This window comes from Rana temporaria, chromosome 8, assembly GCF_905171775.1.
Source record: "Rana temporaria chromosome 8, aRanTem1.1, whole genome shotgun sequence".
Classification (NCBI taxonomy): Eukaryota; Metazoa; Chordata; class Amphibia; order Anura; family Ranidae; genus Rana; species Rana temporaria.
The window spans coordinates 160,465,044-160,537,132 of record NC_053496.1 but is presented as its reverse complement, the minus strand read 5'-3'; the positions used below and the strand labels follow the sequence as shown (position 1 = coordinate 160,537,132).

General features: G+C 43.3%; 1 protein-coding gene across 2 annotated transcripts; it reads right to left on the bottom strand.

Moving 5' to 3' along the window:
- Positions 1-21,230: 21,230 nt before the first annotated feature.
- LOC120909290 (membrane-spanning 4-domains subfamily A member 4A-like) lies at positions 21,231-53,554 on the bottom strand. 2 transcript variants are annotated; one of them, XM_040321034.1, is made up of 7 exons: positions 53,488-53,554; positions 48,532-48,819; positions 43,626-43,736; positions 41,101-41,157; positions 32,076-32,222; positions 28,586-28,711; positions 21,232-21,865 (listed from the first exon to the last, which is right to left on the bottom strand). In XM_040321034.1, exons 2-7 carry the CDS (start codon positions 48,805-48,807, stop codon positions 21,716-21,718), a joined length of 867 nt encoding a protein of 288 aa, XP_040176968.1. In that variant the 5' UTR covers positions 48,808-48,819; positions 53,488-53,554; the 3' UTR covers positions 21,232-21,715. The 2 variants fall into 2 exon arrangements, with proteins under 2 accessions (XP_040176969.1, XP_040176968.1); XM_040321035.1 differs by lacking the exon at positions 32,076-32,222 and having other exon boundaries at positions 21,231-21,865.
- Positions 53,555-72,089: the final 18,535 nt, after the last annotated feature.

The window sequence follows — 72,089 nt, the reverse complement described above, 5'->3', positions numbered from 1 at the left end:
ACTCCCAATATGCAGACAAATATCAGGAACTGAAAGGATTCCTTGATAAACTCAAAAGTATTATTTCCAAAAACCTACATGGTATATAAATAATTGTTATATCCTATTCAAACTCATATTGGTTTGCTTAACTGCAGCCAATCTGTTGATTCCCTACACTAATTATTGTCGTTTCTATTTACTATAGCCTATGGGCTGGATTCACAAAGAGTTACGCCGGCGTAACTCGGAATCTAAGCCCGTCGTAAGTTTAAGTGTATGCTCAAACTGAGATACACTTAAACCTAGCTAAGATACGTCGTATCTTAGGGTGCAATTTTTCCGCTGGCTGCTAGGTGGCGCTTCCGTTGATTTCGGCGTAGAATATGTAAATGACTAGATACGCTGATTCACGAACGTACGCTTGCCCATCGCAGTAAAGATACGCAGTTTCCGTAAGAGATACGCTGTGTAAAGATAAAGCTGCCCCCTAGGTGGCGTAGCCAATGTTAAGTATGGCCGTCGTTCCCGCATCGAAATTTGAAAATTTTATGTCGTTTGCGTAAGTCGTCTGTGAATGGGACTGGACCTAATTTACGTTCACGTCAAAACCAATACGTCCTTGCGGCGTACTTTGGAGCAATGCACACTGGGATATGTACACGGACGGCGCATGCGCCGTTCGTAAAAAAAACGTCAATCACTTTGGGTCACCAATCATTTACATAAAACGCGCCTCCTCATCCTCATTTGAATTAGGCGTGCTTACGCTGGCCCCATTTACGCTACGCCGCCGTAAGTTAGGAGGCAAGTGCTTTGTGAATACAGCACTTGCCTCTCTGACTTAAGGCGGAGTAGCGTAATACGATACGCTACGCCGCCGTAACAATGCGCGAATCTACGTGAATCCAGCTCTATGTCTTTATTCTGAGACGGAACGGAATTTCAGTGGCCAGATTTGGGTAGATGGTGGCAAATTTTGGATATCTTTTTCTTAAACCCTTATTGAAATTACAAATATATATTCTTTTGTAACGCATTTGGATTGAACGTGGCCCGGATGGGTAAGTTGGTTGCCCATTATCAATTACTTGATGTATTCACATCTGTTTTTGTACAGTATATGCTTCTTATACTGTTATCATAAACCTTGCTTGTATCCCCTTTTTCCTTGTTTTTTGTAAATGTTGATTCCAGTACATTATCTTTTGAAAATTATATTTATTTTCCAATGAATATGTTAATTCAGTATTGTTCGAATGCTTGATTTCTTACATATTATTATCTCTTGATGTAAATCTTTCTAGTATATCCTGTATAAGCTCCGGATGAAGCTCTATTTAGAGCGAAACATGTTGGGCATCTGTCATACAGGTTTTTGCTGTGGCTCTTCATTGAAGCCACTCATGTCCTTATAGGATTGAATTCTGGATGTTTGTACTTCCATTTTATTAATTGTGTATGTCAATTAAATAAATCGCTTTTTTACTTCATCTATTTTGATCTATTTGATATTTATTTTGACACCTCTAAAGTCCCAGGGTTTGTTACCCTTCCCCTCTCTCCTTTTTTGATCGTCTTATGGGATGTGGTGTCTTGATTTGACCTCCTATGCCTCAAAACTGCTCCTTTAGTAGTAATCAGTACAACTCCAAAAATCATGGTGCATATGTTAACCACTTCCCGACAGCCGTACGAATATGTGCGGCCGCAGGGTGGTTCTAAATCTCTAACAGGACGCATATATGCGTCCTCCGCTCTTCCAGGCCACTAGAGGGCGCGCGAGCGCCGCCGGCGGCGCGCACGTGCCCGCCACATTCCTGAGATACCGATGCGCGTGCCTGGCGGCCGCGATGTCCGCCAGGCACTCGCGATCGGCGGCTACAGGGACAAGACGTGGAGCTCTGTGTGTAAACACAGAGCTCCACGTCCTGTCAGGGAGAGAGGAGACCGATCTGTGTCTCTTGTACAGAGGGACACAGCATCGGTCACCTCCCCCAGTCACCCCCCTCCCCCCACAGTTAGAACACACCCAGGGAATACATTTAACCCCTTCCATGCCTTCCTAGTGTTAACCCCTTCACTGCCAGTCACATTTATACAGTAATCGGTGCAATTTTATAGCACTGATCGCAGTATAAATGTGAATGGCGCCAAAAATGTGTCAAAAGTGTCCGATGTGTCCGCCATAACGTCGCAGTCCCAATAAAAATCGCAGATCGCCGCCATTACTAGTAAAAAAAAAATATAATAAAAATGAATAATAATTCTGTCCCCTATTTTGTAAGCGCTATAACTTTTGCGCAAACCAGTCGCTTATTGCGATTTTTTTTTTTTTACCAAAAATATGTAGAAGAATTCGTATCGGCCTAAACTGAGAAAAAAAAATATTTTTTTTTTAAAAAAAATGGGATATTTATTATAGTAACAAGTAAAAAATATTGACTTTTTTCAAAATTGTCGCTCTTTTTTTGTTTATGGCGCAAAAAATAAAAACCGCAGAGGTGATCAAATACCACCAAAAGAAAGCTCTATTTGTGGGGAAAAAAGGACGCCAATTTTGTTTGGGAGCCACATAGCACGACCGCGCAATTGTCAGTTAAAGCGACGCAGTACCAGAAGCTGAAATTTCACCTGGTCAGGAAGGGGTATACGTGCCCAGTAAGGAAGTGGTTAATCACAAAAATGTTTGTCAGTATGGGATACACAGATAAGCCTTTTTATAACCGTAACCAGTCCCCTGAAAGAGCAAATAAACTCTGCAGCATAGTGATAGTCATAACTATAGAGGAGTGTAAAAAACAAAGGCACATAAAAAGTATAATAATCTCAGGTATGTTGAAACTCAGGCAAAGCAAAAATCACAGGCAAGAAAGAAAAAGAGAGTGAAGGATGATGGTATCTATAACCTAAGAAAAATCATTTTAACTAATATGCCAAGACTAGGGATGAGCCGTACACCCCCCCCCCATCCCCCGTTTGGTTCGCAGGTTCTGCGAACGGACCAAAAGTTTGTGTGAACTTTAGAACCCCATTAAAGTCTATGGGACTCGAACATTTGAAATCTAAATTGCTAGTTTTAAAGGATAATATGCATGTTTGGGGACCCGGGTCCTGCCCCTGGGGACATGTATCAATGCAAAAAAAAGTTTTTTCGGGAACAGTGATTTTAAATGACTTTTTATTCTTCAGAAATGACACTTAGTGCAGGGACAGTTTTAAGCACGGAAAACAAGCGCTGCTTTACAGGCATACTTTACACACCCCCTATGTACGAAATTTAAAGGAATATTTCACTTTTATTGTTTCACTTTAAGCATTATTAAAATCACTGCTCCCGAAAAAACTGCCGTTTTTTTTTTACTTTTTTGGCATTGATACATGTCCCCTGGGGCAGGGCCCAGGTCCCCAAACACTTTTTATGACAATAACTTGCATATAAGCCATTAAAATTAGCACTTTAGCTTTCTCCCATAGACTTTTCCAGGGTGTTCTGTGGCTTTTCAAATTTGCCACGAACACCCCAAATAGTTCGCTGTTTGGTGAACAGGCAATGTTCGAGTCGATCATGAGTTCGACTCGAACTCAAAGCTCATCTCTAGCCAAGACAGCCATTTTACATAAAGGTCCAAAGTTTTCTCCACCACAGAGATTAAACAAATTCCAGACATTATTGGAGATACATAAATATGTGAGAAAATGTCATGTTAAGAGGTAGGTGATGGCTACTCCAATCAAATCCAATAGGATTCTCTCCACAGAGATTCAACACTCCTGAACGCCTCATTCAATCTTCCAGGGGGGTTGGCCCCTTCTATTAACCACTTAAGGACCAGTGCACAACTATATACGTCAACACAATGGCTCCTGTGGACAGATGGACGTACCTGTACATCCCCTTTAAAATGTGGCATTGTGGGCGTGTGTGCGCGCCCACCGCAAGCTCCATGAGTTCAACCGCGGGTCCCACAGATTCTATGTGTATACCCACGATCATCTCAGAACGGGCAAATGCTGATGTAAACAAGCATTTCCACATTCTTCCTAGTTTATTATTTGGTAGTTTTTTTAATGTCTTAAATTTTGGATATGTAATTAGCGCTGTAGTACTATTATTTTTCATAACATGTGTGGTGTCACCCCCCACAAGCCGCCAGAACAAAATCATGCATAGCAGTTCAGAGAGCCCCTGGGCTGTGGGAACCTCCGCAGACATGGGGGTATGCGAAAGAAAGTTGATATACCTTGCAATCTAATAGAAAAAATAGATGTTACTATAGAGCATGAACTGCCAAAACATAGTTGATTGTAAAATTGGTCTTAAAAGAGGAATAATAATTCTTTTAATGGATTCATGACCCATCGTAACAGTGGGTATAAGGTAGGTGCTCTCACAAGCTCACTAGGCATTGAAAGAACTGATGTCCATCATATTCTATAAAGAGAGGTGATAAAGAGAAAATCTTTTAGAATACTTTTACACTGAGGCGCTTTACAGGTGTTTTAGCGCTAAAAATAGCGCCTGCAAAGCACCTCTCCAGTGTAAAAGCCCAAGTGATTTCTCACTGGAACGGTGCACTTGCGGAACGTTAAAAAAAGTCCTGCAAGCAGCATCTTTGGGGTGCTTTAGGAGCGCTGTATACTATGTACTCTCAAGATATACATCAGTACTATCTAGATTTATACTAGGTTTTTGGCAGGGTATGGCAGGTCAGCTTTACCGCCCTCCCTTCTCTTGTTTATTTCCCTTTCAGCTTCCATTCCAAGCTGTACATCTGTTTACCTGAGGGACAAGTGACATGCTTCTTTCCTGTGGGCCACAATCAAAATCTGTAGGTTGAGCTGGACCTCCACATATGCCATCCAGTGGTGTAGAGTGGGGGGTGCGAGGGGTGCCGTGGCCCCGGGCGCAACATTTGGAGGGGTGCCAGTCAGTGTGTGTGTGTCCGGCTCCTTCCTCCTCATTTTGATTTCCAGTGCGCTTCGGCATTTGCAAATGCGTGCAGACTAAACCTCTGTTTTTAACGCAGGTTGATTTGGGTTTGTCTGCGGGCTGGTCGATATGTAAGCTTGTTTTTTTTTCCTTGGATTTATCCTTGGCCCTGTTTATCCTTGGATTTATCCTTGGCCCTGTTTATAACCCCCTTTACACTCCCCTTGACCAGCCAGCATCGCGAGGATGAACCTTGCTCTTGTTATGATGAGCACAGGGGACACAGAGAACGTTTTGGGCAGAAGCAGAGCATGCTCACGGCCCCCCTGTGACTCCTGTACATGTAGAAGGACTTCCCTTACCCACGCAAATGGCTATTATTTATATCAGGAGCTGCTCATTCTAAGGTAAAAAAAAATTAAATGTGTAAAAAATAATTAATCAAACAGTGTTCTCTATCGCCTTCTAACAAGCAGCTCCTGCGCATGTGCCACACTCTTAGAACACAGGCTATGTGAGGGGGATGTGAAGCTGGGTCTGCTCATGCATGAGATAAGAAAATGAGGAGGGGGCGTGGCCGACAGCCAAAGCTAATGGCTGTGTAGAGAGCTCCGAGAGAACCACCAGCATCCAGCCTAATCCAGCAACGTGGGTGAGCATCAGATGCACCCTTCAGGCTCCCTGCACTCAGGGAAATATATTGGCCGCAATGGGGAAGAGAAAGAAGGAGAAGGGGCCACAGAAACTCACCAAATTATATCAATCGGTGAGCACAACTAGGCCACAAGATGGCTCAGAGGCCTCCAGATCACGGCGCACCCTGCATCAAGGTAGCAGCCACGCGGGCACTGCTCCTACTCTACCCGGCTCATCACCTCAAGGCAGCATTGGAGGATCCACTCCAGGGGCATCCCCCATCAACAGCCCACAGAAATCGGTCCTGAAAATGTCCTCACACATATGCAGGTGAGCCAGCGAAACGAGATGTGTCACAGGACAGAACTAGAGAATTTGTAGAGCAGATTAATAATTTCCCCACCACAGGGCAACCACTGAGTGACACTGTGATGAGGAACATGTTAATCACCCTCAGGGGATCACTGCACCGGAACATGATGAACTGTATCTCACAACTGAAATCTGAAGTTTCAACCATGAGAGACAAAACAAATAAAACAAAAATATAAAATTGAAAAATTAATAACATGTCGGAGCACACATGTGACTTATCTTTTAGAATGTAGTTGTGGACTACAGTATGTGGGGTGAACAAAAAGAGAGCTAGCGGTAAGAATAGGGGAACACGTTAACAATATAAAACAATATAAAAAAAGGGTATAAATACCATAGCATTTCCAGGCACTTCAGGGATGTACACCAGAAAGACCCTAAGCGCCTTAGATTTTTTGCCATAGATAAAATAGAGAAAAGATGGAGAAACTCAAATATGAGGAGGGAAATTTCCCGTAATGAAACATTTTGGATATTTAAATTAAATACAATGAAACCGTATGGGATGAACATAGAGTTGGACATCAATTGTTTTATAGATGATTATTAATTTTCGTTTTTTTAGTTTTAAAATATATTTTTTTACATATATTTTTTTATTTTTATTTGTATTTTTATTTATATGTATTTGATTATTATTTTTATTTTTAATTTTACTTCATTTTTATTTGATTATTTTTTTATATATTTCTTTATTTATTTTCATTTTTATTTTTATTTTTATTTTATTTTATTTATTTATTTATTTATGTTTATTTATTTTCATCTACTTTGGTGCTCAGCTCTGTGAAACAGTTGAAGTCCAAATAAATAAGCTCTATATGTATGAGCAATTTATTCAGTATAATGGGGGGCACATGTTTGTACCCAAATATATTATATTTATTACTATATTATATATACACTTTTTAGACAATTACAATTTTTTTTTTTAGAACATTTGACAATGTAAATATACTGTAAAAGTGACCCAACTATGTATGCAATAAGAGCAATTCAGAAAACGGGCATTAAGAAGGGCAAAATATGCCAGGAGTCAAAATGGATATTAGAAAATAAATATATACATAAGTGACAGCGGATCGTTCCTAATTTTAACTTTAATTGTAATGAGGAGGGGCGGAGCCGGGTTACAAAGTTCAGTACTTAGATTATGCAGAATATACAGGTCCTTAGTTTAAATAACTAAACGGGGACATTTCAAATGGTGACAGGACAGCTTCCGAGTAGGCGGGTTAACCACACTCGGTGGGGTGCAGGAAATGGCTTCTACACCTAGCAAATGATAACCTAGGGAGCACCAAGATGGCAGAAACAACACATCTGGCCGGACGGAACAACAACATCCGGCCGGACGTTAATAACAGACTGAATGGAAGTACTAAGATGGCGGAGACGCTGTATCCGGTCTGGTGGAATGTCAACATCCGGTCGGACGCGGACAGCGATCTCCGCAATGGTGAACAAAGGGCTTAGACACGTTATAATGGAGAAGGGCCATTCAGATATAAAATATATAAGAAGGGGGAGATAAAAAAGGGGAACAAAGGGGAATAAAGTTTGAAATAATTGGGCATAGGTTCCATATAGCAACACTTCCGGTCCGCACACTTCCGGGAGGAAGTGGGGGTGGGAATTTAAAATTACAAACGAACTCAGAGGACTATAAATATAGAGATATGATAGAAGTACAGCAGCTTACTGAGGATGCAACATTGATTGCGAAACGCGTATAGGCTGCTGATACCCATAGAACTGCGCGCTGATCGTGAGGTAGGCGCCGGGGGAACCTGAGAGGAACAACTTTTACCTTCCATCTTGGCTTGGCTTTGCATACATGGTTGGAGAAGCTTGGTGCCGGCATACGGGCACATTTAAATGTGAGTGCAATATCTGTTTGTTTTTAAGTAGCCACTTATTTTTACATACTACACCATGAGGGGCACTCCTCTTTTTTATGAGCTACTGTAGGAGAGATAGAGACCCCATTGGCACATTCAAGGTATCTGGCGGTGAACAGACGTGTAAAAGGAGTGGTTATCCTAAGAATGAACCAAAGGCATTTTGATTGATTGAGATCTGGTGAGTGGCCATTTCTAGGGGTGATGGGAATATCACAGAAAGTTGTGTCATTATTGCTGTATTACAAACCCACGGGAGAAGCACTTAAATGAATATTTAATCAGCACTTTAATGAACAGAGGATATATCTTGTAATCCTCCACCTAATTGTCATATATATATATGGTGTTTCACCATATATACTGTTTTATATGATTGGTTTATTTATTTTATTATTATTCATTTTTTTTTTTGTCTTTGTATAACACTTGTTTGCCTTGGATGGGCAACCATCTTTAACGTATTGGATAAAAGCACTATATTATAACTGTATAGATAGATTCACGCAAATTGTATAGAGGTTCATGTCTCTTTTGGGTGCACTTATATTCCCCATGAGAAGAATATTAGCACATTTGCTTATTTGAACAGAGGTGTTATGTATTGATGATCAATAATCTAATCAGTACCTGGAAACAGGTGGTGATATATAAAGGAAAAAAGAAGGGGAGCGCAATTCACTCACCACACATGAGAGACAGGGTCAGTCATATTGAGGATAAAATGGGGGAGTTTACTGTAGCCCCTAAATGAATTAGTGGATGCACATAATTACGCAGACCTAGAGGACAGGTCGCAAAGGAACAACATCAAATTAAGGGGATAGAAGAATCTGTGACCACAGCTGAGCTCAGGCAATACATCCTACAATTCATAGCTGCTATATTGGATGCCCCAGTTGAAGTCCTTCTAGGACGAAACGTGTAGGGCTTGGTTTTTTACCATTTCTCATATTGCCCCTTTTATATTTTGTGATCACTTTTAATGTATATGCTGGTTTTATTCAAATAAAACCTATATTTTTTGACCTGCACCATTATGGCTGCGTTTTCCTTCTCTTCCCCACATGCCGTTTGGAGTTTTACATTCCACTCCATCCTACCCCTCAAGGGGTTCACCACCACCTTCCCATATCTACTCTTGAGAGCGGACGTCTTGGCATAATCAGGACATCTATCCGGGACAGCGTGCATCTATGGCCCTCCACTGAAGATTCTTTCTATCTCTATCCAGTCTGAGGAAGCCGAGCAGAGTATGCCCAGTGATTGTTCATGCCTTATTGATCTGCTGTCGCTGACAGGCAGATCCACGCTTTCTGGTAAGCGCAATTTTATCTTCATTTAGAAAGTGATATTTTGTCTCTGAGGATCCACGTGGTCATTCTACCATCTATTTCATCTCGCCAGTTTTGGATGGACTTTCTAGTTGTATATTATTTTTGGTGTGTCTGTTATAACACCAGCTCATTCACTTTTTCATCATTATTTGTTTGTTTTTGGCACTTTATCACTGTTTCAGTACAGTGACTATTGATTTAGTATTTTCCAAGAGAAATCATTGTCTCTATGGTATCACAGCGCTACATTTTTCCTCACATCACTGCTCAATGTTTGTCATATTGTAGTGTGGCTGCTTTAGTTTTAATTTTTTTGGTCTTAGCGCAATATTTCCCCCCCTTTTTTTGCACTATATTACCTGATACCCCTGACAGGGAAGAGATAGTGGATAGAGCCCACTGCCTTCCAAAACCAAAGTTTCTGCCTGAAAAGGTTCCCAGGGATGTTATCGCCCGCATCCAATTCTTTCACGTCATGCATTTTGTTGGAAAAATCAATCACCCCCCCAAGTCCCTATTCTGGCATTTCTGTATTTGCAGATCTGTCTCAACACACCATGATGGCACATAGGAAACTGTCTGCATTCACCAAACTGCTCCAAAACCACAAAATTCCATATTCATGGGGCTTCCCCACAAAAATCCTCATTACAAGAGAAACCGCACTCTTGTCATAACGGCAATCGAGGGTGAATTACCGTATTTTTCGGACTATAAGAACCACTTTTCCCCCCAGAACATGGGGGAAAATGTCCCTGAGTCTTATGGTGCGAATAGATGACAGCACCGCCCCTGCCGCCGCTGGTACTGCCCCCCGACACCGCTGGCACTGCCCCCTGCCACCACTCGCATCGCCTCCTGCTGCCACCACCGGAAGAGAGGCAGGAAAGTGGGGGACAAATTTCCAAACCCACCAAGGGTACCGGGCGATCTTCCAGCTGGTTCCCGAGACAGAAAACAGAGCATTCGCTCAGTCGGGCTGCTCTGTTTTCTGTTAGGCGGAAGTGATAACATCAGGTAAGGCTGCATTTGTAGCACCAGTCACTCTGCATTTCCTACGGCAATGGCCACTCTGCATTTCCTACGGCAATGGTCACTCTGCATTTCCTATGGCAATGGTCACTCTGCATTCCCTACGGCAATGGTCAATGGCAATGGCATTTCCTACGGCAATGGCCACTCTGCATTTCCTACGGCAATGGCCACTCTGCATTTCCTACGGCAATGGCCACTCTGCATTTCCTACGGCAATGGCCACTCTGCATTTCCTACGGCAATGGCCATTTTGCAGTTCCTACGGCAATGGCCACTCTGAAGTTCCTACGGCAATGGCCACTCTACATTTCCTATGGCAATGGCCACTCTGCATTTCCTATGGCAATGGTTAGGCTGCATTTCATGGGCACTGGAAAATATTTTAGTACACCATTTGCTTCAGAATATTTTTTTTTCTTTTTCCCCCTCTAAAACCTATTTGGCTCTTATGGTCAGGTGTGTCTTATGGTGTGAAAAATAGGTTAGCTCTTGCAAAGAAATGAGATTTGCTACTGGAAGACACCGACAACCTTCCCTCTAAATCCCCACCACACAGGTTATCTCCAGATTGGCAATCTGTATAAACTTAATGATGACTCTACCTTCCAGACACCTATATGTAAACTGCCTCGGTCTCACTTACATCAGGATGTCTGTTCTGGGTCAATGGGAGCTTAAACCCCCCTCAAACCTTTGCAAAAGTTTTTACACATTGTGAATATATTCACCTTTTATGTTTTCGTCTTTGTTCCTAATTTTGTTTGTTTTCTGTGTTCAAACTGCACCTGAGGATCACTAAGTAGATATCATCCTAATCCTAAACTGGCCATATATCACTGAGGAATTCACCATCATTTATCTAAACTTGCTGTCCATTTTTGATCCAACAGCACCACCTACAAGTAAAAATATATTATTACAATTGTTACAAAAATGACTTTCAGCATTCATTAACATCTCATTAATCTTATTAATTTCATAGGTTGGACTGGATGGCTCTTTTTTCAACTTCACCTACTATGTAATGCAGCACCCATTGTCCATCGTCTCTCTAAATTTTCATGGATTAAATAGCCCATTTAAAAGGAGTTCTATGTGGAGAGAAATAGATAAACTAAAAGGCAGGGCCGGATTAACATAGGGGCTATTGGAGCTGCAGCTCCAGGCCCCTTTCTCAAGATATGCCCATTTGCCAAAAAAAAAAAAGATTGACTTTGAGGGTTGTCACAGAGACCCCACGTTTGAGGGGTAGGTAGCTGATGAAGACCTACACCATCACTGGATAAATGATATGGGGCTGCTATCATTTATGGTTTCCGGAGATACAGCCTGTCAAAAGCTACATACAGAGCGGCCAGTTTAAATACAAGCTGACACACTCTGCAGCAGACTGAGGCCCCATACACACGAGAGAATTTATCCGCGGATACGGTCCAGCGGACCGTTTCCACGGATAAATCCTCTCAAAGATTTCCGCAGATTTCGATGCGATGGAGTGTACACACCATCGCATTGAAATCCGCGCGGAAATCCTCTGGCGATGACATGTCGTGCCGTCGCTGTGATTATGACGCGGCGACGGCACGACGCTGTCATATAAGGAATTCCACGCATGCGTCAAATCATTACGACGCGTGCGGGGAATCCCTTTGGACGGATGGATCCGGTGAGTCTGTACAGACGAGCGGATCCATCCGTTGGCATGGATTCCAGCAGATGGATTTGTTGTGCATGTCAGCAAATATCCGATCTGCTGGAATCCATCCCAGAGGAGATTTCTCCGTGGAAACAGATCCACTGGCGTGTACACACCATAGGATCTATCCGCAGAAACCCATTTGCTGGCATTTATCTGCGGATGGATTCTATCGTGTGTATGGGGCCTATGAGGATGAGCTCACAGTGCTTATAATAATTATTTGTATATTACTTATGGTAATCAACCCCTTGCAACCCAGGCCAATTCTGACACTTCTCTCCTACATGTAAAAATCATCAATTTATTTTTTGCTAGAAAATTGCTCAGAACCCCCAAACATTATATATATTGTTTTAGCAGACACCCTGTGGAATAAAATGGTGGTCTTTGCACCTTTTTTTGTTACACAGTATTTGCGCATATTTTTCAAATATGTTTTTTTTTTTTTAAGAAACTGTTTCATTAATAAAAAAAAAAACACTAAAGTTAGCACGATTTTTTTTTTGTATACTAAGTGATACTTTTTTTTTTTTACAGGTTACATGTTTAGAGTTACAGAAGCGGTCTAGTGCTAGATTTATTGTTATCGCTCTAACGATCATGGGCATGGCGTATGTAACCTGTGTGCATCTGGCTCTGATACTAACCAGTGCCTACCCAGCCTCTGACTAGTATCTCTCCCCAGCCTGTCCCACACACCCTCTCACCTGCTGACCTGTGGATGGGGAATCACTCCTGCAGTGTTATTGTGTTCTGCCAGTGACTATAATGATCAGTGTTGCTAACTATAGCTGGCAGCACTGATTGTTTTGGGAAAAACCTGACAGGCTGGTTGTACTCAAATAGGTTAATAGGTTGACTTGCGTAAAACCAGCTAGCCCTGCACACTTCTCTCTTATACATAGTGCCCACAGTCATACTCCTCTCCTGTACATAGTGCTCACTGTCATACCCTCTGCACTCCTCTCCCATACATAGTGCCCACTGTCATATCCTCCACACTCCTCTCCTGAACATACTGCCCACTGTCATATCCTCCCCATTCTTCTTCTGTACATACTGCTCACTGTCTTACCCTCCACACTCATCTCATGTACATACTGCTCAGTATCATACCGTCCACAATCCTCTACTGTGCATACTGCCCACTATCATACCATCCACACTCCTCTCCTGTACATACCGCCTACTGTGATACCCTCTACACTCCTCTGCTTTAGGGATCTCAGCTACTCTAAATATAGCACTTGTAAAAAAAAAAGTGTCTCTGAAAACATTTTTGAAATGTTGGCAACTATGCACTTAGGCACTGTCCAATGGGCACGGGTCAGTAGGGGGCCCCGTGAGAGGCTCCTGGGATATTTAAGCGGTAGTAAACTTCGCTAACATTACTACTTTTTAGACGCTCTGAGGTAGGTTATGCCACAATGTACAAGTATGCACAGCATATTAGGGTACACTTAAATTGTTAGACTGAGCCCTCTAGTGCTGCGCTGTGATCAATCCGGCAGGTCCCGGGCGCTTCCATCTTCACCCGGTCTTCCTTCTGGGTTCTGTGCCTTCGGTCACTTGCCTTGGTCGGGCTGCGTTGATGTCATTCCCATGCATGCTCATCCTCTCCCTCTCATCCCCTTTCTCTCTCTCTCGCTCTCATCCTCCCTCTCTCTTTAATTTAATTTGTTATAACAAAAAAATTTTGCATTTTTATTTATTATTTATAAAAAGGCCCCACCAAAATCCTCAGCACCAGAGAGACACTTTTCATGACCAACAAACAACCTAAATGCGCCCACAGAGCTTTATCACATATTTTCACGCAACTCAGGCCGGTCCGAGAGCTGGAATTCGTGAACCCGGAAGGAAGAGGGGTGATGATGAACGTTTGCTGCTAGTAGGGACAGCAGTGACATCGCAGGCTTTGGTTTAAAGTAAGTGACACATAATGGGCTACTATGCGATGCATAGTAGCCCATTATGCTTTACCTTTGCACGGAAATAAAGTGGAAGTAAAACCCATCAGGGTTTACTTCCTCTTTAACACACATAACAACTGCATACAGATACATGTATACACCATAGGTTCAAGAGAGAACCCCCAAAGACACATAGGGGGACTCTTATAGTCAGGGGGCATATCTACTGCAAGGCAAACAAGGCATTTGCCTTGGGCAGCATTTTTTTGGGGGGGACGATGCCTGTACCGGGATGATGCCTGCAGTAGCAGGCATCACGCTGGCATTGTTTTTTTTAGAACCGACAGTAGGCTTTCTTGTAATAGCAATCGGAGCAGCTTACAAGCACTAACACCCTCCCAAGACAGGCCTGGATTCTTTCCTTAATGTAAATAAACTAACATTTATAGGTAACGTTGATCCAAGGAACATCCGATTGCCTCTCGGGGGATCAGGAAGGATTTTTTTCCCCCTGCTGAAGAAAATTGGACCATGCTTTGCTGGGGATCTTCACCTTCTTCTGGATCAACTGTGGGTATAGGATTGTGTATATGGGATTGTATGTTTTTTTTTTTTTTTTTTTTTACTGGTTAAACTGGATAGACTTGTGTCTTTTTTTAACCTGACTAACTATGTAACGTCCCACCAGGAGACCCGAGCAACTAGCCAGCGATCGGCTGTTCCTAACAGTAAACCAAAAACATGACAACAATCATAGCCATTTTTAAAAATCAAAAACACCAATATTGGTGTTTTGAATGCTTTTAGGAGCAGAGGAGGGAAATGAGGGCTTACACACCCCAGATCCCTCCATAAAGAGTACCTATTGCTGTCACAAAGATGTTTAATTAAAGCAACAGTGTAAAAAAAAAGATTAATCAATAAAAAAAAAAATTAAAGTGACCCAGTTCTCGTACGAAAAGGCGAAAGAGCGTGTGCCCCCATTCTCCCATGCTCATGATGGTCTTGCATGCAAACAGCGATCATCCCACACATGTGAGGTTCACGGTGAATGCCAGATCATGGGCAATAATTCTAGCACCAGACCTCCTCTGTATATCTAAAATGATAACCTGTAAAGGCAAGACAAACACACCTCAAAGATGACCACTGCCTTGCTAAAGAAGCTGAGGGTAAAGCTGATGGCAATGCATGTCTGCAGACCTAAACCCTATTGAGCATCTGTGGGGCATCCTCAAACGGAGCGCAAGGTCTCTAATATCCACCAGCTTTGTGATGTCGTCATGGAGGAGTGGAAGAGGACTGCAGTGGCAACCTGTGAAGCTCTGGTGAACTCCATGCCCAAGAGGGTTAAGGCAGTGCTGGAAAATAATTGGTGGCCACACAAAATATTGACACGTTGGACCCAATTTGGACATTTTTACTTAAGGGTGTACTCACTTTTGTTGCCAGTGGTTTAGACATTATGGCTGTGTGTTGAGTTATTTTGAGAGGACAGCAAATTTACACGGTTATACAAGCTGTACACTCACTACTTTACATTGTAGAAAAGTTGAATTTCTTCAGTGTTGTCACATGAAAAGATATTATAAAATATTTACAAAAATGTGAGGGGTGTACCAACTTTTGTGAGATACTGTATGTGTATGCATATGCTTTTTTTTCTCTCACAATCTTCGATAAATATGATTGCTTGCATATTGAAGTTAATTGGGGCACGTGCATGTATATGCATGCCCATGTGCATATACACAATGATATATATTAGTGTGCATGGTGTTATACTGGAATTTTTATTTTTTTTTCAAACCTTCCCATTATTCAATCGTTGATATATAGGGAATGTTTTTCACATGATTATTCTATTTTAATTTATTTTTCATTTCATCGTTAATTGTGTATGATATCATATCGGAATGTATCTAATATTTGTTTTTTTCACCATTTAATTATGTATGTTGATATGTAGGGTATTCTTTTTGACATGGTTCTTTTTTTTTTTTTTATTTCCTTTCCCAGTTATAAATAACTCATATTTATATTAGTGTTTTAATGAATTACATGTATTTATATTTTATTACATATTTACATTCAGCATGTTTATACATTTTTAACACTGTGCACTATTCTGCTGGATATTGTAGTCTTCCTTTTTGTCCCACTATTCATCTGCAGTGATGCTGATTAGTTTTCTCTTCTTTTCTTGCATCATTTTGGTTGCACACTTTAAAAGTCCACATTCTGTTGTTGTGGGACAGCTTGACAAAGGGAGCAGAGCCACTGAAACTCGATGCAGGCCATCCTTTTTTCTAACATGGCTGGTCTCCTGTCAGGGGCACAAGTTTTCAGCCATAGAAGCAATCGGTTATCCATCTCTGGTGGGTCTTCTCCCGTGCACAGCAACTGCCAATAAGACAAATGGGATCACTATCCCATGTTTTATTTCCTATCAATCGCTGTGTCAAGCTTGGCTTGCATACACACAGTCACACAAATTTTCTCTAAACTTTTGACTGTTAAGAACGCGGTGACGAACAACACTACGACGAGCCGAGAAAATGAAGTTCAATGCTTCCAAGCATGCGTCGAATTGTTTCCGAGCATGAGTTGGAATCTTGCACGTCGGAAATTGCGATAATTGGATTTTCCGATAGTAATTTTTTCAGTCGTAAAATTTGACTATGGAAGGGTTGGGAACACTGCAAAGTGAGGAATGTCTGGGAAGAAGTTGTCTTGGATGAGTGTAGAGGCAAGCTCATTATACAGGTTGATCATACTTGCAGTTATATTTAAAAGATTACAGAAGTACAATAGTTAGTTCAAAGGGCATACGTAAAGTCAACGCGTTTTGGGAGAACTGTTCCCCCCTTTTTCAGGGCTGTGACAGTGGATGAGGTCGGAAACAGACATGGAACTAGAAATCTACTGCAAGTATTATTCTTTCAGTAGTGTCAGATAATAAAGAACAGTCATGTCCAGTGGGTGGTTCCTGACCTCATCCACGATCGCAGCCCTGAAGGGGAGGCAGTTCCCCCCATAAGGCATTTGATTTATTTATCATCTGTGAAGTATTTCAATAAACTACAGTGACTCCCTGCAGAGTGAGGAATGTCTGTGTGGGGGGGGGGGGTGGACACTGTAGAGTGAGGAATGTCTGTGGAAGGGGGGATGTGGACACTGCACAGTAGGAATGCCCATGGAGGGGATGTGAACACTGCACAGTAGGAATGTCTGTGGAGGAGATGTGGACACTGTAGAGTGAGGAATGTCTGTGGAGGGGATGTGGACACTGTAGAGTGATGAATGTCTGTGGAGGGGGTGTGAACACTGTAGTGAGAAATGTCTGTAGAGGGGAGGTGGACACTGTAGAGTGAGGAATGTCTGTGGGAGGGGGGATGTGGACACTGCACAGTAGGAATGCCCATGGAGGGGATGTGGACACTGCATAGTAGGAATGTCTGTGGAGGAGGTGTGGACACTGTAGAGTGAGGAATGTCTGTGGAAGGGATGTGGACACTGTAGAGTGAGGAATGTCTGTGGAGGGGATGTGGACACTGTAGAGTGAGGAATGTCTGTGGAGGGGATGTGGACACTGCACAGTAGGAATGTCTGTGGAGGGGATGTGGACACTGTAGAGTGAGGAATGTCTGTGGAGGGGATGTGGACACTGTAGAGTGAGGAATGTCTGTGGAGGGGATGTGGACACTGCACAGTAGGAATGTCTGTGGAGGGGATGTGGACACTGTAGAGTGAGGAATGTCTGTGGAGGGGATGTGGACACTGTAGAGTGAGGAATGTCTGTGGAGGGGGTGTGGACACTGTAGAGTAAGGAATGTCTGTGGAGGGGATGTTGACACTGCACAGTAGGAATGTCTGTGGAGGGGATGTGGACACTGTAGAGTGAGGAATGTCTGTGGAGGGGATGTGGACACTGCACAGTAGGAATGTCTGTGGAGGGGATGTGGACACTGTAGAGCGAGGAATGTCTGTGGAGGGGGTGTGGACACTGTAGAGTGAGGAATGTCTGTGGAGGGGATGTGGACACTGCACAGTAGGAATGTCTGTGGAGGGGATGTGGACACTGTAGAGTGAGGAATGTCTGCAGAGGGGGTGTGGACACTGTAGAGTAATGAATGTCTGTGGAGGAGGTATGGACACTGTAGAGTAATGAATGACTGTGGAGGAGGTATGGACACAGTAGAGTGAGCAATGTCTGTGGAGGGGATGTGGACACTGTAGAGTGAGGAATGTCTGTGAAGGGGATGTGGACACTGCACAGTAGGAATGTCTGTGGAGGGGATGTGGACACTGTAGAGTGAGGAATGTCTGTGGAGGGGATGTTGACACTGCACAGTAGGAATGTCTGTGGAGGAGGTATGGACACTGTAGAGTGAGGAATGTCTGTGGAGGGGATGTGGACACTGCACAGTAGGAATGTCTGTGGAGGTGGTGTTAACACTGTAGAGTGAGGAATGATCTATGGAGGGGATGTGGACACTGTAGAGTGAGGAATGTCTGTGGAGGGGATGTGGACACTGTAGAGTGAGGAATGTCTGTGGAGGGGGTGTGGACACTAGAGTGAGGAATGTCTGTGGAGGGGGTGTGGACACTGTAGAGTGAGGAATGTCTGTGGAAGGGATGTGGACACTGCAGAGTGAGGAATGTCTGTGGAGGAGGTGTGGACACTGTAGAGTCAGGAATGTCTGTGGAGGGGATGTGGACACTGTAGAGTGAGTAATGTCTGCGGAGGGGGTGTGGACACTGTAGAACAAGGAATGTCTGTGGAGGGGGTGTGGACACTGTAGAGTGAGGAATGTCTGTGGAGGGGGTGTGGACACTGTAGAGTGAGGAATGTCTGTGGAAGGGATGTGGACACTGCAGAGTGAGGAATGTCTGTGGAGGAGGTGTGGACACTGTAGAGTAAGGAATGTCTGTGGAGGGGATGTTGACACTGCACAGTAATAATGTCTGTGGAGGTGGTGTGGACACTGTAGAGTGAAGAATGTGTCCGGAGGGGGTGTGGACACTGTAGAGTGAGGAACGTGTGCGGACACTGTAGAGTGAGGAACGTGTGTGGAGGGGGTGTGCACACTGCACAGTAGGAACGTGTGTGGAGGGGGTGTGGACACTGTAGAGTGAGGAATGTGTGTGGAGGGGATGTGGACACTGTAGAGTGAGAAATGTCTGTGGAGGGGATGTGGACACTGTAGAGTGAGGAACGTGTGTGGAGGGGGTGTGGACACTGCACAGTAGGAATGTCTGTGGAGGGGATGTGGACACTGTAGAGTGAGGAACGTGTGTGGAGGGGGTGTGGACACTGCACAGTAGGAATGTCTGTGGAGGGGATGTGGACACTGTAGAGTGAGGAATGTCTGTGGAGGGGGTGTGGACACTGTAGAGTGAAGCATGTGTGTGGAGGGGGTGTGGACACTGTAGAGTGAGGAACGTGTGTGGAGGGGGTGTGGACACTGTAGAGTGAGGAACGTGTGTGGAGGGGGTGTGGACACTGCACAGTAGGAATGTCTGTGGAGGGGATGTGGACACTGTAGAGCGAGGAATGTCTGTGGAGGGGAAGTGGACGCTACAGAGCAGTAAATCCCCCCCCCCCCCTGAGCCTATGACACCATAAAGAGAGATTCAAAACAAGACAAAATAAATTAAAATAAAAAGTAATTGGTTTTATTACATTGAAAAATAAATACAGCATAAGCAAAAACAATTCTTCTCTGACTATAAGAGATGTCTCCAAATTGTCTACAACTGTCATTAGAAAAATACTATTACAGTAAAAACTTGAATTGCGGGTAACTTAGTCTGTGAGTGTTTTACAAGACAAGCACATTTTCTTTATAAATTTTAACTTGATAAATGAGTGAGGTTTTGCAATACAAGTAGCGTCACATCACTGAGTATAAAAGAGGCGTCTCTAAGTTTAGCAATATGGTTACATTTAATGAAGGTACAACATTTAGCAACTCACATGGTTGATTAAAACAGGCACATCTAAGTATGCAGGCATCATGGGTAAAGATGTCCACATAGACCGTCCTCTGCACCGCCATCAACGTCATCCCTTTCACTCTGTGCTTCAAGCTTCGATTTTAGATCGCCCTACTGCAGGATAGTCTTCCTGGTCACAGTTACAGGCTGATAGAGGTGAGATCTGGCAGTGTGGAGCACGGTCTATGTGGACAGCTTTACCCGATGCCTGCATACTTAGATGTGCCTGTTTTAATCATCAACCATGTGAGTCACTAAATATTGTCCCTTCATTAACCACTTCCTACCCGGCCACTGTATATATACGGCCGGCTGGCTGCTCTCTCCTTCTGAGTGGACGTCCAGGAACGTCCCTCAGAAGGAGGGGGATCGTGTGCCCGCGCATCGGCGAAATCCTAATGCGCTTGTGTTACCCGACACGGCACATCTCAGATCAGCAGGAGGGCTCTGTAATTGGCCCTGCTGATCACATGACGGATGTGTCCAATCACAGCCATCATGTGATGTAAATACAGAGTCGTGTTGCTAGGCGATCGGCTCTCCTCTCCTCACACAGAAGTTCTCGGTGAGGAGAGGCGAGCGGATCGCTGCAGCCAGCTGGTGATCAGTGGGTATGGCCTGTTTTTACAGCTTTTTACACACTGATCACCAGCCTAGTGAAAACACACAATGTACCCACACAATAAAACCACCTGTCCCCCACATATGTCCCAGTAAAATCATATGTCCCAATGATCATCTGCACACATATGTCAGTGATTACCTGCTCACATCTGTACATGATCTTCTGCGTAAATATGTCTTTGATCAAATGAACCAATTATTAGACACTTAATGGGATTTTTTTTTTTACCAAAGACTTGTAGCAGAATACCTTTTGGCTTAAATTTATGACAAAATTTGATTTTATTGGATTTCTTTTAAAACAGAACTTCATCTTTAAAAACGGCGTTGCCCACACACCATCGTTTTTGAAAAATGATGAACAAAGCGTGGTGACGTACAACACGTATGACGGCACTCTGAAGGGGAAGTTCTATTCGCCTTTGGGCTGCTTTTAGCTGATTCCGTGTTGGTAAAAGACGATTCGCGCTTTTTTGTCTGTTACAGCGTGATGAATGTGCTTACTCCATTATAAATGGTAGTTTTACCAGAACGAGCGCTCCCGTCTCATAACTCGCTTCTGGGCATGCGTGGGTTTAAAAAAAATCGTTTTAGCCCACACACAATAATTTTTTACAACCCGAAAAACGACATTTTAAAAAACGACATTAAAAAATGCAGCATGTTCAAATTTTTTTTTTACGTTTTTCAGAAGCCGAAAAATTATGTGAAGCCCACACACAATCATTTTAAATGACGTTTTTAAAAATGTCATTTTTTTTCATGCTGAAAAACGACCGTGTGTACGCGGCATAATAAGGAAGTGGGTGGAATTCCCCAGAATTGATGTGGTTAAATGTAACCAAATTGCTACACTTAGAGGTGCCTCTCTTTTATACTCTGTAGCTCCTTATTCCCTTGTCGATGTTGCCATTTGTAGAGGGCCATTTTATGATTACACAGCCAAAATCACATTGATATAATATTTTTATATGGACTATAGACTGAAGGACTTATGAATAAACGGTTGTAGCACAAACCATCTGAGTTTCCATTATTTCTTATGGGGAATTTGCATTGATATACCTGTACATGAGTGCTTTGGATTACAAGCACATTTCTGGAACAAATGATGCTCACAGTCCAAAGTTTTACTGTATCTCTTTGAATTCTATTATCATAATTTGAATTATCCTGGATTCCCAAGTATTTTCTTAGTGTGATCTGTAGGTCCATTGCAACTTTTCTATACAATCTTTATAAATGGGCAATACAGTATCTAAATACAAGAAAGTCACGTCTCTTTAAGATGAAGGATTCTTGTATACTGTTGGTCCACCACCCATCCCGCTTTGTGTCATGTAAGGGGTAGGTTGTTGAAGCGGGTAGGTAGGATAGGATCCAGAAACTGCAGATGGTTGAAAAACTGGAGCACTGTTCTGTATCACAAATACCTGAGAACAAATAATATATATGTATAATAAAAATAATATATTGGATGCATATATATAACAATTACAGAGAGTTGTATTGCAGAGTAAGTGCAACATAGAAATATATCAGTGGTTTTAGCAAATTCTCTCCTATTTTTGTCCATATCTGCAATGAATTTATTTATAATACATCACTAACTAATCACAGTACTTTTAACAAATTGAGAATTTTTTTTTACAAAAATGTTTTAAAAGATATTGATCATAATAACCAGTCTTATTTTTTTTAAGTGAATGAAAGATTAAATGTAATCGGTCAATAACGTAACCAAATCACTTTTGTTTCCATTTTTTTTTTGTGCCAGCTTTACCCAGAAAATATACGGTACTTATACAGCACTTTGACAAGACTGACTTTTAAATCTCAGCATAGCTTGTTTAAATATATTCCTTCCAAAAAAGTAATAAGAGATAGGCATTACAATATTTTTTTTTTGTTTCACTATAAATTTAAAAAGCCTTTTAGGAACTAAAGAAAATTATTACTAAGAGGTAGAGTTTTTTTTTTTGGTAGAAGAGACTTTGCTTGGTTTTCTGCCAAAATATTACAGCACAAGCACAATGTTCACTCTTGATCTTAGAAATGTCAAGAATGGAGGCTGGTGCCAAGATAATGTACCTCCAGAGCACATGCTTAAGTTTTACATCATCAGAAGCCATCCAATGGTTAAAGTAAAGAAGAAATTTGATGCAGGCAAAGTTGCAGAGAAGATGGCAGCAATAGTAGATGAAACAGTGATGTTAAATGTAACATTGGCAACATAATTCCACCACAATGTGCAGGTGTCTTATGTGTATGGAAAAAAAAAACTTTCCCCAGACTTCCACAGTGTTGGAACTGATAAAAATATAATTTGCAACGTTCATATAAGTTAAAATGCACCTCCTGCGAAAGCAGATCAACAGCTTTCAATTAAAGTGGTCAACAGAAGGACCAAACACTGACACGGATTAATGGATGAATGTCTGAGGGTCATAAGCCTACTGGGGGTATCCATGAAGATATATCTGTTGGGTGGGACCAAAACAAAAGAAGAGAAGCGCCTCTAAGTGCAGCAGGATTAAATGCTTTAATGTCCCCAATAAAAGGCTACTCACTAAATAGTTAAAACAGGCACATCAAGTAGTGTAGGTCCAGAACACCAGGTGCGGGAGATTCTGGTGCCACCAGAAGACAGATAAAAAGTGCTCCAGGAGCGAGGAGGAAGCCAGCTGAGGCCTTTGCCGGTCAAGTGGAGTGCAGCATGGATATATATATATATATATATATATATATATACATACATACACACACACGTGTATATATATATATATATATATATAGCATCATCTTGAGTGTTATTATGCTTGAGAAGAGAGCGTGCATGCCCCACTGTGGCGCCGAGCATGCTTCGAAATGCGTTGCATTCTGGTCCTGAACACAGTCCGTGTCACCTTGCTCCTGACCGCCACCGACACTGCATTCCATGCTGCCCTCCACCTGACCGGCAAAGACATCACCTGGCTTCCTCCTCGCTCCTGGGGCACCTTTTATGAACATAGTGTATATACAGTGGGGATCGAAAGTTTGGGCACCCCAGGTAAAACTTTGCATTAATGTGCATAACCAAGCCAAGGAAAGATGGAAAACTCTCCAAAAGGCATCAAATTACAGATTCGACATTCTTATAATATGTCAAAAAAAGTTAGATTTTATTTCCATCATTTACACTTTCAAAATGACAGAAAACAAAAAAATGTCGTCTGCAAAAGTTTGTGCACCCTGCAGAGTTAATATCTTGTACTGCCCCCTTTGGCAAGTATCACAGCTTGTGAATGCTTTTTGTAGCCAGCCAGCCAAGAGTTTGAGGTATCTTTGCCCATTCTTCCTTACAAAAGTCTTCCAGTTCTTTGAGATTTCTGGGCTGTCTGTCACTCACTGCTCTTTTATGGTCTATCCATAGATTTTCAATTATGTTGAGGTCAGGAGATTGTGAAGGCCATGGCAAAATCTTAAGTTTACGCCTCTTAATGTAATCCCCCATGGATTTTGAGGTGTGTTTAGGATCATTATCCATTTGTAGAAGCCATCCACTCTTTAACTTCAGCTTTTTCACAGATGGCATCAAGTTACCATCCAAAATTTGCTGAAATTTTATTGAATCCACTTTTCCTTCTACTCGTGAAATGTTCTCTGTGCCACTGGCTGCAATACAACCCCAAAGCATGATTGATCCACCCCCATGCTTAACAGTTGGACAGAGGTTCTTTTTATTAAATTCTGTGCCCTTTATTCTCCAAACGTACCTTTGCTCATTCCGGCCAAAAAGTTATATTTTAACCTCATCTGTCCACAGAACTTGTTTCCAAAATGCATGAGGCTTGTCTATATGTTCATTTGCAAAGTTCAAACGCAGATTTTTGTGGTGAGGACGTAGAAGAGGTTTTCTTCTGATGACTCTTCCATGAAGACCATATTTGTACAAGTATCTCTTTATAGTGGAATAGTGTACCACAACTCCAGTGTCTGCCAGATCTTTCTGGAGGGATCGTGCAGTCAAATGTGGGTTTTGAATTGCTATTCTCACAATCCTGCGAGCTGTTCTGTCTGATATTTTTCTTGGTCTTCCAGATCTTGCTTTAACTTCCACTGTTCCTGATGACTGCCATTTCTTAATCACATTACGAACAGAGGATATTGACATCTAAAAACGATTTGCTATCTTCTTATAGCCTTCTCCAGCTTTGTGAGCGTCAACTATTTTCAGTTTCAGTTTTCTAGACAACTGCTTAGAAGAACCCATGGTGCTGATTGTTGGGGCAAGGTCAGATGAGTCTGGGCATTTAAAAACCTTTGAGATTGACTTTACCTGGTCTTCCCAGACGATGATTGAGAACAATCCATGACACTGGCCGGTCTCAGCTTGCAAAGGGGGCAGTGCATGCTATAAATTCTGCAGGGTGCCCAAACTTTTGCAGACGCCATTTTTTTGTTTTCTGTAATTTTGAAAGTGTAAATGATGGAAATAAAATCTAACTTTTTTTGACAAATTATAAGAATAACTAATCGGTAATTTGATGCCTTTTGGAGATTTTCCATCTTTCCTTGGCTTCGTTATGCACATTAATACAAATTTTTACCTGGGGTGCCCAAACTTTCGATCCCCACTGTATACATACACACACTACCTGGCCGAAAGTTCCCTGCAGGCTAGAAAAATAATAATTCTATGACAGCTAAAAATACACTGAATAAATACTAAAACATGTATATACATATGTAAAAAATGGTATTACTAATATCAATATATATATCAATCGGCCATCTCCTTGGAGAAATTAAATGGCAAAATAATCGGGGGGTAACAATACTCAGAAAAGCACAAAATATACACAAATTAGTGCAGCGCTAAAGAACAACCTGACTAAATTTAGAATAGAACCCTTATACTAAACTGATATTTACAATATTTTAATGTAAGGAATATGTAATTTTTACCATAAATATCCTTCTTTTTTCTAAATCTTGTATTTAGTTAGTCAAAAGACACAAACCATGGCATCAAAAAAAAAAACACGGAAGAAGAATAATGGCGTATAGAACAGCAAAAAACAACAATGTAATATATGAGATAACAATTCAGAATAAAAGACATTGGGCCAGATCCACAGCCAGCCGCCGTAACTTATCTTTTCCCATTTAAGTTACACTGCCGGAAAATTTCTACCTAAGTGCCCGATCCACAAAGCACTTACCTAGAAATTTTCAGGGGTGTAACTTAAATACCGCCGGCGCAAGGCGTTCCTATTTAAATGGGAGCGAGTCCCATTTAAATTAGGCGCGCTCCCGCGCCGAACGTACTGCACATGCTCGTGACGTCATTTTCCCGACGTGCATATCGCGAAATTACGTTACGCCGAGCTTCGTGAATCGCGCCGGGTCAAAAAAGTTGCGTCGAAAAAAAAAAAAAAGATACGACGGGAAAAAAATAAATAAATAACAGCGTCGCGGGTAAGAAGGGTCTACTTTTACAAGGTGTAAACAGTTTACACTTTGTAAAAGCAGCCCTAATTTTACACATGCAACTTAATACTTACGGAGAAAAAACGAAGCGTAAAAGCTTCGTGGATCTCCGTAAGTGCTAATTTGCATACCCGAAGCGGCATTTCGACTCAAAATGCCCCCAGCGGCGGATGCGGTACTGCATCCTAAGATCCGGCAGTGTAAGTCCCTTACACATGTCGGATCTTCTGCCTATCTTTTGGAAACTGATTCTGTGGATCAGTTCCAAAGATAGAAACAGGGATACGACGGCGTATCAGTAGATACGCCGGCGTATCCCTTTTGAGGATCTGGCCCATTATGCACATCTTATACCTCTATCGCTTCACCTATCCCTGGCTAGATGACTAAAAACGGGAAATCAAAACTCCACAAGAGTGAGATAGAATACTGCCGGAGAATAAATTGCTAAACAGGGCGATTTCATGGAACTTGCCCATTTCCTTTTCCAATTAGTATCGGAGAAGAAATGGTAGAACCGTATAAAATACGTCAAGAAAGAAAAGGGATAGAGGAGTTGAAAAAGAAGAGCAAGCTAGAAGTAAAGAAAGAACGCAGAAAGGGAAGAGGAAGAAAAAAAGTAGAGGGGGTGGAAAGGATGTAGAAGGGTAGGGGCAAGGATAATGAGAACCGGAGGGAGTGGAAGGGAGATGGAGAAATGTGATCTCACAAACCACAAATTTTAACATATGAATCACGTAATCGGTACTACCAGATTACTGATGTCACCCATAGATGTGTCAGAACCAATTTAGTCTACAGTGTCAATTTCAAGGAGGGCTTGTCCCTCATCAGAGAAGACGAACATATTGTCCATGTTTTGGAGTAGCATTCATGTTGGATGGGCACTGAGAGGATAAGATCGTCCATTTTATTTATTTCCTCCACTTTTTTGAGCCATCTCCAGCAATGAACTGAGCTTGAGTTAAAAACGCTGTGTAAATTTTGCAAATGTATTGTACCATCTGGTTAGAATTTTAAAATTATTTAAAAAAAAAAATTTCATGTTTGGGGGTTGTAATTTTCTAGTAGGTGCTGGAATTTACGCGGCATGTAAGTGGTATAAAAGATTAATGTAGTGTACCTAAAATATTTGATACCTAGGACAGATAATTTTATTACTGACTGCCTACAAAATCATTTTCAGTATGTAGCGCCCCCTTACTTTCATTATGGGCACTTCCCTAAAGTTAGTGGGGAATGGGAGAGCTATTTTGCTCCCATTCACAATTTGCTAAATTGGGCTGCTGTCATTCCTGAACTGTCCTGTGGGTCAGTCTGAGATCCATGGGTGACGATCCCTCCCCTGGTCGACAGGTGGCGCTAGAGGGGTTCTGGCAGAGTAATTTTCCCCAGCAGCCAATTAGAGGTGTTTTCCCTTGCGGGGCATGCTGGGGGAGAGTATATCTGTGGCAGACGCCATTTTTGTTGGTTCTTCGCGGGTTCCAGGTGCAGCACCCACCTTCAGGGTGTGCGCATCCAACGGACCCCGGCGATATGGCCTACCAGGCTGGGGGCGCACGCTACACGGAGCTCCATGTTGCTGAAAGGGGCCCCAGTGACTTACTGGGTCCCCAACTCTATTGAGGAGATCCCAGGCTGGGTGCCGTTCGATGGGGGGTTGACTTGAGGAGAACCCGGAGGCAGGTTGTCCAATAGGGATTGAACGAACCATCAGGGATCTGGTGACCGGGACATTGACAGGTACGCATCAACTGTCACCCGGTGACCCTAACTTAATCTACTGGGAGGATTCGCTCAATCTATTCAGCTCTTCCAAGTACTAGACCTGTGGCAGAGGTCCCAAGAGCCAGGTCTGTGGCAGAGATCTGTTCCTCCCAGCAACCTAAAGTGACACTTCGGCTGCCAGGCTTGTGGCAGGAGTCTGTCCGGGGGCACTTCACCCACTCTGGCTAGAGTGACGACGAACTGTATTTACTACTACTGTACTACTGAGAGCAGGATTGCTCTTTTCATATCTAGGCCTGATACTGCAAAGTTCTCTATCGCTTCATCAACCTTTTCTCTCTACATTATGTTGATGTTAACTATGTTGGGCCGAGAATAAAGCATTCAAAAACCTTCTTTCATTGACTGGACATTCGCTCACTACTCTACTCAACTGCACCCCTAGACAACAGTAAGAGGTAACTTAATATGCCGATCCCAACAACAACCAGTGGCTCCTGAGGGGGTAGCGCTACAAGTAGCATTCCTAAAATGAATTATAACTGCAGGCAGACTGTTTGGTGTCCTCAAACGTTATTGATCAGTGTAAAAGGACTGAACTGAAGACTTTAAGGGCCAGTTCACACCTAAATACAGTGCGCCACAGGAAATTTGATTTTATTTGTGCACACTGTGTAAGGCAACCTATTCAAAATGATTGTGCTGCAACACACCTCAAAGCACAAAAAGGTCTGCTTGCATATTTTTGCAGCACATTGCAAGACATTTTATGTGCTGCAGTAAACTATAATGTATCTGTGTTATGAATGTGAGTTGAGATGACATAAAAAATTAGTGGCACTCCAACACACAAATGCATGCACAGTACGCTACTGCTTTTGTACCACGCCCTTATTACTTTGTGTTAAAGATTTGCCAACATAAAAAGATATGACTTCTCTGGCACTTACCTGAGCAGGTTGTGTTGAATTTGAGTGCGCTTGGGCCCGACAGGCAAACACAGAAAGACTAACGGAAACGGAAAACTGCAGCAGATATGTAAGAATGAAAATTCCACGGAGAACATGGCCTCCAACCTGTACATGCAAATAAACACATTAGAGAGTGAGTGCAGATTTACACAGCCTGACAGGGGCGGACTGACCACTCGGGCACTGCCCAAGGGCCCCATGCCACTAGGGGGCCCCATCAGGGTTGCCAGCCTCAGTAAAACCAGGGACAGCATGTAAAAATCTGTGTTTTTTTACATCTGTCCCTGAAATGTCCATTACCGACATCCTTTTGGTCTAAAAATCCCAAGATCATAGCTGCCCTGCCTCTCCAGTACCTTCTCAGTGTGTGTGTGTGTGTGTGTGTATACTGTGTGTCTGTATGTGTATTCTGTGTGTGTGTATACTGTGTATGTATACTGTATGTGTGTGTGTATACAGCACTGTGTGGCCCCATAATCTATTACCTGGGGGCCCCATAATCTCCTATTGCCCGAGCGTGCCATGAGTTGTCAGTCCGCCCCTGCAGCCTGATAGTCTCTTCTTTTGCTTGAAGACTTATTTTGTAGAGCTATTAGGACATATCTTTGTTGGAGCTCATAAGAAATTTACAGCTGAAGTTTAGAGAAAGAAAAACAATTCTCTGCAGGGATACCTGTACTCTTCCTGTCTCGCTTTTGCCCATTCAACCCTATTATCAGCAGGAACCAAGCATCATAAATATAAGCGCATAATGTAATAATATTGGACAGTAGAAGTAAACATAGAGCTTTTTATCCAACCGTATCTGGACAAAGATATCACTGATATCCCCTCTCCCCTTATATAACTGATAACAGCTCGAGGAGCTGTCATTCGACTTGTTTTACTGCCGGGATCAGTCATGTGCGCCGGGTCATCATTTTTTTTATCTGTGAGTTGCCTGACAGCAAGCATCTCAGTTTATTTCTGGGTAGCATCCTCTTTTTTTGTGAATGAGTAATGCCGCGTACACACGATTGGAAATTCCGACAAGAAAAGTCAGATGTGAGCTTTGGTCAGAAATTCCGACCGTGTGTAGGCTCCAATGGAATTTCCCCCAAGAAAAATTTGAGAGCAGGTTCTCAAATTTTCCGACGGGGAAAGTTCTTGTCGGAAATTATGATTGTCTGTATGCAATTCCGACGGAGAAAAATCCTACGCATCTTTGGAATCAAGTCGACGCATGCTCGGAAGAATTGAACTCATCGTAGTGTTGTACGTCTTGACAGTCGGAAATTGGTGTGACCGCGTGTATGCAACACAAGTTTGAGCCAAAATTTGTGTCTAAAAAAATCCACGGTTTTCTTGTCAGAATTTCCGATCGTGTGTACGCGGCTTTAGGGTATTTTGTACCCAATACTCATTCATGAGAGCTGGTAGCTGGAGCTCCCTTTATTATTAAAGGTGGATTCTGAAAACCCACCTGGTTCCTCCTATGACTAAAATATCACTTTTTGACATGTAAGAATTGTTTAACAGGAAAACAAAAATCACAGTTAAAGAAGTACATTTTGATGTGCCTATTTAAAAAAAAAAAATTGGCATCTCTCTCTGCCTCTATTAAGCTAAACTTAGTTTTTGGCTTCACTGTAGTTAGTGGAGAAAGGATCGTGTTTTGTCTGGTGAGCGTTTGATATTTGATTGCTTCTGTGTGTTTCTGAAGGGAGCTTCCAGAAGTATAGAACAGGGAGGTTCAATTACTCAGTTATGAATACTTATCAAACTTTGACCAATCCCTGGGAGGGGGCACCCAGATGGTGGCTGAGGAAGGTAATACATATTTGGGAGGTCTTTCCAGTGGGTTCTTTCCTCTACAGCAGGGGTCTCAAACTCAAATTACCTGAGGGCCACAAGACAAGTTTTCATATGCCATGGGGGGCCGCATGCAAACTTTCAAACTTCAAAAACAACAGTACTGGTGTCAGCGAACACATTATTAACCCCCAGCCCTGGTGTCAGCGAGCGCATTATTACCACCAGCACTGGTGTCAGCGAGCGCATTATTACCACCAGCACTGGTGTCAGCGAGCGCATTATTACCACCAGCACTGGTGTAAGTCAGGGTTTGACAAATTTGCTTGGAATCTAGGAGCCAGCTAAAAAAGTTAGGAGCCAGAAAACGCACCCCGTCCCGACGAGCTTGCGCGCAGAAGCGAACACATACGTGAGCAGCGCCCGCATATGTAAACGGCGTTCAAACCACACATGTGAGGTATCGCCGCGATTGGTAGAGTGAGAGCAATAATTCTAGCTCCTCTGTAACTTAAAACATGCAACCTGTAGATTTTTTTAAACGTCGCCTATGAAGATTTTAAAGGGTAAAAAGGTTTGTCGGCATTCCACAAGCGGACACAATTTTGAAGCGTGACATGTTGGGTATGAATTTACTCGGCGTAACATTATCTTTCATAATATTAAAAAAAATGGGGATAACTTTACTGTTGTCTTATTTTTTAATTAAAAAAAGTGTAATTTTTTCCCAAAAAAGTGCGCTTGTAAGACCGCTGCGCAAATACGGCGTAACAGAAAGTATTGCAACGATCGCTATTTTATTCTCTAGGGTGTTAGGATAAAAAATATATATAATGTTTGGGGGTTCTAATTAGAGGGAAGAATATGGCAGTGAAAATAGTGTAAAATGACATTAGAATTGCTGTTTAACTTGTAATGCTTAACTTGTAATACCAACGGCCACCACCAGATGGCGCCAGCTCACATCTGGTGGTAATAACTTGTAATACCAATGGCTCACCACCAGATGGCGCCAGCTAAAAAAAAAAAAAATTTTTTTTTTTTTTTTGCTCCCCTCACTTCCACCCTACCTGCGGGCCATTTATAACTGGTCCGCGGTCCGCAAATGGCCCGCAGGCCGGTACTTTGAGACCACTGCTCTACAGGGAGGGTTCTAGTTCTCTTGGGGCTGTTACTCTTGGGAGAAATAACTAGTAAGGCAAGAAATTGCAGTCTGAACCTCAGCAGGTGCTTGGCTGATTGCCAGGAGAAGATTACTAAAGGATTTTTGCTGAAGGACATTATCCTGAAGTTCTAGTCTTGAGAAGGATCTTTTGTCTCCATCACTGAAGAGTGTCATGTGAAAGCTGGATGGCAGTCAGGTTCTGGGACATTGTGAGTCAGACCTGGTTTTGAAACTTTCACATGTGCTTGCAGCTATGTACTAATACGTTTGTCTTCCTGTTTATTCTGACATCATTTTGGGAGTATTCTGCACACTTATTTCCTCCTCTCCAAGTTTCTGCAAATAAAATCCACAAAAAAACATCCAGTATACTGAGCCAGTGATGTTGGTGTGATTGAAACAGTTAGTAAAACTGGAAGTATTCTATTGAACCATTGCCAGTTTTTAGCAAAGCATTTTCACTAGCTGGTGAGATAGATAGATAAATAGATAGACAGACAAACAGATACTTACAATTAAACCATTACATTCATAGCCATATATATAGCCATAATTATAATCATAGCAATAATAACTAACGAAGAAATCCACAATGTTCAGTATCAATCCAAGAACTGAGAAAATGGATATCATAATGCTCAAGCCCAGGGAGCCTTTTATCTGTAAAAAAAAAACATAAGGATACTTTTCTTAAAAGCTCATCTCAATCTTATTGAATTTTGTTTCGGGCAGAATACACACTGTCAACTTCTAATTATATTGTCATAATATGTAAACAGGCAATACGTAGTCTTGGAAAAAACACAAAATAATTTTTACTAGCTTGCATGTGTTGCATTTTGCTGATCTGCACTCTGGAAGCAGCAACATCAGGTTCATCAGACCATATGGAATCTGGCTCTAGAGTATTGCATTTCCCTACACAGACTTATGCCGCGTACAGACGATCTGAAATTCTGACAAAAAAAACGTGGAATTTTTTTCTCGACGGATGTTGGCTCAAACTTGTCTTGCATACACATGTTCGTACAAATGTTGTTGGAAATTCCAAACGCCAAGAACTTGGTGACGTACAAGACGTATGATGGTACTAAAAAAGGGAAGTTCAATACCAGTTGTGTTAGTAGAAGTTTGGTGAGAGACGATTTGCACTTTTCAGCCTCGTGCTTTTCAGTCCGTTACAGCGTGAGGAATGTGCTATCTCCATTACGAACTCTAGTTTTACCAGACCGAGCGCTTCCGTCTCGTACTTGATTCAGAGTATGCATGGAATTTAGTGTGTCGGAATTGTCCACACACGATCGGAATTTACGAGAATGGATTTTGTTGTCGAAAAATTTGAGAACCAGCTCTAAAATTTTGACCAAAAGCTCCAATCGAACATTTGTTGTTGAAAATTCTGACCGTGTGTACGCGGCATAAGAGCGTTTAAGGCTGATTTACTAAAGGATTTGGGAAAGTTCACACAATAAAATGAAAACGTTCACTTTGATTTTCCAATTATGTGACAAGAAAATCCTTGTTTACTTATTTCATCTGCACGTGATTGGATAATTAAAAATATTAATGCAGTTTACTTTGTGAACATTTTCAAATCCTTTAGTAATTCAGGCTCCTTGTTTCTGTTTATAAACAGTAAGGACACCAATTTCTAGGACTGCTGAAATGTTGTCATGGTAGGGGGTCTTCAATGGATAGATGGGCAAGTGAAAGGGAATGAGGTCTTAGGAGGCAGAGCAAAGGCAGCTGGTGGCTTTTTTGGGGGGGCACCAAACAGCCTTCCCCCCTCATGGGCAGTCGGTCAGTCATCCAGCCCCACATTACCCTATCTAGGTCCCTGGCTGGCAGCGCTCCTACAGGCGAATTGGACGGCAGCATCCATCACGTCTCCTCCTCTGCATCATGGCGGCTTCCGCCATGCGTCTCCTTCCTCCTCCTCGGCGTCCAATAGGATCGCCTGTCCTTTCAGCCAATTGGGTGACAGATCTCAAGACCTGCTTCCTGATTGGCCAGAAAGAGGATCAGTGTGACAATAGCGAATATTTATTTGCTATTGTCACACAACTGGGTGGGCTCGGGGCACAGACCCTACCATTTTTTGAAGCCTATTAGAGCCCCTGGCTCTGATCACGTGCTTAAAAAAAACACCCCATTGGAATCCATGGGTCTGGCGCCCTGCATGTAGATTAGGGGGTGGCGCCCATGCACCCCTAATGGACGGGCCGCCACTGAGTTAGAGCATTGTCACTGTAGCGCACATGCTCTTTCAGTTAGTCCTTTGGCATCCTATCAGAACTGTGCATACCTTTCGCAGATCAAGCTGGCGGCCCAATGGCCCACTGAGTGTGCCTGGCAGGCTGACAACACTACTGCTCATTGCGAAGCAGTGGTTTAGTGTTGTCAGCCTGAAACAGGAAGTGCTGTTATTGGCAGAATTTTCAGGTAAGGAACTTTGTATCAGATTCAGATTTTTTTTTTTTTCATAAAGAGGAGCTCCTGTCTGCCCCATAAAATTAAAAGGTATTAGCTACAAATACTACAAATATTTTAATATAAGGACACTTACATGTCCAGGGATCCAGCAATGTCTGCACCCGAGCCAATTCTTCAATTGACTTTGGGTGCAAGTGTCAGCATTTTAAGTAAGGGTAATCAGCAGTGAAGCCTTCTTGCGCATGTGCAAGCCAAGGTTCACTTTCTGAATGGTCCAGCAGTTTTCTGTGACCTGCGTGTGCCCCAGAAGGCTGCGGGGGGAGGGGGATGAACATGGGGAGGGGGATGAACATCCTCACAGATCACGTGGCATCTGACTCAGAAGTGGGAGTGAGTACCTGTGGAATTCAGGTACCCCCCCCCCCCCCCAAAAAAAAAAAGTGCCAAATGTGTCATTGGAGGATGCAAACAAGTGGAACTTCCCATTTTTGGGTGAAGTTCTGCTTTAGAAGAATTATACAGTAAAAAAATGATGCTAAAAATAATGAATTCGTATATATAGAAAATTTGAGGTTGCCCTATTTAATCATATAAATTAAACAGTACACAAATAATAAGACATCAATGTGAGTTTGTGTAAAAAATCAGTCCACAAGTGAAGTGAAAAAATAACTCCTGATCATTATCGCCACCATCGAAGTGATACATATATCAGTGCCTCCACCAACAGATAAAGGGCTTGCTTACCAACTCCAATTGATCCCTCATTACAAGGAATCGTTAGCGCTTGTGGCTGTAGCCCAGCCAAGGCCTTTATCCAGGTCCAGATGGTCTCACTACTTGATGCCGTAAAGGATATGGTAGTATCTCAAAAGAATAAAGTGTTCCACATAGTGTAAAATCTTAGTGAGTTTATTAAATTAAAAAGAAGGCCCCTTGAGGACGTTACCTTATGATGAAATGCGTACGGAGGAATTACGCACTGACATCACCAATCCCACACATACCCTAGACGATGGGTTGTTCCGTGTGGTGGCCGACACACGAGATATCTAGGGCACTTTTTTGTTTAATAAATGCACTAAGTTACACTATATGGAGCATTTTGTTCTTTTGAGATACTACCATATCCTTTACAGCATCAAGTGGTGAGACCATCTGACCTAGATAAAGGCCTTGTCTGGGTTAAAGCCACAAGTGCTAATGATCCCTTGTAATGAGGGATCAATTGGATAGGGTAAGTGAGCCCTTTAGCTGTTGGTGGAGGCACTGATATCTATATTACTTCGGTGGTGGATAGTGGAGATCACGATCAGGAGTAGGGATGAGCTTCGAGTTCGACTCGAACATCGGCCGTTTGTCAAATTACAACATTTATGGGCCGTTTGCACCAAATTCGAGTGGCGTGTCATGGCCCATAATACACTGCGGCAAGCATGCACTATAACCCGCATGCTTGGCCAATTACAGCGCCGTCTGTACAGAGAGCCGTAATTGGCCAAAGCCAGGGTGACTTTGGCCAATTATATCTCAGGGGGTTTAGTACACGCCCCACGCTATAGAAGGCCGCCTGTGTGGCGGCCTTGTGTAGTGTGTTGCGCCAGTGGTTAAAGACAAACAGAGAGGGAGAGACAGTGTAATTTAATTTGAGTTAAGCCTCATACACACGATCGGTCCATCCGATGAGAACGGTCCAAAGAACCGTTGTCATCGGTTAACCGATGAAGCTGACTGATGGTCTGATGTGCCTACACACCATAGGTTAAATAACCGATCGTGTCAGAACAAGGTGACGTAAAAAAACACAATGACGTTCTGAAAAAAACGAAGTTTAATGCTTCCAAGTATGCGTCAACTTGATTCTGAGCATGTGCCGGTTTTTAACCGATGCTTTTGCATACTAACGATCGGTTAGGCGTCCATCGGTTCAATTTTAAAGCAAGTTCCTATTTTTTTGACCAAAGGTTAACTAACCGATGGGGCCCACACACGATCAGTTTGGACCGATGAAAACGGTCCATCAGACCATTCTCATCGGATGGACCGATCGTGTGTATGCGGCCTTGAATAGAGCAGGCAGGCGAGTCAGTTAGCTCAGTTACAGTGTGTAGAGGCTATATATGCATCCCATGTTGTATATATATATTTATACACTGTATTCAGTTTAGCTAGATCCATCCCTGTATTCTAATACCGACAGGCAGGCAGGTGATTGTGCTAGCTGCAGTATTTTCACTTAGTATACTGTGTCCTTTGCACAGTGTGCACCTAATGCCGCATACAAAAAATGACCTTTTTGAAACTTCAATTTTCAAAGACGAAGTTGCCTACACACCATCGTTTTTCTCTCGTTTTTCTGCTTGCTACTTGCTTCAGTCAGGAAGTTCCGGTGGCTGAAGATAGAACCAACCCACTTCATGGACAGCTTCCCCAAATGGACTGTAACAGAGTCCTCTCCAGTGACTGGGGCTTGGAAAGATGCTGCATACTCTTGTGCTCACTGTTGGTGGCCCGCACACCAGGCTTAACAGGGGAGGACCCAGCACCTGGGAACAGCTCACCTGCCCAGTCATTTCTGTCCCATCAGGCCGGATCTCTCTGACCCCCGGAAGCTGGGTCGAGCTGACATTTATATCCCCTGGGCATGTCCAGGAGCTCAGAGGATTGTGGGCATATTGAGTTAAAGGGACCTGCACCGGAATCTGGATAAAGAGGCATCCCACTACACAACTAGAGTATCTGTGAGGGGTTGCAGTGTTGTGGCACCAGCACCAGTGCCTAAGGCCCAATTTTTCTGCCCCTGTTTAACAGGGGCGTGTAATTACAATTTTTGATGCAACTACCACAACAGCTGCCCAGCAGGGTTCATTCCTGCACTCCAACTAGAGTATCTGTGAGGGGTTTCTGTGTTGTGGAACCAGTGCCTAAGGCCCAATTTTTCTGCCCCTGTTCAACAGAGGCATGTAATTACAATTCTTGATCTAATATTTCACAGCAGGGCCCATTCCTGCGCCCACCAAGAGTAACTGTGAGGGCTTACAGTGTTGTGGCAACACCACCACCACCAAAGGCCCAATTTTTCTGCCCCTGTTCAACAGGTGAATGTAATTACAATTCTTGATCTAATATTTCACAGCAGGGCCTGTTCCAGCACCCACCAAGAGTAACTGCGAGGACTTACAGTGTTGTGGCACCGGCACCACCACCAACAAAGGCCCAATTTTTCTGCCCCTGTTCAACAGGGGCATGTAATTACATTTCTTGATCTAATATTTCACAGCAGGGCCCATTTCAGGGCCCATTTCCTACTTGCAAATGGAAGGAGACAACAGGAAGTGAGAGGAAATCTACCCCTAGGAAGGGAAATTCTCTCCTGTAAGAGTTAATATGGAAAAAAGGTTTCTCCTCTCCTCTTCACTAAAAACCCCAATTTAAAAACAAAAAAAACATTTGTCATTGGGACAGAAAGTGAGGTGAAATCTTCTGAACAGGTGCACAGACAGCAAAACAAATGTTACAGGGATGATAACCCTTCCCTATGTTTTCCAAAAAGCTTAAAAATAGATGACATTTTTCTCAATGATTTTCATCCATGTTGCCGAAACCGGACATAACAGCCACAATCAGTTTTAATTACTTTTTTTCCTATAGAAATGTCATTTTGTGCAGGGACAGTTCTAAACACGGGAAACATGTGCCACTTCACAGGCATACTATAGTTTTTAAAACTTTTTTTTGCATTGATACATGTTCCCTGGGGCAGGACCCGGGTCCCCAAACCCTTCTTAGGACAATAAGTTGCATATTAGCCTTTAACCACTTCTAAACCGCCGTACGTCTTTATACGGCCTAACTTTAAAGATTGATATCTCGGTAACGGCAGCAGCTGCTGCCACAACCGAGGTATCAATCTTTAGTGTCAGCGGTTCTGTTAGGGATAACGGCGGTCTCCGCAGCGGATTCACCGCGAGATCGCCGTTATCGGCGGCGGGAGAGGGCTCCCGCCGCTCTCCCGCGCCTTCCGCCGCTTACCGTAGCTGTCGGTAGCGGCGGAGGCGATCAGGACCGTTCGGCTGCTGACTGGGGACGAGACTGAAGGAAAAATCTCCTTCGCCCGTCCCCATAGCTCTGCTGGGCGGAAGTGACGTCAAAACGTGAGTCCCGCCCAGCCTCTTAAAGAAACATTTTTTTTTTTGTCATTTGAAAAAATGACAGTTTCAAATTTTTTTTTTTTTTTTTTTTTTTGCATTTTAGTCTAAATATGAGATCTGAGGTCTTTTTGACGCCAGATCTCATATTTAAGAGGACCTGTCATGCTTTTTTCTATTACAAGGGATGTTTACATTTTTTTTTTCCAGTGTAAAAAATAATAAAATAAATAAAAAATAAATAAGAATTTTTTTTTTTTTTTTTTTAAAGCGCCCCGTCCCGACGAGCTCATGCGCAGAAGCAAACGCATACGCGAGTAGCGCCCGCATATGAAAACGGTGTTCAAACGACACAAGTGAGGTATCGCCGCGATCGTTAGAGCGAGAGCAATAATTATAGCCATAGACCTACTCTGTCACTCAAAAAATGCAACCTATAGAATTTTTTAAACGTCGCCTATCGAGATTTTTAAGGGTAAAAGTTTGACGCCATGCCACGAGCGGGCGCAATTTGTAAGCGTAACATGTTGGGTACCATTTTACTCGGCGTAACATTATCTTTCACAATATATAAAAAAATTGGGCCAAATTTATTGCTGTCTTATTTTTTAATTAAAAAAAGTGATTTTTTTTCCAAAAAAAGTGCGCTTGTAGGACCGCTGCGCAAATATGGTGTGACAAAAAGTATTGCAATGATCGCCATTTTATTCTCTAGGGTGTTAGAAAAAAATAAATAGTGGTTACTGCTTTTGGTGCTGAAATTCCACCCCGAGCCAGACTCTAAAATCCCTGCTCCCGAAAAAAACTGCAGTTTTTAAAACTTTTTTTTTGCATTGATACATGTCCCCTGGGGCAGGACCCAGGTCCCCAAACACTTTTTAGGACAATAACTTGCATATTAACCTTTGAAATTAACACTTTTGATTTTTCTCATAGACTTTTAAAGGGTGTTTCGCGGCTTTTCGAATTTGCCGCGAACACCCCAAATTGTTCGCCTAGATGGCTTAATTGCAAAATGTGTTAAATGATTTTGTGATGAATGCACAGAGTGTTCATGTTCATTTATTTTTACATTGTGTCTAATTGAGGAGATACCTCTTTACTCACTGTCCTGTGGACATGATGGGAAATTAGAGGAAACCTCTCCAAAGTGAGAGAACAACAGTTCACATTAGAAGCTTTCCCCTGTCTTCTGCCTAGTACACACGAGAGGATTTATCCGCGGAAACGGTCCGGGGGACCGTTTCCGCGGATAAATCCTCTGGCGGATTTTGATCTCATGGTTGTACTAACCATGAGATCAAAATCCCCGCGGAATTCCGTCCGCGGTGACGTGTCGCGCCGTCGCCGCGATGATGACGCGGCGACATGTGCGACGCTGTCATATAAGGAATTCCACGCATGCGTCGTATCATTACGACGCATGCGGGGGATAGATTCGGACGGATTGATCCGGTGAGTCTGTACAGACCAGCGAATCAATCCGTTGGAATGGATTCCAGCGGATAGATTTCTTAGAATTTTTATCTGCTGGAAATCCATCCCCGGGGACAAAAATCCGCGGAAACAGATCCGCTGGATCGTACACACCAGGGGATCTATCCGCTGGAGCCGGTCCGCGGATCAATTCCAGCGGATCGATCCTCTCGTGTGTATGGGGCCTTCCTGTTCTAGTGACAACTCAAAATCTTAGGCCGGGTACTAACGAGCAAACATGTACGATGAAAGCGGTCCGTCGGACCGTTTTCACCGTACATGCCTGCCAGAGGGCTTCTGTACGATGGTTGTACTAACCATCGTACAGAAGTCCGCGCGTAAACACTACGCGGGGCGTGTCCGCGTCGTCACCGCGATGACGCGGCGACGTGGGCGGGCCTGCCATTTAAAGGCTTCCACGCATGCGTCGAAGTCATTCGACGCATGCGAGGGACGGCGGGCGCTCGGACATGTACGGTAGGTCTGTACTGACGACCGTACATGTCCGAGCGGGCAGGATTCCAGCGGACGGTTTTAAAACACGTCCAGGAATATTTGTCTGTTGGGAAAAGGCCCGGCGGGCAAATGTTTGCTGGAATTCGGCCCGCTCGCGCCTACACACGACCGAACATGTATGCTGAAACTGGCCCGCGGACCAGTTTCAGCATACATGTTTGGTCGTGTGTACGGGGCCTAAGATTTACCCTCATGTTTAGTCCCAGGGACAGTGGTCACTGAAGTAAATAGAGTGAATCTCCCTACCCACAGGTGTCATTCATGTCCCCTGGGGCAGGACCCAGGTCCCCAAAACACTTTTTGTGACCTATATTAACCATATTAACCGTTAAAATTAGCACTTTTGATTTTTTCATGTTCGTGTCCCATAGGCGGTGTTCGCGTGTTCGAACAAATATTTTGCCTATTCGCATGTTCTAGTGCGAACCGGACCGGGGGGTGTTCGGCTCATCCCTACTGTCAGTCAAACACAATGAACATGCTTACAGGAGATAATAATATGTCTGGAATGATTCTTGTGTATGAATCCTAGAAGCAAAGTGATATTCCACAGCAAGATAGGGGTGGAAGAGGGTGGATACAGGAAATATATTGGGATAATCTAAGATTTGAGCTTTTAAGGAGATATACGAGGCAAGAGGGTAGTTCGACACACCCACAGCCAAGCCACCATCAATGTCAGTTTTAAGTGTGTTGACTTTTTTTGTCTGGTTGAAAAAAAGACAAGTCCATCCAAAAAAAATAATACAATCCTATATACACAATTCTATACCTACAGTTGGATCCAGAGGAAAGCAAAAAACCCCAGCAAAGCATGATCCCATTTGCTCCAGCAGGAGAAATACCTTTCTGATCTCCCGAGAGGCAATCGGATATTCCCTGGATCAACTTTACCTATAAATGCATGCTCTGTGATAATATAAGCAATCAGAGCTCAGCTAGCTTTGTCTAAGGAGTTCACTTACCAGACACATGGAAGGCTTTGACACAGCTGCCACCGACAAAGACCCTGCAATGATGTTCTGCAAAATATAAGCAACATGGACTTAAAATGGAAAAAATGGTGGATCTGTGGGTTTTAGGCTTTGTCATGTGGGTGGAATTATGGCTTAAAACTGGTTGTGTTTGTAGCAGCCTCCCAGACCCCTGGAGGTCACCATCAGGCCTCTAGAGTCAGGGAGAGCTGACATACATTTTCGTAGAGTGGGTTAAGAGGCATGGTGGGTATAATGCAAGATAAAATGCTGGGCTCCAGTCACTTTTTGAATGTGAATAAAGAGATTTATTGTCTCTTAACAAGAACTGTGGGAGAGGGGGTTAGGGCCAGGACACCCTCCAGCCGGATGCATCTTCTGTATTGGCAGGACCACTGTCTCATATGGCAACTAATCTTCTAACAGTTTCCAAAGATCTTCACACATAGCACTTGGCAACACAGTACAGTTCTTCTCACAGTTTCCCACTATAGGTCTTCACTCACTGAGCGCCCAGTCTCTCACTAGACCTCCAGATCCCAGCCACCCAGCCAGTTCCCCCGAGCACCTCCACAACCAACCCCCTACCCTCTTCCCAAGCGTCACCCCCACTAACCCACTGGGTCTCTGGCCTGGAACCCGCCAAAGCTCTCCCACCTCTTCACCGTCCCCAACTGGTCAGAAGACTGCTCTGGTACTTTTTCAGGCTTACTCACTGTAGTCTCTGCTAATAATGTCGATGGTTCCTTAGTGGTGACTGCTTCACCTTTACCTCCAACCATGACTGGTTCCGGTCTGGCTCAACCTCTGTAACTCGGTTGGACTTCAATCCTGCAGTCCTAACCCTACGCAGCTTCTCCTGCTCCTGGATAGGTCTCAGGCAGCCTAGCAGCCAGGTGTCCCCGGGATAGGCTGCAAACTTCTGGCCTAGCAGCCCAGGATGATACAACACACATCCACCCAGACAGCCGTCCAGTGGCACAGAACTCCGATCACCTAACTCCACCCAAATAAATAGGCTCGCCCAGCAGGCCAAGGAACTTAAAGAAACCCCTGCCGACTGGCTGAGACAACCCATCCATTCAAAATCTGACCTTGCTATGCCCTTGTCTATCTAATGTCACCAGCAACAGTGACACCCAATGACAGAAAAGAAAAGGTGCAGCAACTCCAGAATTAGAGAGGGATCAGTGGATCTTCTAACAATTAACTAGAACATTTACTATCTGGCAAACTAAATTTGTGAGCAACCCTGCCTAAACACCAGGATGCTACATGTTCATACTGTAATGAACTTCTTGAACAAGTATACTGATCTGAGCAGTGTGCTGTGAGACAGACAGATAGCATTTTTAGACGATAAAAAAAGTGTGATTATGATCCTCTTTGATCTTGTTTAAAAATCAGAAGCATACAATAATAACAGGAGCATGAGCTATGATTTTTATACAATAAAGTCAAAGAGAACCATATTCAGACTAAATTTTTTCTTAATTTCTTGGATTGGATTGTGGTTGGATAGGAACTCAGCTGTTGAGTCGGCATTCCATGAGCTGCATAGGTGGAAAGGTAGAGCTTAACCACTTGCCGACCAGTCGCCGTCATTATACTGTGACAGGTTGGCTCGTTCCCGCGAATCTCCTTCATTGTACGTTAGCACGGGAACTCTATTTTGTGGGCGCACGTCCACTGGCTAGAGGGAGAGCCAATCAGTGGTTGTAGCAGATGTCCTCTGGCCACCCGCGATCGTTCCCCACAGTAATGGAATGGGGAGCTGCCTGTGTAAACAAGGAAAATCTCCATTCTGACAGTGGAGATTACACAGATCCTGTCTTTCTGCTACGCAGGAAACACACTTAACCCTTTGATCGCCCCTGATGTTAATTAGTGTCATTAGTACAATAACAGTGCATATTTTTAGCACTGATTACCGTCCAGTCTGCCGCAATCTCGCAAAAAAATCGTAGATCACCTAAATATATCCCCTATTTTGTAGACGCTATAACTTTTGCGCAAACTTATCAATATACGCTTATTACGATTTTTTTATTACCAAAAATTTGTAGAATATATATCAACCTAAACTGAGGAAGAAATTTGTTTTGTTCTTTTTTGTTTAAAGCGCAAAAAATAAAAACCGCAGAGGTGATCAAATACCACCAAAAGAAAGCTTGATTTGTGGGGGAAAAAATGCATACATTTTGTTTGGGTACAGTTAAGCGACGCAGTCCCGTTTAATAAAAAATGGCCTTATCATTAAGGGGGTAAATCCTTTCCGGTCCTTAAGTGGTTAACTATCTTTTCACCCAAAAATCATCTCTATTCTATGTTGGTGTGCAATAATATAGCAGGATACCTGATGCTCCACAGGGGAGGTGCTTGGTGTGTATGGCAGCTCCTATGGCACGAAGCCTGATGTGTATGGTTCTCAGAGACAGCACCTGATTTGTATTTTTGTTTTATAGTGCATTATACTGGTACCTCACAAGTTAAAAACATATTTTTTTTCCACTTACAAAAATAGCTCCCCAGAATGGGATTCCACTGTAAATTGCAGTTAAGGATGATGTGAAGATTTGACCAAAACCCATGCCAATGTGTATGATGCCCACAATGATTAGGGTAATCTAAAAAAAAGAAAAATTAGAGTTATTTTCCATGCTGACTACATCTAGTTCTTGTTGATGTATAAATGAAAAAAAAATGGTAATAATGGTTCATTAATATATCTTCATCCAGTAGCATGGGACACTGAACACAAGATGCAGTTGCAAACCACCTCAGCCAGGTAATCATAATGTAGGCATACTTCCCTACTTAGCTGCCAGTTTTGAAAAATTATAGCAAAGACGTATATCAAAATTTACAGAGTGGAAGATGGTAAGATCTGCTAGAGAAAAATTTGCTCAGACCTTGCAATGTAACTAGCTGATCTTTAGCAGATTGTTTTACTACTAAATCAAACCTTGGAAGTCTAATTTAGGATTCTATGGGATCTATTTTAGTTTAGATGCAAGGAACTGGGGCATGTGGCTCCCTCACTGTGATGTCCTATGTCTATTAAAAAGGTACTATACGTTCTTATTAGGGCAACATTTATATAATTAGGGATGAGCTTCGAGTTGGCTGTTCGTCAGTTTGGTGAACAGCGAACAATTTGGGGTGTTCGCAGCAAATTCGAAAAGCCGTGGAACACCATGTAAAAGTCTATGGGAGAAAGTGCTAATTTTAAAGGTTAATTTTCAAATTATTGTCCTAAAAAGTGTTTGGGGACCTGGGTCCTGCCCCAGGGGACATGTATCAATGCAAAACAAAGTTTTAAAAACTAACGTTTTTTCGGGAGCAGTGATTTTAATAATGCTTAAAGTGAAACAATAAAAGTGAAATATTCCTTTACATTTTGTACCTGGGGGGTCTCTAAAGTATGCATGTAAAGTAGTACATGTTTCCTGTGCTTAGAATTGTCCCTGCACAAAGTGTCATTTCTAAAGGAAAAAAGTAATTTAAAACTGCTAGCGGACCTTTGGGTCTGGTATGAATATTAAGGGGAACCCCTGCCATTTTTTTCAATGACTTTTATCTGTATTTCCGGGACCGACAATTCATTAATAGCGGGAGTAGTTTTAAATTACCCTTTTTCCCTTCAAAAATTACATTTTGTGCAGGAAACCAAAATTAAAAAAAATGTGTGGGGTCCCCCCAAATTCCATGTCAGGCCCTTCAGGTCTGGTATGGATATTAAGGGAACCCCCGCATAATTAAAAAAAAAATAACGTGGGGTTCCCCCAAAAAATCCATACCAGACCCTTGTTTCACTTTAAGCATTATTAAAATTACGGCTCCCAGACAAACTGCAGTTTTTAAAACCTTCTTTTGCATTGATACATGTCCCCTGTGGCAGGACCTGGGCCCCCAAACACTTTTTAGGACAATAACTTGCATATTAGCCTTTAAAATTAGCACTTTCGATTTTTCATGTTCGTGTCCCATAAACTTTAACAGTGTTTGTACAAATTTTTTTGCCTGTTCGCATGTTCTGGTGCGAACCATACTAGGGGGTGTTCGGCTCATCCATATTATATATATATATATATATATATATATATATATATATATATATATATATACACACACAGGGCTAAAAATTTAAAGTCCTGAGCCACTAACCAGGCCTTAAGAGTTATTTGCCACCACTTGCCCCACCCAACACCTCCCCTGCCTCACCCCTAAGTCTGCCCCTAAACACACCCTTGTAAATTATCTCATGAAATTACACTGTAAAATATTTTAAGCAGAATTTAGTTCCAAAAATAAATATTAACAACTTTAACAATAGTAACATAAAGCATATCAGTACCCATCTGTGCAGCCTCAGTGTGCCCGTGAACGCAGCCTTACAGTGCCCTATCACTTGCAGCCTTACAGTGCCCCATTACTTTCAGCCTTACAGTGCTCCATTACTTTCAGCCTTACAGTGCCCCATCGCTTGCAGCCTTACAGTGCCCCATCAATGTAGCATTACTGTGCCCCATCAATTGCAGCATTACTGTGCCCAATCAATTGCAGCATTACTGTGCCCCATCACTTGCCCATTACTGTGACCCATCATTTGCAGCATTACTGTGCCCCATCAATTGCCGCATTACTGTGCCCCATTAATTTCAGCATTACTGTGCCCCATCAATTGCCACATTACTGTGCCCTATCAATTGCCGCATTACTGTGCCCCATCACTTGCAGCATTACTGTGCCCCATCACTTGCCGCATTACTGTGCCTCATCAATTGCCGCATTACTGTGCCCCATCAATTGCCGCATTACTGTGCCCCATCAATTGCAGCATTACTTTGCCCCATCATCACTTCAGACTCACCTCACACAAACAGTGCCCTGGCGCCGCTTTGAGCCGAGACTGCAGCGCTCTACTTCTCCTCCTCTTGTATCTCACACACAGCGTGCATCTTCCGCTGTGTGTCATGGAGCTGGGTCTGTGTTTTGTGTCTTGTCGAGCTGGTTCCTCCATCGATATGATTCCTGCCTAGACTGCGCAGGCGCTGTAAGAGGCCACGGAAATCTCCGAGCCTCAACAGCTGATTGTCAGCTTAGACAAGCTCGCTCCCGCTGCCTGAAGCCTGCTTATACACTAGTACACGCCGTTCTACACAGCAAGGGGCGGATGTGATATTGAGCAGTGCTTTTTTGATTGGTTATCCACGCCGCTCTATACAGCAAGGGGCTGTATCACATCCACCCCTTGCTGTAAAAAGCAGCGTGGATAACCAATCAAAAAAACACTGGTCAATACCACATCCGCCCATTGCTGGCCCTTGCTGTGTAGAGCGGCGTGTACAAAATGTATAATCAGCCATCGGGAGCAAGCGCGTCAACAGCTGATGAACAGCTGTTACCGCTCTGAGGTTTCCGACGGCTCGCTTCAGCCAGGAAACGGTCAGCCTGGTTCACCCCTCGCCCTGGACTAAATTCTACTCGCAAAATGCGAGCAAGCAAGTGGAATTTTTGAGGGCTGTATGTGTATATATATATATATATATATATATATATATATATATATATACACACACTACATTATAAGAAAATTTTGTATATTATATACTGTATATCACCTCTGCACCTTCTACTACTAGATAATGCAGATCCCCATTGAATCCCATGCACACATGGGTCAGAGATCTAAAAGTTAAAGGCTGGGTCCAATCGATCCTCTTTACAAATTGAATGATCGGAAGAATGGACTTGCCCCATTGTGTCACAATAAGTCAGGCTTATTAAGTAACATAATAATGAATGTGAACAGGGCAGAGGATCATCGTTGTTTCCTTTGCTGCCATTCATTAAAAATGCATAATCATGTTGTTTCCCCCTATCAGAGTATAACGTATGGTAGCCTTCACTCCTCCATGTGGGAGTACATAGTAAGCATTAGGGATGAGCCGAACACCCCCCTATTCGGTTCGCACCAGAACCTGCGAACACACCAAACGTTTGTGTGAACTTTAGAACCCCTTAAAATCTATGGGACTCGAACGTTTGGAATCTAAAGTGCTAATTTTAAAGGCTAATATGCAAGTTATTGTCCTAAAAAGTGATTGAGGACCTGGGTCCTGCCCCAGGGGACATGTATCAATGCAAACAAAAAGTTTTAAAAATGGAAGTTTTTTTCGGGAGCAGTGAATTTAATAATGCTTAGAGTGAAACAATAAAAGTGAAATATTCCTTTAAATTTTGTACCTATGGGGGGGTGTAAAGTAAGCATGTGAAATAGCACATGTTTCCCATACTGTAGAACTGTCTCTCAGTGTCAGTGTCATTTCTGAAAGAAAAAAAGTCATTAAAAACTGACTCGCGGCTATAATGAATTGTCATTAAAAAAAAAAAAGCGTGGGGTCCCCCCAAATTCAATTACCAGGCCCTTCAGGTCTGGTGTGGATTTTAAGGGGAACTCCACCCCAAATTTAAAAAAAGAAATGTCGTGGAGTTCCCCCAAAAATCCACACTAGACCCCTTATCCGAGCACGCAACCTGGCCAGCCGCAAAAAAGAGGGGGGGACAGAGAGCGCCCCCCTCCTGAACCGTACCAGGCCACATGCCCTCAACATGGGGAGAATGTCCCCATGTTGATGAGGACAAGGGCCTCATCCCCACAACCCTTGCCCGGTGGTTGTGGGGGTCTTCGGGCGGGGGGCTTATCATAATCTGGAAGAACCCTTTAACAAAGGGGACCCCCAGATCCTGGCCCCCCCTAATGTGAATTGGTAATGGGGTACAATGTACCCCTGCCATTTCCAGAAATGAAACTTTGTGCAGAGACAGTTCTAAGTATGGGAAACATGTTCTATTTCACATGATTACTTTACAGCCCCCCTAGGTACGAAATTTAAAGGAATATTTCACTTTTATTGTTTCACTTTAAGCATTATTAAATTCACTGCTCCCGAAAAAAACTGACGTATTTAAAACTTTTTTTGCATTGACACATGTCCCTTGGGGCAGGACCCAGCTCCCCAAACACTTTTTAGGACAATAACTTGCATATTAGCCTTTAAAATTAGCACTTTTGATTTCTCCCATAGACTTTAACAGGGTGTTCCGCGGGTTTTCGAATTTGCCGCGTACACCCCAAATTGTTCGTTGTTCGCCGAATAGGCAATGTTCGAATCGAACATGAGTTTGACTCGAACTCAAAGCTCATCCCTAGTAAACATACAGAGTAAATTGGAGAGAAGTTATCTTCAAGGAAAGTATAAACCAAAATGGCTGGTAGATCTTTCACAAATGTATTGCTACCTATGAATCTTCCTGAACACTGAGTCCATGCAAACATTCAACCAAATCAACTGAATATCTTTTACTAGCACATGCTTGCAAAACACATATCCCACACACACATACACACACACTTACCCCCAGGGCTTTTGGTTTACCCTTCAGAAATTCTTGATGGAACATAGTTGACTGGGTCATCTGAGGTGTAACAGTAATTATTGGATTGTTCCATTGCTGAGGAGCCTGGGGGTTCCACTGTTGTGCAGTAGGGGCATTCCACATCTGAGGATTAGGAGATAGATTATATCCAGGGACACCTGGAGGAACATTCCACTGGACAGGGGGGGGAGCAGCAGGATTGAGTTGTGCAGAGTTAATATTTTGTGGTTTGTCGCTGAACTGGGAAGACGACATTTTTCAACCTCTCTAGTAAAAGAAAATAACAGAAATTAATACCCAGAAGCACTGAGGGAATATTCTTGTACACATTCCATACTACATTACATACATACATACATTACATACCATTTAATAGCCAGATTCAGGTAGACGTGCCTAATGTTAGGCAGGTGTAGTGTATCTCATATACACTACGCCACCGTAAGTTAGAGAGGCAAGTGCTGTATTCACAAAGCACCTGCGTCCTAAGTTACGTTGGCGTATCGTAAATGTGCCGGCATAAGCGCGCCTAATTCAAATTGTGAAGAGGTGGGTGTGTTTTATGCAAATAAAGCATGACCCCACGTAAATTACGTTTTGAACCAACGGCGCATGCGCCGTCCGTGGATGTAACCCAGTGCGCATGCTCCAAATTACGCTGCAAAGACTTATTGCTTTCGACGTGTACGTAAATTACGGTCAGCCCCATTCACGGACGACTTACGCAAACAACATAAAAATTAAAAAATTTGACGCGGTTCCGACGTGCGTACTTAACATTGGCTGGGCCATCTTTTTGGTGGTTTATCTTTACGCCTGAAAACGCCTTACGTAAACGGCGTATCTTTACCGCGATGGGAAAGCACACGTTCGTGAATAGGCGTATCTCGCTGATTTACGCATTCTAGGCGTAAATCAGCGTACACACCCCTAGCGGCCAGCGTAAATAGACAGCTAAGATACGACGGCGCAGGCGGTCGTATCTTAGCAACATTTAAGCGTATCTCAATTTGAGAATACGCTTAAATATATGACGGCGCAGATTCAGAGTTACGATGGCGTATCTACTGATACGCCGGCGTAATTCTACCTGAATCTGGCTATCAGTATTTAAAAAAAATGCAAATGTGGTCATGATAAAATATGGACATGTAATTTGTTATGATCAGTCGTTGGTAGCAGACATGTTGACGTTTTTTTTGTTTTTCAGCAGGTATAGTTCATTGTGATTGACAGGGATCTATATTACTGAGTGACATAATTAATAATGTATTTACAATGCTGTCTGTTTTTGTGTTCATTGAAGTACTTTGTCACATTGTCAGCTTATAGATTTACTATTTGCATTTTTTTTTTTATGAGTACTATGAGTAACCATGTACCTCTTACTAAAATCACAGAGGGCAGCATCTGGGGACATGGGGACAAGATGCTTTGTCAGGTGATCCCTCTAGTTAAGGTTCTCTCCCATGTTAGGAGCATGTGGCCCCTGTATAGCTCACATCCCCCCCTCCATTTTCTGGCCACCCAAACTTGCATGCTCAGATAAGAGTCTGGTGTGGATTCACCATTTTTCTTATTTTTTATGTGGGGTAACCCCTTAAAATCCAAACTTTTCTTTTTTTTTTGCATGGGTTCCCTTATGATAAGAGTCTGGAATATATTTTGGGGTGATTCCATGTTCTTTTTTTGGGGGGCGGGGGGGTTATTTATTTAGAAAGGGAAAGAAAACATTTTAGAAAAAAAAAGTATGCCACTAAATGACAGTTCTCACTGAACTGCTAACAGCCAGGGTTTAGTGCAAACCATATTGGTCAAGATCACCTCCTATATGCCTAGTAGCTGCTACTCTGCTGCCCTTTGAAAAAATGATCCACAGCTGATTGATTTTCAGAGGGTAGTAAAAACTGCCTCATGTGTGAAAGAGGCCAAAGGGAATGGTCAGATGGTCATATTTGTTGGATCTGTCAAGATTTACTTCCTGTTACTATCCACAAAAATACCAGACAAATGCATGTTTGTATTATTCTACAGTACTTAACAATAAGTAACTCATTGCTGTTTGCACAGAACACAACCTTTGAACTTGTGTCACCAAAGACCTCAGTTATCAAGGAAAATGTGTGTTATCGTTCCCATTTATGATAATGTGCATTGTCAATTATTACTGTATTTGTTACAAAGTTTTTTTTGTACATTAATAGAACTTGGCAATTCTGTTAGTAAATAAAGTGAATAGATTCATTAAACAGCTATTTTTAACTTTATTTATCAGAAAAAGATGAAAAGATACATGTCCAAAACATATGAAATTAGACAAACATGTAGACAGTTGACTTATATATATATATGACAACTAATATGAAGTTACAACCTCCAAAGTTGTGGAGTAGTTTCTAAACCTAAGCCTAAACCAGCGGCCTGAGTATATTTATTAACTAATCCTGTCATTCAAAATCTATACGTATACAGTACTTTATTACATGATCAAAACTTAGCAACAAAAATAAATACTGGAATTTAATAAAAGTGAATATATGTACTTTAACCACCTAAGCCCCGGATCAAAATGCAACTAAAGGCCCAGGCCAGGTTTTGCGATTTGGCACTGCGTCGCTCTAACAGACAATTGCGCGGTCATGTGACGTGCCTCCGAAACAAAATTTACGTCCTTTTTTTCCCACAAATAGAGCTTTCTTTTGGTGGTATTTAATCACCTCTGCGTTTTTTATTTTTTGCGATATAAACAAAAATAGAGCGACAATTTTGAAAAAAATGCAATATTTTTTACTTTTTGCTATAATAAATATCCCCCAAAAACATATATAACATTTTTTTCCCTCAGTTTAGGCCGATACGTATTCTTCTACCTATTTTTGGTAAAAAAAAATCCCAATAAGCGTTTATCGATTAATTTGCACAAAATTTATAGCGTTCACAAAATAGGGGATAGTTTTATTGCATTTTTATTAATTAATTTTACTACTAATGGCGGCGATCAGCGATTTTTTTCGTGACTGCGACATTATGGCGGACACTTTGGACAATTTTGACACATTTTTGGGACCATTGTCATTTTCACAGCAAAAAATGCATTTAAATTGCATTGTTTATTGTGAAAATGACAGTTGCAGTTTGGGAGTTAACCACAGGGGGCGCTGTAGGAGTTAGTGTTCACTTTGTGTGTGTTTACAACTGTAGGGGGGTGTGGCTGTAGGAATGACATCATCGATCGTGTCACCCTATAAAAGGGATCACACGATCGATGCAGCCGCCACAGTGAAGCACGGGGAAGCCGTGTTTACATACGACTCTCCCCGTTCTTCAGCTCCGGGGAGCGATCGCGAGGGGGCGGCTAGAAATGAATAGCCGCCCCCTCAGCCTGGATCGCTCCCATGGAAGAACCGACCACCGCATGTACCGGGGGGGTCCCGATCGTACCCCCGACCCGTGGAATCTGCCTGTACGTGCCATTCTGTGGACGTATATGTACATGCGGCGGTCGTTAAGTGGTTAAAAGGGTTGTAAAGGTACAATCTTTTCCCCTAAATATCTTCCTTTAGCTTAGTGCAGTCCTCCTTCACTTACCTCATCCTTCGATTTTGCTTTTAAATGTCCTTATTTCTTCTGAGAAATCCTCACTTCCTGTTCTTCTGTCTGTAACTCCACACAGTAATGTGAGGCTTTCTCCCTGGTGTGGAGTGTCGTGCTTGCCCCCTTCCTTGGACTACAGGAGAGTCAGGACACCCACTAACACACATCCCCTTTCTCTATCTGCAACGTAGAGAGCGTCCCGACTCATCTGTAGTCCAAGGGAGGGGGCGAGCACGACACTCCACACCAGGGAGAAAGACTTGCATTACTGTGTGGAGTTACAGACAGAAGAACAGGAAGTGAGGATTTCTCAGAAGAAATAAGGACATTTAAAAGCAAAATCGAAGGATGAGGAAGCTATTTAGGGGAAAAAATTGTACCTTTACAACCCTTTTAACATATTATAATAGTGTTTAGTGTTTTTGTGCTGATGTGTATCTAATTAGCAAACATGAGTGTTCCATAGAAAATAGGTTTGTTTTTACTACTACACACTGATAAGATATATTCTTTGTAGGGACTGTGTAAGAATTTTACATATTATGTTTTACTAAATTTACAACTGTATTATGTGCAGTACTAAAAAAACACAAATCAATTTTTTTGGTCATGTGTATTTGAAATATTGCAAATCAAAATTTCATATATAAAGACCAAATTAACTTTAGGTTTAAATTAGCCAAATACATTCCAAGTGCACCAAACACCAGAAAATTTGCAGTCATACAATTAGTTTTCTTTATAAAGCAGCCACAGCATTAGTAGAAAACCCTACCAGTATGGTATAGATGACTGTTGCAGAAGAAGTGTCTCTCGGCAAAAGTCCAACGCTCCCCATTATGAGTCAAAGTTACAAATCATCAGGGATCATGAGCTTTACTGATTGCACTTCAAAAAAATACCTTGACCCCAAACCATTAAGTTCATAGGCAGTCTGAGAAAAAAAATGTTTAAGCTACATGGATGACTGAAAGAACAAAGGTGTCCTTAAAATGAAATGTACACAAAACAAATATTAGCTCGTCACACGATGCTCCATTTTATGTGAAATCCTGATCACATGTTGTTGTGTAACTAACATGATAAAATAAAAAAATATAAAAAGTTAAAATTCTTAGCATTAAACTAAGGCTTAAAATATAGGTTTTGGGTGGCTCAGGAGCACAACTGAGAATCTCAGGATAGCGAATACTCTTTACATACAAATTAAAAAAAATAAATGTAGTTCAAAGCAAAAATCAGATTTTTAAGGAAGATACAAATCCCTTTAACATATTTGGTAAAATGACTTATAACACCTTGTCCTTCTATATATATCTATACAGTATTATAGCATCATACCTGTGCAATGTTCACTTGATGAATGAGGCACTTGCTACATTGCCTTAACGGAAGTATTCGACTCAATTTTACAACCTTCCCTAGTTACAGTTAAGTAGTTTTAAAGTACACAATAATGACGTGTGGCAGAAAAACAAATGATAAAAGCTATACATCGAAAAGATAAGGAGAAGGAAACAGAACATAAAGAATACATACCTTAGTAATAATGATTTTATTAATGTCTTTATCATCGACACAACTATCACTGTTGTAAAAGTAATAGAGATGGTAGAATTAGGAGTTGGAATTGTATATTGAACAATATTTTTATATCATGATCAATATTATAATCAATATTATTATTTAGTAACAGCAGAACTGGTTAAACTTAAGACTAAAAATTCAACATTTCCTTTAAGCATGAAAAGATCCAGGTGAAACACTGACTGACTGGAGCAAAACTTGTCAAAAGTCAATAAATGAGATGGTATATATCCCCAGAATGAGTAGCCATATGCCTCTCCAGAATGCTTAAGGGACATTGGTCTATATTTTGCAGAACTATCCCAAAGTTTAACATTTATGGGACCGTACATATAGTATGATACTTTCAACCCTTTAGTAGAACCTAACCTAGAATAACCTAAGAAACTTTACCTAATAGAAAAGCTTGCAAATTTAATAAATACAAGAATATGTGGTAACTTTCAACAAAAAAACAGAGCCTTAGAGCAAACCAATATTTTTTTTTTCAATGGGTTAAAAAAAGAATGACAGGAACAAAGATCAATAAAACAATTGATTTGATTTTAAAAGACACTATAATAAATTCAATAAATATAATTTTTTCAAGGAGACCAAAATGGGGTCTACTTAGATAACCTACCTAGGGCCAGATGAAATAAAAGGCACTGTACTAGTGGCACTGTGGTCCTGAATTGTACATAAGGGTGCCAAGGGCCACATCCAGGAGCATCAAAGAGCTCAAGAGATGGATGTCTGTTGGGGGACTAGGAATAAATAACAATTGCCTCTTATAACAAAAAGTCCCTCCTATTGATAGTAACAAATCAACTCTCACAGGGTGAATCTGCCCACACACCAGAAAACCTAGGAACGATGTCTAAGATTGTTTTGGACTTTATTAAAGTAGATTCATTTGATGTGTGTTTTTACTTATAGGAAGGGGTAAACTAAGGCCCCGTACATACGAGAGGATCTAGCCGCTGGAATTTATCCGCGGATCGGTTTCAGCGGATAGATCCGCTGGTGTGTACGACCCAGCGGATATTTATCCACGGATATTTTTCGGGCCGATGGATTTCCAGCGGATAAAAATTTCTTAGCATGCTAAGAAATCTATCCGCTGGAATCCAGTGCAGCGGATTGTTCCGGTGGTCTGTACAGACTCACCGGATCAATCCGTCCGATTCCCTCCCTCGCATGCGTCGTAATGATGCGACGCATGCGTGGAAGTCCTTATATTACAGCGTCGCAGACGTCGCCGCGTCATCATCGCGGCGACGGTGCGACACGTCACCGCGGAGGGAATTCCGCGCGGATTTTGATCTGATGGTTAGTACAACCATCAGATCAAAATCCGCCAGAGGATTTATCCGCGGAAACGGTCCGGTGGACCAGTTCCGCGGATAAATCCTCTCGTGTGTACAATGCCTAAGAGATACCTCTCTACCTCAATTTGTCATTGAACTCTATCTCCACTTATGCCACGTACACATGGTCGTAATTTCCAATGGAAAAAGTCAGATGGAATTTTTTCAGCGGGTATTCCGACCCTGTGTATGCCCCATCAGACTTTTTCCATCAGAAATTCCGATGGACTTATGCCACGTACACACAACCGTTTTTCGGGTTGTAAAAAATGAAATTTTTAATGGTCTAGAAAAAAATGATTTTTTTTTCAACCCGATCGTTAAAACGGCCTTACCTACACACGAGCATGAAAAAAAAAATGCTCTAGCAAAGCACGGTGACGTACAACACGTACAACGGCACTATAAAGGGGAAGTTCCATGCGGATGGCCCCACCCTTGGGGCTGCTTTTGCCGATTTCGTGTTACGGCATGTTAGTAAAAGTTTGGTGAGAGACGATTCGCACTTTTCAGTCTTCGTGCTTTAACGATCGTTTTCTAGTGTTCAGTTTGTTCTTGTGGGTTTGTATCTGTCTTTCAGTGCTTGTAGTCAGTTTGTATCTGTTTTTGCAGTTCGTTCTTGTCTGCTCGTTACTGTTTTTCAGGTCGTTCTTCAGAGGCCTTGCTGTTCTTCAGTGCGTTCTTTTAGTTCGTTCTGATTAGACAACCGTTTTCTAGCCATGTTGCGAGTACATTCTCGTCGCCGAGATCGTGCTGTGCTTGGTGCTGGGAATTCTGCTTTATCCCGGCTCCGGTCCATGAACAGGGTGAAAAGGAGTATGAGGGCCAAGAATTGGTTGCTCCAGCAGCACCAATTCTGTCATATGCCTCTGCTGCGGGAGATCCAGAAGAATAACCCTGATGACTTTAGGAATTTTCTGAGGATGTCTGACCCAGTTTTTCCAGCAGCTCTTGGCTTTGGTGTCTCCCTATATCACCAGGCAAGGACACCGTTATGCGGGAAGCCATCACTGCTGAGCAGAGGCTAGGTGCTACGTTGCACTACCTGGCAACAGGGAGAAGCTTGCAGGACCTCAAGTTCTCAACAGGCATCTCCCCCCAGGCTCTGGGGATCATAATCCCAGACACCTGTTCTGCTATAATCCAAGTCCTGCAGGAGGATTATATATTAAGGTAAGTTTTGTCCTTTAACCTCACAATCTATGTATTTAATGCTTGCTAATGTATTGTATTTTTTTGAATCAGTCCCTAATTAACATGTTTGTAATATGCTGTGAATGTCCCCATTTGTCCCCATGCATGCTGTAAGCTTTTAAGGCTCCTTTTTTGGCCTACATGCATATTTCCAATAGCCAATAGTGTTGCTCACGAATATTCGCATTGCGAATATTCGACTCGAATATAGCATATTCGAGAAATCGCGCTATATTTCGAATTTCGCGGTGAATATTCGCAATTCCGAATATTCGATTTTTTTCAATTTTTTTTTAAAACAGATCACATCCTAGATATCTCCATCGACGTCTAAAAGCATTGCTGGTATCATTAGAGACCCTGGGCCGAGTAGCTGAAGCGTTCATTGAATTTTCCAGAAAAATCGCAATGCGATTATTCGGCAAACGCAATATCGCGCGATTATTTTCCTCGCCCCGATCTTCCGCATCAGAGCGATTTTTACAGTTTCATTTTTAAAACAGATCACATCCTAGTGATCTCCATAGACGTCTAAAAGCATTGCTGGTATGATTAGAGACCTTGGGCCGAGTAGCTGAAGCGATCATTTTATATTGCCGAATATTCGCAATGCGAATATTCGGCAATAGGAATATTGCGCGATTATTTGCTCCGCCCTTTTGCATCAGAGCCAATCAGAGTTCTCCTTCCACACTCGTCAGAGGTTAGCAACCAATAGGAACCTGCCTGCATGGACATTATATAAGCTCACTCCCAGCACCATTTCATTGCAGATTCAGAAGCTGGCTAGAGAGTGTGGAGGCTGTTTCTGTGTTCCTGTGTCTTTGTTCCTGATTGATTTATATCATCACCAGCATTGCTATTTAGTGATTCCAGTGGATCTTTTCCAGTATATCAACTGCTTTTTTCAAAGCAATAGACCCAAGAGCTTTTTTCAAAGCTACGTTTTGTGCTGTTTTGTGCTGTTTTGTTCATTTGTGTTACTGTTTGATCCTGCATCTTCGCTGTTCAGTGATATTTGCTAGAGATTTCAGTGCACATTTTGCTGAGCTTTCTAAAAGAGCTTTTCTAAAAGCTAAGTTTTGTTCATCTTGTGTTACTGTTAGATCTTGCAGGTTCGCTGTTCAGTGATATTTGCTAGGCATTTCAGTGCACATTTTCTTTAGTTTTTCCTAAAGAGCTTTTCTAAAAGCTAAGTTTTGTGTTCAGTTTAGTTAAATTTTGTGTAGTAAGTGTACACACTGTTAGTGTACATTTATTTCATCTAGCTTAGCTTAGTGTGTGTTTAGTGTCTGTGTTTTGTGTTTAAAAAAAAAAAAAAAAAAGGTTAGTGTTTGTTTAGTGCTTTTTTTTTCTTCTTTAATTTTGTAGTCCTTGTCTTTGGTGTACTACTTTTCTTATAGTTTAGTAGCTGTCTGTGTACGTCTTTGTCTGCGTGCCTGTCTTGTAAAAAAAACACAAAAACACATTTTGTTCACATTTCCCCCCCCCAATAAAGTTTACCCCCCCCACACACATATCAGCAATAATGAGCGGCATCCGTGGCCGTGGCAGCAGGGGTAGGGGAGTTACTCCCAGTGCTGGATCGCTGCCAGCACGGGGTACCTCTCGTGCCCCTACTAGTGGTAGAGGATCTGGTGCAAGGGGAGTACGCCTGATCCGGGAGTTCTTCCCATCGGGCAGCCGCCCGATATTGCCATCTCAGGCTGAAGTAGTGGTGGACTACATGGGGCACAGCAGTGCCACTGAGTCGTCGGTCCCGACTCACAGTAGTACCACCATTACACCGGTGCCTGTAGTACCCCCCCAGCCCCCAAGAGTCCAGCATCTTACTGTTCGACAGCGACAGTGATAGGGATATCTTGGGGGAGGCCATGCATCAGGCAGACCTTCAGCTCTGTCCTGATGGTCAGGACCTTTTTGAAGGGATGGATGAGGAGGATGGGATACCTGCTGGCAGTATCCCAGAGACATCCCTTCAAACTGGTGCTGCTGTTTTGGTGCAGGAAACAGCAGCACCTAGTCAGACCCAGGCGTGGGTGAGGGGACAGCGGAGCCAGGCTAGAGGCTCCATGTCAGTTGGTTCCCTCAGACCAACACATTTCAGCCCTTGGTCTGACATCTCTGGGGGCGAAGAGGGTGACCCATCATGGTTGCCATCTGACGCGTCGGCTCACTACGTCAGTGACGACGGGGAAGGTAGGCACCCTGGTGAAACGGTGCGCCAGGTCACCACCAGGGAGACCATCGTCAGGGTCTCCACTGGTGATGGCAGCAGGAGGTGTCAGGAGGAGGAGCAGCAGCAGCAGCAGCAGCAGCAGCAGGCAGCTCCACCTGTGCGCACCGAGTCCCAGCAGGTGCAAGTAAGCGTCACCCCATCTGACAGGAGGGCGGTGCTGAAGTCACCTGTCTGGAATTACTTTACCCTGGTGGCAGACAACCCTACCGTGGCCATCTGCCGGATTTGTAAAGTGAGGGTGAAGAGAGGGAAGTGTTTGGCTCGGGTGGGTACCACAGCCCTGAACCAGCACCTGAGGATAAACCACTGGGCGGTGTTTGACGAGATGAAGCGTGGTGGTGGTAGCAGCGCCACCACCACAAGTGAGCAGGGTACAGCAGCCCCTGCCACATCTTCATCTCTTTCCAGCAGGTCATGCCCCCCCGCTCCCTCTAGTAGAGGTACTGGTACCGGCAGCCAGACCTCTACTTCCACAGCACCCTCCACGTCTGTGTCCCGCACTGCCGTCCGGCGCCAGGCGTCGATTTCAGACGCCTTTGACCGCACCACTCCCTTCCCCCCTGGAGACCGACGTGTGCGTTCCCTCAATGGGCTCCTGGCAAGGGTTATTGCCCAACATCTGCTGCCCTTCAACATAGTTGACAGCAACCCCTTCAGGCAGATGTTGGAGCAGGCCCAACCCCAATGGCGTGTCCCCAGCCGCCATTTCTTTGCCAGGACTGGTGTCCCTGCCCTACACCAGCACATTGTGCAGAATGTAACCCTGTCGCTGGATCACGCTGTCAGCGACAGGGTTCATCTGACAATGGATGGCTGGACCAGCAGGCATGGGCAGGGGCGCTACATCAGCTTCACGGCCCATTGGGTTTCCCTCCGAGGCGTCGGTGAGGGATCGGCGGCAACCGATCTTGTGGTGCCGCCCCGGGGTGTCCAGGGGAGAACTGCTGGTCTCCCTCAAGCCACTGTCTCCGCAGCTGCTGAGCCTCCCAGCAAGCGCCCCCGTAGCTACTCAAGTGTGGGGCACGTGCGCTGTCAGGCCGTGCTCCAGCTTGTTAGTTTAGGGGACCGGAGACACACTGGAGAAGAAGTGCTGAAAGCACTTCAGGCTCAGGTCCAGAAGTGGCTGACACCCCGAAGGCTCCAGGCAGGTATGGTTGTCTGCGATAACGGCAGCAACCTACTCGCCGCCATTTGGTGCTGGCAGTCTGACCCACGTGCCCTGTCTGGCACATGTCCTCAACCTGGTGGTGCAGAAGTTCCTGCGCACTTATCCAGGGTTGAGTGACATTGTGGCAAAGGCGCGTAGGATTGCCAGCCACTTCAGGCGCTCCCCAACCGCTACCGCGTCCCTGTCCAAGTTGCAGCGGAAGTACAGTCTGCCCCTTCACAGGCTGATTGTGGACAGTGTGACGCGGTGGAACTCCACCCTCCACATGCTGAAGAGGTTGTGGGAGCAGCAAAGGGCGGTGAGGGAGTACCTGATGGAACTAGGCACTGAGAGGGCTTCACCACAACTCCCTTTCATCGCCTGTGCGGAGTGGGGGCAGATAAACCAGGTCTGCCAAGTGTTGTCCTCCTTCGAGCAGGCGACCAAGATGGTCAGCAGTGAGCACATCGGCCTCAATAGCGTGCTGCCAATAGTGTTCATGCTGGAGAGGACACTAGATCGCCTGCTCGAAGCTGGGGAGAGTGCCTTGGTGGAGCAGGAGGAGTCAGCAATGCTCCACCGAGACCAGGGCCAGGACGAGGAGGAGGAGGAGGATGATGATGATGAGGAGGAGGTGGTTGCTGGTGTCGTCCCGGAGTCAGGGCCTGGTCAGGAGGGAGAGCCGGTGTTGGGGGCACCGATAGTCCGGGGGTTGGGCATCTCTGAGCGTGACCAGCAGCGCCTCAGGGATGAAGAGTCGGACCTCATTCACCTGGCCAGCAGTATGGAGTCACAGCGGGCTGTGCTCTTCCCCATGGCTGCCCACATGCTGAGATGCCTCAGGAGGGACCCCCGGGTTAAGACCATCAAGGCGAGGGATGATTTCTGGATGGCCACCCTTTTGGATCCCAGGTGCAAGGGGAAACTGGAGCAGTTCATCCCAACCAGCCGGAGGCAGCACCGGATGGAGGAACTGCAGGCAGGCATTGTCAGCCGGTTGGAGCAGGCAACTCCCCGGCCTCCAGTTGTCCCCCCTCATCTCACCCAGCAGGTGGCTGCACCCAGCAGCAGCCGAGCAGGGGACCTAATGGATGAGATGAGGATGTTCTTCCAAACCGAGCGACCCAGTACCAGCACCAGCAGCAGCAGCAGTCACCACCAGCGGCTGGCCCACATGGTGGCAGACTACATGGCGTCCGTCGGTGCTTCTGACAGTATGAGCACCGACGACCCCATGGAGTACTGGGTTGCCAGATTGGACACCTGCCGCGAGCTCGCTCAGTATGCGCTGGAGTTATTGTCTTGCCCCCCCCTCCAGCGTACTATCTGAGCGGACATTCAGCGCGGCAGGTGGGGTGGTCACGGACAAGAGGACCCGTCTGTCCACAGACTCCGTGGACAGACTCACATTCATAAAGATGAATGAGTCCTGGATCGGCGGTGACTTTCTGGCACCCGTCGTCGGTTCAGGGCGCTGAAGGGTCCCTTGTCATGCATTCCCTGATGAAGCCCCGGACCTGATGTATTTACAGTGCTGAATATAACTATTTTAACATCTGAGAAAATCAATGTTAATATTTGGTACAGTAGGCTTTCTTTGCAATTACAGCGGTCAAACCTTTCTTGTAGTTTTACACCAGCTTTGCACACACTGGAGGAGGGATTTTGGCCCACTCCTCCACACAGATCTTCTCTACATCAGTCATGTTTCTGGGCTCTCGCTGAGAAACACGGAGTTTGAGCTCCCTCCAAAGATTCTCTATTGGGTTTAGGTCTGGAGACTGGCTAGGCCACGCCAGAACCTTGATATGCTCCTTACAGAGCCAATCCTTGGTTATCCTGGCTGTGTGCTTTGGGTCATTGTCATGTTGGAAGACCCAGCCTCGACCCATCTTCAAAGCTCTAACTCAGGGAAGGAGGTTGTTGCCCAAAATCTTGCAATACATGGCCACGGTCATCCTCTCCTTAATACAGTGCAGTCACCCTGTCCCATGTGCAGAAAAACACCACCAAAGCATGATGCTACCACCCCCATGCTTCACATTAGGGATGGCGTTCTTGGCATGGTACTCATCATTATTCTTCCTCCGAACACGGTTAGTGAAATTATGATCAAAAAGTTATATTATGGTCTCATCTGACCACATGATTTTCTCCCATGACTCCTCTGGATCAGTCAAGACACCTATGTCAGCAGTTCTTTCACACCCTATATACTCTCATTAATACTGCTGTTCATCATGGCACCTCCTGCCCAAGTGATATGACTCTGTATCAACTACTACTGCTAATACTACTACTGCTGCTTCTGCTGCTGCTGCCGCCCAGTCAATACACCTATGTCAGCAGTTATTTGACACTCTATATACTCCTATTCCTACTGCTGTTCATCATGGCACCTCCTGCCCATGTGATATGACTCTGTATCAACTACTACTGTTAATACTACTACTGCTGCTTCTGCTGCTGCTGCCGCCCAGTCAATACACCTATGTCAGCAGTTATTTCACACTCTATATACTCCTATTCCTACTGCTGTTCATCATGGCACCTCCTGCCCAAGTGATATGACTCTGTATCAACTACTACTGCTAATACTACTACTGCTGCTTCTGCTGCTGCTGCCGCCCAGTCAATACACCTATGTCAGCAGTTATTTGACACTCTATATACTCCTATTCCTACTGCTGTTCATCATGGCACCTCCTGCCCATGTGATATGACTCTGTATCAACTACTACTGTTAATACTACTACTGCTGCTTCTGCTGCTGCTGCCGCCCAGTCAATACACCTATGTCAGCAGTTATTTCACACTCTATATACTCCTATTCCTACTGCTGTTCATCATGGCACCTCCTGCCCATGTGATATGACTCTGTATCAACTACTACTGCTAATACTACTACTGCTGCTTCTGCTGCTGCTGCCGCCCAGTCAATACACCTATGTCAGCAGTTATTTGACACTCTATATACTCCTATTCCTACTGCTGTTCATCATGGCACCTCCTGCCCATGTGATATGACTCTGTATCAACTACTACTGTTAATACTACTACTGCTGCTTCTGCTGCTGCTGCCGCCCAGTCAATACACCTATGTCAGCAGTTATTTCACACTCTATATACTCCTATTCCTACTGCTGTTCATCATGGCACCTCCTGCCCAAGTGATATGACTCTGTATCAACTACTACTGCTAATACTACTACTGCTGCTTCTGCTGCTGCTGCCGCCCAGTCAATACACCTATGTCAGCAGTTATTTCACACTCTATATACTCCTATTCCTACTGCTGTTCATCATGGCACCTCCTGCCCATGTGATATGACTCTGTATCAACTACTACTGTTAATACTACTACTGCTGCTTCTGCTGCTGCTGCCGCCCAGTCAATACACCTATGTCAGCAGTTATTTCACACTCTATATACTCCTATTCCTACTGCTGTTCATCATGGCACCTCCTGCCCATGTGATATGACTCTGTATCAACTACTACTGCTAATACTACTACTGCTGTTTCTGCTGCCCAGTCAAGACACCTATGTCAGCAGTTATTTCACACCCTATATACTCTTATTAACACTGCTGTTCATCATGGCACCTCCTGCCCAAGTGATATGACTCTGTGTCAACTACTACTGTTAATACTACTACTGCTGCTTCTGCTGCTGCTGCCGCCCAGTCAATACACCTATGTAAGCAGTTATTTCACACTCTATATACTCCTATTCCTACTGCTGTTCATCATGGCACCTCCTGCCCATGTGATATGACTCTGTATCAACTACTACTGCTAATACTACTACTGCTGTTTCTGCTGCCCAGTCAAGACACCTATGTCAGCAGTTATTTCACACCCTATATACTCTTATTAACACTGCTGTTCATCATGGCACCTCCTGCCCAAGTGATATGACTCTGTGTCAACTACTACTGTTAATACTACTACTGCTGCTTCTGCTGCTGCTGCCGCCCAGTCAATACACCTATGTCAGCAGTTATTTCACACTCTATATACTCCTATTCCTACTGCTGTTCATCATGGCACCTCCTGCCCATGTGATATGACTCTGTATCAACTACTACTGCTAATACTACTACTGCTGCTTCTGCTGCTGCTGCCGCCCAGTCAATACACCTATGTCAGCAGTTATTTCACACTCTATATACTCCTATTCCTACTGCTGTTCATCATGGCACCTCCTGCCCAAGTGATTTGACTCTCTATTGTCACTGTCTACTACTACTACTGCTGCTCAGTCAAGACACCTATGTCACAAGTTAATTGCCACTCTATACTACTATTACCACTGCTGCTGCTGCTGTTCATGGCACCTCTTTCCCGAGTGATTTGACACTATATTGTCTACTGTTACTAATACTGCTGCTGCTCACGACACCTATGTCACAAGTTATTTGACACTATTGACTACTATGGTCATTACTGATGTTGTAAAGTCCTGCCCACGTGTTTAGATGCTATCTAGTAATATTACCAATACTCCTTGTAAATGATGCCTGTGTGAGAGTAAAGTGGTCTTGCATAGCAAGAGCACTTATTGTTATCTCACATATATATTATTCTTATTATAGCCAACTTTTAAACGGTATCTCCTCCCACAGTTTTTACACTACATAGACAAGTAATATATCGAAACGTGTGGATTGTTCCAGAATGGTGTGCTATTACTTTGTGGAACGTTTCGCTTAATCATTCATGAAATATCGTCATTTTTGCGGCGAAATTTTCCCATAGGAGTGAATGAGGAGAGCTAGAGTGTGGAATGTGAACACCGGAAAAATCAGCACATGATTTGTAAACTGCGACCACTCCCTCATTTTCAAGCCGACCTACACAAATCTTATATCAAAAAGTTCAGCTCTCCCTGCTGCCATCACACGTGTTTACGGCTAAGCGAATGATCAAACGGTATTCACAATATGATAATTTGTTTGCAACCAACGACATCCATTATTTCAATGGAAGTCAATGGAGGTCAAAGTTTATAAAACTAAAATCTGCTGTTGAATTTGTAAACTTCGACTGTGCCTTAAATTTTATTATTTCAGAGACATACTATACATCAAAATGTAGGTCTGGGTCTTGTGATTCGTAAACTATAAAGATATTCACTGTGAGATTTATAGTTTTTAAGATCGAACAATGTAAAGGACAAGTATTCAAAAAACATTCCTCAATTTCTGCTGTGTTTACAGAGAGCCTGCAAACCCAAAAATTGGTTTCCTAGGAAAAGCTGAGGAGTTTAATAACACCTCACAAACAGTTGTGAGGTGAGTTGGTTCCTCCCACACAAGGCTGAGGGAACTTTCCTCTGTTAAGCAAGGGTCTCAAACTGGTGGCCCTCCAGCTGTTGTAAAACTACAGTTACCATCATGCCTCTGCCTGTGGGAATCATGCTGGTAACTGTCATTCTTGCAATGCCTCATTGGACTTGTAGTTTTGCAACATCTCCCCGATGGGCGGTGCCGAGCCGCACGAGGAGCTGAGAGACAGAGGCATACAGATCATGACTGCACGGAGCTGTTGTAACATCCGTGCGATGAGCCATAAATTTGGCTTCTGCAAACTACAAACGAGCTGAGAGGAGGGGGGGATGGAAGTGCTCCGGAGGTGAGAGATAAGCCTGTCATGCTTGATATATGGGTGAGTGTAGAGAGGTGGCAGCATCCCCCCCATTCCTGCTGCAGCGATCCTCTGTGTGTGTGTGTACTGTTTGTGCAGCCCCCAATGTGTAAGGCAAACTCTTTTACTGTCTAATTTCTTGCTGTGATTTCCCAAACATCTCTCCCCTCTGGAACCATCTACTGATCTGCAAGCAGTATATTTCTTGCTGATTGGAATGTCTCCCTTTTTTTTATTTGTGCAGTGATGTTGACCTGTTTACTATGCAAGTTGCTGCCAAAAGACTCAATGGCTTTGTTAAAGTGATACTAAAGGGTATTATTTTCTTCTTTAAAATTAAAATAAAAATCATACTTACCTACTGATCTTCTGCATAATTTCCGCAGTCTCTGACCATTTCCTGTAGCATGTCCGCATTCTCTGATCATCTTGTGTAGCATGCACGCAGTCTCTTATCTCGTGTAGCATGTCCCCAGTCTCTGACCATCTCCTGTAGCATGCACACAGTCTCTTATCTCGTGTAGCATGTCCCCAGTCTCTGACCATCTCCTGTACTATGTCCGCAGTCTCTGACCATCTCCTGTACTATGTCTGCAGTCTCTGACCATCTACTGTACTATGTCTGCAGTCTCTGACCATCTGCTGTACTATGTCTGCAGTCTCTGATAATCTCCTTTAGTATTTTGGGGGGAGAGACATGCGCACTTGCGCTGCAATCGTGATGCATCGTGATGCATTGCGGAATCGAATCGAATCGAATCGTGGACTTGATAATCGTAATCGCATCGAATTGTGAGACGGGTGAAGCTGCGCAGCACTAGTTTTGATGGTGCAGTTTTGATGGGCTAGTTTTGGATGGAGCAGTTTTTGATGGGGCAATGGACCGAACTGGATCCACACACGGTTGGATCACATTTACATCTCCAGGGGCACCGTCTCCAGTCAGTAGTATTGGTGGAGGCAAGACCACGCAGCACAATTTACCCTGAAATTGTATCTTTTCTAGTTACATTACATTTTAATACTACTGCTGCTGCCTCCATGCTGAGTAATGCTTCATGACCTCTCTGGCACAGCTGATCCACCAACAGCCTCCGCTACAAGCTACCAGACCGGATCGTAACAGCAAGTGTAACTAAAACAATGAACTTTATGTTAAAGCCTGGTTTGCGGCCTTTATACTGCAACCATTAGCCTGTCTGCAAGAGCAAAACTGCATTTTCTCTCTCTTTCTTGCTCTCTCTCTGTATATATATATATATTGTTGCTTTTGTTATGTTCATTTTTCAACAGTTTAGTTTGTGTTCGTCGTGTCTGTGTCCGCCAACTTTAGTTTGTCCTAGGTTTGTGTTACATAAAATAATAGTATAACATTTTTTTTGCTTATTAGGAAGTTAGATGTGTTGATGTTGATGTGTTAGATGTGAAGTTAGATGTGTTGAAAAACCTAAAAATTTATCTCAAAAAGAAAGGAAACATTTCAAAAAAATAACATTTTTTATTAACATAAAAAAAAATTAAATGTAATTAAGCATGCGCTGCTGAAGCTCTGCCATCTTTGAATAATTTATTAATTGCTGCTGCTCCAGCTGCCGATTCTGCTGGTCCAGGTAACGAATTTTTTCCTGATTCGAGAGGATCTTGTCATTCGTTTTTTGGATCAAAGCCTGCCTCTGCAGCATTTTTTTTGCAACTGTTAGGATATAAGAAAAAAACATTGTGATTTCAAAGACCGTTACCAAATAAATAAAATATTTATGTTGCTTATTAAACAATCATTATCATGTCTATACACTTGTTATGTGTCTAGCACATACAGGGAGTGAAGAATTATTGGGCAAATTAGTATTTTGACCACATCATCCTCTTTATGCATGTTGTCTTACAAGCTGTATAGGCTCGAAAGCCTACTACCAATTTGGCATATTAGGTAATGTACATCTCTGTAATGAGAAGGTGTGTGGTCTAATGACATCAACACTCTATATCAGGTGTGCATAATTATTAGTCAACTTCCTTTCCTTTTGCAAAATGGGCCAAGAGAAGGACTTGACAGGCTCTGAAAAGTCAAAAATAGTGAGATATCTTGCAGAGGGATGCAGCACTCTTAAAATTGCAAAGCTTCTGAAGCGTGATCATCGAACAATCAAGCGTTTCATTCAAAATAGTCAACAGGGTCGCAAGAAGCGTGTGGAAAAACCAAGGCGCAAAATAACTGCCCATGAACTGAGAAAAGTCAAGCGTGCAGCTGTCAAGATGCCACTTGCCACCAGTTTGGCTATATTTCAGAGCTGCAACATCACTGGAGTGCCCAAAAGCACAAGGTGTTCCATACTCAGAGACATGGCCAAGGTAAGAAAGGCTGAAAAACGACGACCACTGAACAAGACACACAAGCTGAAACGTCAAGACTGGGCCTAGAAATATCTCAAGAATGATTTTTCAAAAGTTTTATGGACTGCTGAAATGAGAGTGAGTCTTGATCGGCCAGATGGATGGGCCCGTGGCTGGAATGGTAAAGGGCAGAGACTCCGACTCAGACGCCAGCAAGGTGGAGGTGGAGTACTGGTTTGGGCTGGTATCATCAAAGATGAGCTTGTGGGGCCTTTTCGGGTTGAGGATGGAGTCAAGCTCAACTCCCAGTCCTACTGCCAGTTTCTGGAAGACACCTTCTTCAAGCAGTGGTACAGGAAGAAGTCTGCATCCTTCAAGAAAAACATGATTTTCATGCAGGACAATGCTCCATCACACGCGTCCAAGTACTCCACAGCGTGGCTGGCAAGAAAGGGTATAAAAGAAGAAAAACTAATGACATGGCCTCCTTGTTCACCTGATCTGAACCCCATTGAGAACCTGTGGTCCATCATCAAATGTGAGATTTAAAAGGAGGGAAAACAGTACACCTCTCTGAACAGTGTCTGGGAGGCTGCGGTTGCTACTGCACGAAATGTTGATGGTGAACAGATCAAAACACTGACAGAATCCATGGATGGCAGGCTTTTGAGTGTCCATGCAAAGAAAGGTGGCTATATTGGTCACTTATTTGTTTTGGTTTTGTTTTTGAATGTCAGAAATGTATATTTTAGAATGTTCAGATGTTATATTGGTTTCACTGGTAAAAATAATTAATTGAAATGGGTATATATTTTTTTTTTGTTAAGTTGCCTAATAATTATGCACAGTAATAGTAGTCACCTGCACACACAGATATCACCCTAAAATTGGTAAAACTAAAAAAAACTACTTCAAAAAATATTCAGCTTTGATATTAATGAGTTTTTTGGGTTCATTGAGAACATGGTTGTTGTTCAATAATAAAATGAATCCTCAAAAATACAACTTGCCCAATAATTCTGCACTACCTGTATACTTCTATCATAAATACCATATTATGGTTCTGAAATCTGACGGGTGCGCTTTAAATGTTGTCAATTTTTATATCTACATGTTATTGTTAAAATGTTATTAAGCTTTGTGCACATAATTACCCTCCTGACCGAGGCTCACAGCAACGGTCTCTTCCACCTCCTCGACCTCCCCTGCAGCCGCGATTTGACCAGAAATTTGGGGGGAGGGGGTAAGCTCCGCATCAGGCACCTCAACTTGAGCAGGAGCTGGGGTTGGCGAGTGGGAGGGCCCTGGCTGCTCCTCCTCATCCCTCTCCTCCTCTGCCGCATCCTCCTCTGCCGCATCCTCCCCTGCCGCATCCTCCTCCTCTGCGGCCTGTCGCCTTGTGCGCTTGGGGCGCACAGTTGGTAGCGGAGCTCCTATAATAACACAATGTTCATAGATTATAAAAATGTTTTCTAATGACGTATGCAAATTCTGTGTACTCTGCTGTATTGTATATGAATACAAAATTAATTTATATAGACAGTTAACCAATGGGACAATGTTATATTAAAGGGTCTTGTGGGCACTACAGGGGACTGAGCGTGAGCTGGGCTGCCACCATGGTAAAATGAGCTGTTTTTGTCTCATTTGTTTTGTTCAGACGATCTCATGTTAAAAAAAGGGCTTGATGGAGTACACGGGATTACTATAACAACCCCACGCCTAACACAGGAATTTAGTGGGAATCTATATATATATAAAACTCAACGTGTGTGTGCATGCATGTATGTATGTATGTTCCACCATCACGTCAAAACGGCTAAAGATATTTACATGAAACTTGGCACACAGGTTACTTATATGTCAGCCACAAACATAGGATAGGTGGTTTAACCCTTACCCACCCCCATTTGCCTTGGTCAGGGTTTTTCTTTAAAGTCCCATTCAACTCTATGGGAAATACATGTTACTTCATAACAGCTGTAGATATTTCGAAAACACTTGGTCACATGTTATCTATACGTCCACTTAAAGTATAGGATCGTTAATTTATCCCTTAACTAACCCCATTGGTGAGGGTCGGGCTTTTTGTTAAAAGTCCCATGCAAAGCAATGGGAAAAGTATGTTCCCACATAACTTCTGTGTTCCTGTCTGCTGTCCCATGTTTTTTTCCAACAGTACTATGAATACCTTGGCTGGTGGTGATGGTTAACAACATCTGACCTTACATTAATTACATATGACCTTACATAACTGTCCCCAAGGGACCCGGGCTGGCTCAACGCGATTGCCACTGCGCTGACAAGCCATTCACCTCTGCAGCTAGGGGTTCGGATCCCGCTCTCGGCTACATGTGAATTGAGTTTGGTGGTCTCAGCTCGGCCCCCGGTGGGTGTGCTATGCGAGGTAAGCCTGCGCTTAGTATGCCCACCTCCCTCCCACAAAAACCACCACACTTACACACGCACTCGCAATTGGGTTAACATGCACGCACTCTGACCATGCGGTCTCTAAAAAGAGAGGCGAAGGACTAACGGGGCTGGTTGAGCGGGCAAATCCTCTCACTCCCTTATAGGGAGTCCCTCTGCCCCGTTGGGCTTCGAAGCGGAGCAGGTAGGACGGTCTGTGTGGGAGGACCCCCTCACACCCGCCATTGCCACCCGGGGCATGGAGAAAGGTGGCAGATTACCTCTGGGGGAGGCCTGCCTACTCCCAACTCCTGCAGTCCGGCTCCTCTCTCGAGTACACGCACAAAATACACTTTAGGGGAAAAAAAACATAACTGTGACCAATAACTTACCAGGATGATATTTATTCCGGATACGCCTGACCCGGTTCATCTGGCGCCTCTTCAGGTCGGACCACTTTTTGAGGATCGCCATGCGAGTGGGTGCTTCGCCGTTTTGGGCGCGTAGTTCCTCAATCAGGGAGCTTACAACTCCCTGTTTTTCTTGCTGCCTCCGCAGCTCATCGTATCCTGTTTCCAGGAACTTCTGCAAGATGAAGAACAAAGTATATTGTAATACTTTTGTTGACAGCCTTATGGATATATGACGTAAATGTATGCTATTCAACAATTGGAAGCATTCTCGCCTTATTAATCAATGACAGGGGTAACATGACAGATTTTATATCCTGCCATTTCGGTCGCCACCTTTTTTACATAAATATAGCAGCCATTATCATTTGCATAATTATGAATATATTATTAACAACACAGGATACACGTATAGGGGAGATATGCGTTGCTAACTCTTTTCCCTGTCAGGAGCCTAACGCCCCGGGGGGTCAGAGACGGGACCTTTTCGGAGGACCACTGACGTATGCAACCGTCGCAGTTTTTTGTGATGTCACTCTTTAGGTGTGTGCAAATTTTTCGTTCCACCGGGTGGAGTTTTTGGGTTGTGTTTTGCACGCCACAGGCTTTTCAACAGAAAAAAACCAGCTGGAGGCAGAATGGTTGCAAAACACTACGGGTTTGTTACCTAACTCTGGGTTTCAAGACCAGTCCACCTCCAGCTGTTGCAAAACTACTACTCCCATCAGCCACGGTCTGTCAGTGCATGCTAAGAATTTTACTTTTGCTGCATCTAGGGTGCCACAGTTTAGAGACCCGTGCATAAAGGCCTGAAAAATGGGGGCCTGCAGAACTTACAATACTAGAAGTGCCAGCATTCCCAGGCATGCTGGAAGTTGTAGTTCTGCAACATCTAAAGGGCAATATGTATTCGAACGTCCTTGGGCCTTGAGGACACTGAAGTCAGGACGTTCGCATACGTCCTATGTCCAAAAAAATGTTAAATTCATTATGCTAAATAACAAGGAAAAGTGCCTAAATACACATTTGCCAACCAGGGTGTCTGCAGCTGTCCAGGCATGCTGGGACTTGTAGTTTTGTAAAAGCAGGAGACACATTTTTTGTGAAATACTAATATCTGATCATATATACTAACTTTTAAACTAGACTAAAATGCAGTTGAAGATAATGAAATAACAGTGGTCAAAATACTTACACAAATCAGCAACTTTTCGTCAGATACAGTGAAATTACTTCCAACCATCTTGCTCTGCGATTGCGTTGCGATCATAAAGTTGGAAACTGGCAAGGGTCCAGGAAATGGTCGCGTGTTGTTCGCGTGTTGATTGCGCTGCTTGGACCGAGATGGGTCCATATGGCTTCGGCTGTATGGACCACAGTAACTCTTTTCCCTGTCAGGAGCCTAACGCCCCGGGGGGTCAGAGACGGGACCTTTTCGGAGGACCACTGACGTATGCAACCGTCGCAGTTTTTTGTGATGTCACTCTTTAGGTGTGTGCAAATTTTTCGTTCCACCGGGTGGAGTTTTTGGGTTGTGTTTTGCACGCCACAGGCTTTTCAACAGAAAAAAACCAGCTGGAGGCAGAATGGTTGCAAAACACTACGGGTTTGTTACCTAACTCTGG

Bases quoted from the DNA above. Each gene is read 5' to 3' on its own strand.
- LOC120909290 (XM_040321034.1), bottom strand. From the start codon at position 48,807: ATGTCGTCTTCCCAGTTCAGCGACAAACCACAAAATATTAACTCTGCA. The intron at 41,158-43,625 runs GTAAGTGGAAAA...TATATTTTGCAG, and splicing joins CATTCTGGGGAGCTATTTTT to AACATCATTGCAGGGTCTTT. The intron at 32,223-41,100 runs GTAAGTGAACTC...TTTTTTTTACAG, and splicing joins CAAAGCCTTCCATGTGTCTG to ATAAAAGGCTCCCTGGGCTT.